General features: G+C 40.0%; 1 long non-coding RNA gene across 1 annotated transcript; it reads right to left on the bottom strand.

Moving 5' to 3' along the window:
* Positions 1-34157: 34157 nt before the first annotated feature.
* Positions 34158-54701, bottom strand: LOC121476941. Its single transcript, XR_005984059.1, has 3 exons — positions 54663-54701; positions 36105-36166; positions 34158-34294 (listed from the first exon to the last, which is right to left on the bottom strand). It is a non-coding gene; the product is annotated as an uncharacterized LOC121476941 (long non-coding RNA).
* Between the last annotated feature and the right edge of the window lie 17388 nt (positions 54702-72089).

Raw genomic sequence — 72089 nt, 5'->3', positions numbered from 1 at the left:
CTTTTCCCTTCCTTTATATTCCCTTTCACTATTATTCATATTCCCCAAATGAATGAGAACATACACTGTTTGTCCTTCTCCGATTGACTTATTTCACTCAGCATAATACCCTCCAGTTCCATCCACGTTGAAGCAAATGGTGGGTATTTGTCGTTTCTAATTGCTGAGTAATATTCCATTGTATACATAAACCACATCTTCTTTATCCATTCATCTTTCGATGGACACCGAGGCTCCTTCCACAGTTTGGCTATTGTGGCCATTGCTGATAGAAACATCGGGGTGCAGGTGTCCCGACGTTTCATTGCATCTGAATCTTTGGGGTAAATCCCCAACAGTGCAATTGCTGGGTCGTAGGGCAGGTCTATTTTTAACTCTTTGAGGAACCTCCACACAGTTTTCCAGAGTGGCTGCACCAGTTCACATTCCCACCAACAGTGTAAGAGGGTTCCCTTTTCTCCGCATCCTCTCCAACATTTGTTGTTTCCTGCCTTGTTAATTTTCCCCATTCTCACTGGTGTGAGGTGGTATCTCATTGTGGTTTTGATTTGTATTTCCCTGATGGCAAGTGATGCAGAGCATTTTCTCATGTGCATGCTGGCCATGTCCATGTCTTCCTCTGTGAGATTTCTCTTCATGTCTTTTGCCCATTTCATGATTGGATTGTTTGTTTCTTTGGTGTTGAGTTTAATAAGTTCTTTATAGATTTTGGAAACTAGCCCTTTATCTGATATGTCATTTGCAAATATCTTCTCCCATTCTGTAGGTTGTCTTTTAGTTTTGTTGACTGTATCCTTTGCTGTGCAAAAGCTTCTTATCTTGATGAAGTCCCAATAGTTCATTTTTGCTTTTGTTTCTTTTGCCTTCGTGGATGTATCTTGCAAGAAGTTACTGTGGCCAAGTTCAAAAAGGGTGTTGCCTGTGTTCTCCTCTAGGATTTTGATGGAATCTTGTCTCACATTTAGATCTCTCATCCATTTTGAGTTTATCTTTGTGTATGGTGAAAGAGAGTGGTCCAGTTTCATTCTTCTGCATGTGGATGTCCAATTTTCCCAGCACCATTTATTGAAGAGACTGTCTTTCTTCCAATGGATAGTCTTTCCTCCTTTATCGAATATTAGATGGCCGTACATTTCAGGGTCCACTTCTGGGTTCTCTATTCTGTTCCATTGATCTATGTGTCTGTTTTTGTGCCAGTACCACACTGTCTTGATGACCACAGCTTTGTAATACAACCTGAAATCTGGCATTGTGATGCCCCCAGCTAAGGTTTTCTTTTTTAAAATTCCCCTGGCTATTCGGGGTCTTTTCTGATTCCACACAAATCTTAAAATAATTTGTTCTAACTCTCTGAAGAAAGTCCATGGTATTTTGATAGGGATTGCATTAAACGTATAAATTGCCCTGGGTAACATTGACATTTTTACAATATTAATTCTGCCAATCCACACTGCGCCACCCAGGGATCCCTAATAAGCTGTTTCAAAAGAAAAGTGCCCTACCAAATTTTCTTTTAAGATTTTCATTATAGGTTGTTGGTGGATTTGAAATTTGTAGAATCACTCTTATTCCCTTTACATAATTACTTTTTCATTTATTTATTTATTTTAGAGAGAGAGAGAGAAAGGAGAGAGAGAGGGGGGAAGAGGAGAGAATCTTAAGCAGACTCCACACCTAGTACAGAACCCAGAACCCCACGTGGGCTTTCATCCCACAACCCTGACATCATGACCTTAGCTGAAATCAAGAGTCAATTAACCGATGGAGCCACCTAGGCACCCCTCATTTATTTATTACTAGCATGGTTTTCTTTTTGTTTTTGTTTGCCAGAAAACACTTAAACTTTACTTGTTCTCTTAGATTTGGGTTTCATTGCAGGGTCTTGTATTGGCACATCCAGTCACTTCTCTCATTGCTTCATGAGTTAAGCTTTTCCTGAGACAGATATCCATCTGCTAAAATCTCACACAAATCTACTTGGTGGTCATAATCTCCATATCTTTTTTGGCAGGCATTAGTAGTTTCTAACAATTGGAGATATCCCCCCACCACACCCTCCAGCAAACTGTCCATGAGGAAGTATGCTGTAGAGAGAAAGAGAGTATTGAATTTGGCTGTGCAATCAGACAACTAGTTCTGTGTCCTATCAGATACTTTCAGATACTTCAGTAAGTGGTTTGCATGAAAGTTTTACTCAATTGCATAATCAACCATGTTCTGAAGGTAGATACACCGAAGTTTTGAAGCTGTCTGTCACAGGATCCACCAGAGGTTTAGACCTTTGGCACCATCTGGAAGATTAAGCTATTCACTCACCGGGTTTTTATACATGATCTCGTAAGGGCTGAGATGCCTAAACTACTGTCAGTAAACATACAGTGTGACCATCACATATTTCTCCAATGGACTATTACACTAATGAATAATCCTCCAGTGCAGGTGGTATTACTCATAGAGCTGGACATTCTAGCCTCTGGCATCTGGAATCCCGATGAGGGTCTTCAGCTTCCACCCTAGGTTTTGTTTCATGCTTCATCCATTGTTGCCTCTCATCCCTCCAGCATGAATTAGAGGCACCTTGCCACACAACCCATCACACGTCTATGCTGAAGTCTATAAGGAAACTACAGATCACATAGCAGCATTATCACGTGAAATGATGTGACAACAGCTATTTTAAAGCACTTAAAAATGTTGTAGAGTGCAGGAAGCTCGGTCCCAGAGCAGCTGAGGTAGAGGCAGTGAGATGGCTGCAGGAACCACAGAAGGAGGGGTGACATTGGAAAGCAGCTTCCTGGGGGCGAAGGTGGTGGCCCAGGGCTGACCAGCTGGCAAGGCAGATGTGGGACAGCAGAGGTAGCGGTGCCGCTGTGAAAATGAGTGGGAGTGGCCTGTGTAGGATAAACAAAAAGTATACCAAGAGTGTCGTTGTGCCTATTAAAGCTAAGGAAAGAGACATCTCCCCTCTTTTTCCTTCAAAAACTTGTAGGTTCTTTCTCTGTCCCTTTGAATGTATGTCAATCTTTTAAAAGCTGTTCTTGGCAGTCTTCCAACTCTAGTAAATCCTTCTTGAGGACTAGGGAGGCTTCTCTATGAGATGAAGCATCATGGAAGAGAGCCACCCCAAGTCCTGGTGCACCCAAAGTCCTGACTTTGTATAAAGCCATTTAACTAACACAGATGGTCACTCCAGTTACCAAGTGGATGTAGGATGGACCATGTGAGACAAGTGGTGCTGTCAAGCCTTGTCCCTTGAGGACTAGTTACTGTGCATCCTGAGAACATGGACATAGGGGGTACACCGGCTCAGACACACAAGGGTGACATTTCATTCTCTCTTTGCAATCTCTTAGCAGATTACCCATTATGTGAACCACATTCTGATTTAACACATATTCAGTGACAAAACTGTTTTCTTTCTGTACTGACTTCATGGAGAAGATTTCTGAGTTGGCAGATTTTAAGTTATATCCCCCCCTAAAGGCTAAAGCATAGAGCAATTAGAGTCTTTGATTTCTTTGTTTTTACTGCAGCAGGATGGTGACAAGTCATGCTCTTCAAACATTTTCTCTTTGTTTATAGAAATAGGGCTTATGTTCCAGGAGGTGAGCCTCTCACCAACCACTGTGACTTTGTTGCCCTTGAAGTAACTGCTGACACCTCTGATCAATCTAACTCTTCTCCCTGGCTGAGCCCTGAGGCTTTCCATCCGTCCCTATGTATCCATTACTGATGTGATCAATATTGTTTAGCCAAGTGTAAACCCGCCCCTGGGATAATCTGGTCAGAATAATAATATTAGGCATAATAACGAACACACAAATTCTTTGAAAACTGGTATCTCTAGTACATTGCCGGAGTTTTGCCACTCTTCCTGTCTTTGAATATTTTCATCAAATTCTCAGATCTTTATCAGTATCTTCACTTTCTTTTTCATAATTTTCCAGATGTTTTCACTCAACTTTTTCATAGTATGTGAGGAAAAAATAAATGATTTTATTCCCCCCCCCCCCCCAAGAGAACACATCCCAACATTAATGATCCAGAGATAATCAGTATAAAGATGTCACAGTTCTCAGTGAATGGGTATCTGGGGTTCTTCACACTTCTGCTATTGCAAAGAGAGCAAAGGAAAGAATATAGGTTTTTAAAAAGTAAATTAGGAAATAATAAAGTAGAAATCCCTTCCCCCCAAATTTGTCATGGCACCTAGATATTTTAAGAAGCACCATACTTAAAAGACAAACACATCACCAGAAGAATATTCCTTTTCAACTAGGCTTTTATGTTGAACATCATACTTTCCGTTCTATCACGGTAACCCAAACTGCTTTGGCTAAATTGCTTTCAGCCTCATCACATGCCATTTCTCAATGCAGTACAGTGTGTGGCTGCTACCAATTAATCGAAGTGATCTTGCATGATTTTTTTTCATTAGAGTGATTGTCTTTAGGGATAAATCAATCACTGGCTTGGAGTTTGTAGGGAAAAAATTTCAGGATTGAAAAGCAGTTTCCAAATTGCAAGTAACTCCCATTATCTGTTGCTTGTTTAATAAAGTGTAAATCTTGGACAGCACCCACGCAAACGTGGGCCGCTCTGTAGGGACACTAACAGTGCAAGGTTGCTGACCAGAAATCTAACTTCCTGTATGTGTATCGAAAATTGCATTCAATATGCCTTCTTCTGAGAAGAGAGAAGAGGCACAACAAAAGTCATGGTGATTTCTTGAAGTTCATCGTGGGTGTATCGCGACCTTTGAAAGTTATCTCATTTAATCCAAGAATGTGAAAAATACTTTTTTTCATTAAGCACCGGTCTCGAGTGTCGCTGGCCAATACTGTCATGGCTTTAAAAAATGAATCTGGGACACCTGAGTGGCTCAGTGGTTGAGCGTCTGCCTTCCACTCAGGGCGTGACCCTGGAGTCCCAGGATCAAGTCCCACATCAGGCTCCCTGCATGGAGCCTGCGTCTCCCTCTGCCTGTTTCTCTGCCTCTCTCTATATATCTTTCTGTGTGTGTCTCTCACGAATAAATAAATAAAATCTTTTAAAAAATAAAAAATGAGTCTTCTTTTCCAGGTGGTTTAATTTGTAACAGGGAGCCTTTTGGCTTCGTCCTAGCCTGGTCCCCACCTGTGAGGACAAAAGGCTGCTTCCGTGTCTGGTGGCAGCCACTAGATGGGGCGCGATGACAGTTCTTCAGTGCCTCATCCCAGACCGCTTTCCTTCTTGGGAGCTGCAAAAATTGTAAACTCAAACATCCTTCTAATTTATAAATTGTATTTTTAAAATGAGGACTCGATCCCTTAATTGCTGTTGGGCCGACCTGGTGCCTTACCAGTTCTGTGTTTCTAGCTAGGCCTTTGCTCTGTGCCTGCCTTTCTCGCTCCTTGCTGGAGCCATGCCTTCCAGCTCCTTCTGAGGACCGGCGGAAAATGCCCTCAGCACTGAGGGAACCCATGGGGACAGAGCAGCAGTGACTTGTGCGTGTTGGCAATTTAGGGAATCAGGGACCAGGAGGACGTGTAATAATAACATCCTAATATTTTCTCTAAAGGCCCAAGAAGGAAGAACTGAACCTTAAATCTTTAAAGCAATGATCCACTGTGATGTCTTGTCTTTGCTGTTGGAAATGCCAGCACATAAAGGAGCTTACATCGTTGGCTGCCATTGTGGAAGCGAGAAGTAGACACTTGGCTGTCACGTGTAAGAACACCCAGTGCCGCACTGTCAGACCAACCAAACCCAAACAAAACTATGCACCTTGAGAAAAACAGAAAGTAACATGTCATCCATCCTGAGGAGTTCCAGTCCTCAAAATGATGAAACCGTGGCCATCTTACAAAAATCTAAACTTCTATGCCTGAGAAAGTGAGTCTGAAGGATGGTGGCTTTCATCTCCAGGAGGTCACGTGTGGTGACCTCGGCTAATGGCAGGGCCTGGGTGATGTGCCAGGACATCCTCGGAGGCTGGAGCTACCCTCAGCTGCTGAAGCTCTGCTACTGGCAGAGCCCTAAATGCTCCTGCTGAGCTCCTGCCTCTAGTCCTCCAGGAACACCTCTCAGTGGTAGCATCTAAATTACAATCCTTCAGGTAAGCCTGGGAAGGTAGCTGTCAGACTTCCAGCCCCTGTAGGACGAGGGGCCATATGGATGCGGGCAGGAATATCCTTGTGATGGACACAGAATCTCCAGCACAGCCCCTATTACGAGGATACCCAAACTCAGTCCACATACTATACTCACTCAACGTTGGGTGATCTGTCCTCACCATGAGTCCCTCGAGCATTATTTGTGAAGTGCAGCTATAGAGTCCATTTCAAAAGTATGCTGTATACTTTCCTCCTTGGAGGCCAGGCTTTGGAAGCAAGCACATTTGAGAATGCCTCCTAGGTGCTCCATTTCCAGCTGCACAACATGGGATTGCCACCTGGGCTTCCTAATGGGGCCAATCACATCCTGCACCTTCAACCATGTTGAAAATTCACTGATATAAAATATGTGAAAATGCCCTTCTGCTTGACCCACTAAAGTGTTCAGTAAATGTTAGATATATATTTTTTTTATTATTGTGCTTACGTATTTCCATTGGAAATTAGTTATTCACATGCAGGCAGGACTGTTGAGACCTAATGGTCAAGGGTCTTATGTTTTCTGTCTTGTACCAGCGAGCAGCATAGAATCTAACATTTAGGGCTTGTTATATATTGTCATCATTCTTCTCAAATGACAGCTCCAATTCTAAAGATTTTCAAGAGGTCTTGAATTAATTCAATCAACATTTCATGGATAATTTTGAGGTTAAGCCTGTAGATCTTCTAACATTCATTGGAGCACCTAAATTCTGGTATTTTTATATTCCTATAGGCAAAGAGATTGACAGTACAAAGTGGTGGGACCTCTCAAAGGGCATAAGTGTTGGAGTGGAGAGGGAGGTATCATGTAATAGGAGTGCTTGACTCTGTCCAGTAAGAACGAGGACACTGTTAGAGAGTAGGTCTTCAGAGGATGTGTTAAGGAGTCTAACACTCATGTTGGGTACAACAGAAGTGACATTATCATTTGTAAGATGATGTTGGCAGCTCTGCAGTAGTTGGTTTGTCACGGTGAGAAAGGAAACAAGAAAATCAGTGAAGAGGGTCTGCACCCTGGCAGTCATGCAGAGGACATGACGGAGCAGGTGGGCAGTGGGAATACTTGGGAGGTAGAGCCATCCCGATGATGGCCCTGCAGCCTCCCGGGTCAGAAAGAAATAACCAGGGAAGGTGTGTGACCCACACAGGGAGAAGATCCTTGGTATAGTCTTGGTGGCATCCCCAGTCTCTAGTGGGAAAAGGGTGAGTCTGTAGTTCTGGGCCTCCATGGCCTGCATGGTCTGCACTGACCATGAAGTCCCACAAGTTTTGAAGAGTCCTGTGGGGTGAGAGGACCCTGTGTCCCCCATGAAGCCTTGACCCTGTTTCTATGGTTTCATGGTTTACTCACTGGTTGGGGGGTGGGTAGTGTTCAGCATCCATCCTGCCCTGAGCCCCAGCTAGTCTTGTGAAGGCCTCACAACAAGATGGTCCAAGATAAGACCAAACATTTCCAACGCATCTCCTAAGGAGATCTCTGCTGCCCTTGGTGAGAGCAGTTTTAATCCTGCAAGAGCATCAGGGGATAGAGAAATTGATATAGATAAGGATGTGGGGACATAGAGTGCATTTCATTTCATTCAATAGGCTTGTCTGTGAAAGGAAGGAAAGAGATAGGAGAAGCAGCCTGAAAATGTGTCTCTTCATTTGGTCAATTGAAGTGTCCTTTATATTCGGTCAGATAGATGGCACTTCATTTTAATGTTTTGCTATAAAATAAGCCTTTGATTATGTGAATAAGTATGAGAGGCCAATAAAAATGGCCTTCAATTCTGTTATTTTTCAAGTCACTGAAGTTCTCCCTGGTGGCCAATAATCATATATTCGGTACTCACCAATAACAAAACATTTGTTTAAGACATGCCCTCACATGAGGCCAGCCTTTTCAAAGAAAGCAAATACTTACATACTGTGCTCTGGGGGACCTGTTTCAAAATATGCCTCCTCCCTCATCTGCCATGGACCAAAAGAATGCCCCCCACCCTGGAAACACAAACACAAAACGCCTGAGCATTCATTGCTAGCAGCAAATCCTGAAAAAAAAAAATACATCCTTGGAGACAGGGAAACACTACATGGGGCTCTAAATCTAACTCTTTAGCAGTTCAAATTTACTGCATTTTTTTTTCTTTCTGGTAGACTTTTGAGAATAGTTCTAGATTTATAGAAAAAAATGAAAAGTTAGTACAGAGTTCTCACATATTCTGTACCATGTGTCACAGTTAATGAACCATTACTGATACAGGTTAATGACTATGTTCCACAATTTGTTTCTACTTTCTTAGTTTTTACCTGATAACCATTTCCTGTTTCTTACCTGATGGTCCCACCCAGGGTAGCATATCACATCCAGCTGCCGGGTCTCCTTTGGCTTCTCTTGTCAGTGACTGCTTTGCACACTTCCCTCGTAGAGGAGGACCCTAATAGTCCTGGGGAGTGATCCTTGGCCACTGCTTTTCTATTAGGATTTGTCTGATGTTTTTTTTCATGATGAGACTGGGGTTATGGATTCTTGGAAGGAAGATCACAGACATAAGGTGCCATTGCTGTCTTGTCTTGTTGAGTGTACATGTTTGTTTGTTTTTTAAGATTTTATTTATTTATTTGAGAGAGATAAAGTGAGAGAGCAGTGGGAGGGGCAAAGGGAGAGGGAGAAGCAGATCCCCCGCTGAGCAGGGAGCCTGACACAGGGTTAAATCCCAGGACCCTGAGACCATGACCTTAGCCAAAGGCAGACACTCAATCTACTGAGCCCTCAGGTGCCTCACTGTTGAGTGTACATGTTATCAACATGATTTATGACTTGATGCTGGCCTTGAGCGCCCTTCCAAGGTAGTGTGTCAGATTTCTCCACTGTAATACTTTGGAAGGAAATCATATTCAGCCCACACCTAAAGGAGAATTTGCCTTCGTTTGAGGGTAGACTAGTTAAATTATTTGAAATCCTTCTGCATGGCAAATCTGTTTCTTCTCCCATATCTATTAATTTATTCAATCATTTACTTATATCATATGGATTTGTGGATGTTTCTTTGATGCTTCGGGTTATAATCCAAGACTACTTTTTTGTTGTTGTTGCTTCAACTATTCCAGCTTTGGCAATTGGGGGCTCTTTCAGTTGGATCCTGTATGCCTTTGAAATCCTCCCATCACTGTGGGATTTCCTTACCTCCTGCTCATTGTGGGTGTTTTTTTTTTTTTAATAGGTGGAAAATGCATCTAGTTATAGAGATACTTCTCTAAATTGCACTTGGGGTCTTTCATATTCTTTTTTATTTTTTGTCCACTGGATATCTCCTGCACCAAGAGTGTGTTTCTGGTTCTCCCTCACCTCCCATGGTTTTTGCCTTATGGAGGAGTAGATGTGTTATTTGGTGCATAAGTATTCATACTTTCTATATCTTAACATAAAATATTTAAAATGATGAGATGGTATTGAATTGGTTTCATGGAAGTTTTTTGATTCAAATTCTACTTTGTCTCTATCAGGATCGACATTCCAACACTCTTGTGTCTCCCCTGCTGAATCTGCTCTGAGTGTATCTCTAGTGTGTGGCATGTAGAAATCTCTTGCTATGGATGGGACCGGGATGATTGGTCTCAGTTCTTTCCTGTTATTTTTGTTGAACAAAAATGTGTTTTCCATTACATAATTTTGCTAAACGCTTAATATTTTGGGGGTCTATTTGTTTTCTGCAGTGATGTATAGAGTTTTGGAGGATATACAAAGTGATTCAGGTTTAAGTGACTGTCATTACCTATGTTACGAAAAGTTCCCCACCAATATTTCCTTTTAACATTTATCATTCCTTGCTTGCTTTCAAGAATGCTGTAAAAAACCAAAATACCTTTGGGATGCCCCAAACTGTTACTTTGATTTGTCATGTCCTTTTTTTGTAAAATCATTAATAAAGCCCTTTATAAAGAAATTAAAAGGTATCTGACATTTTCAAAAAGCGAGTCATAATAAAGAACATAACTTATACCACAAAGTCAATTGTCAATATCAATATGTAAATTTAATTAAATATGCAATTAAAATTACAAGACTTCATCCAATTTGAAATTGGATGACATGATCTGAAAATTCATATGAAAATGCAAATGTTTGAGAATAGCCAAGAAAACTTTTTTAAAAGCCTATTTGTCAGATGTCAGTAAATACCACAAAGACAGTAGAATCTTTTAAAAGCCTATTTGTCAGATGTCAGTAGATACTACAAAGACAGTAGAATCAACTCAATATGGTGTTGGCATAGGGATAAATTGATTAGTTTAACCAAATAGCAAACCATATAATTTTGGCCATATAAAATCCAGGAATTCCACCCACTATACATGAGATAAAATATCAGACAGAAATGGCATTTTAGTTCAGTGGCACAAGGGTGGCTTATTTGACAAGATTGGCCTGACTGCCCATCCATATGAGAGAATGTCAGGCCACAGAACCATGAGTCCCAGCAATGGCGCACACTTCCATATGCACCTGGCCAGAGGGAAGGGCGATGGCAAAGCTAGCAAGTGAAGTGGCTTTTAGACTGTGGAGGTCTTCACAAGTCACAGGAGGAGCGAGTTTCAACCTTGTAGGAAAATGGGGACCATTTTTTCCATGAAGTAGAAGAGAGACAATCATAGGTATGTTTTAGGACAGAGCTGGTGGACATGTGAAGGGTCTGTTGGAGGGCAGATACTTAATGTGGCAGGTAGCTGGACAAGAGGGCTTGGGGGAGGCAAGATGTGGAAATGTGGGGTTTCAGGGCTCCAGCGATGATCTCAGATGGCTGGGGAGCAAACCAGGATGCAAACTTGCCTGCATTATCATTTTGCCAAGAGAATCATTCCTTCCTCTGCTTTCAAGTATTTCAAGCACGCTCCCCGGTCTCAAGATCTTTTCTCTCCTGTTCAATAGCTGTAGGGACCCGAAGAGTGCAGAGTGTGTGCTTGGCCACCAACAGTTTCTCTCACACTATATACAGTTCTGCCCTTTCCCAGCTCCTGGAACCAGCTTCCATTACACTGACACGCCCCACCCCCCATCCTGTTTGTTGTAACTGGATTGTAGCCATTAGCTCTCTGGTAAAGAACTCCCTCATGGGAAACCAAAGATTTTGTGGTTCAAAACCTGACCTGGAATGTTCCCAATTATAAGAGAAGGTGCATCGCCCAAATGCTGTCTTATGTCGATGAGTGGTGGCACCAACTGGCAGGGCTACATTTCTTTCTGCGACTCGAATTCGGCTGCTGATTGTCCGAAGCAGCAGGTGGGACCCAGCTGGACACAACAGACCTACAGCTGTTCTACTAGGATGGCTGAGGTGTAAATCTTTTCCAAAACAAATCCTAGATGAGGTTTGAAGTCCAAACTTCATCATGCAAAAGGTCTTCGTAAAAGCATAGAACATAAAGCTGAAAAAGATCTTGAAAATAAACGTCTTCATGTCTTCATGTTATTCTGAGGATTTCTGTTTTCTGTTTTGCAAATCAAACAAAGGCAGATGCTCAACCACTGAGCCACCCAAGTGCCCCAATTCTCATTTTATTCTTCACTCTCAAATCATTTTGCTCTCAGAACCATAATTATTTATCAGCAAGATTAGTCATTTCTCTATAGTCACACAGCAAAAAGGGAAAATGTTGCCATTTAACTCAAGTGTATGCGACCCCCAGGGAACACACTCTCTCCACATTATATTTCCTCCTGGTTAGGCCAAAGCAACTAGTATGAATAGAGAAAAGCCAGAGTAATTTTGGTAATGCATTTTGCCTTTAATGCAAATTGCTTTTGTGCCTATAATCTTAATTTAACTGGATGAACCATTTAATCATGTTGATGTGAGCACTGGGTCTGAAGAGAGTGACACTGTTTTCAGGATTTTTCCTAGTACCCATACTTACTGGCCAGGTTTAGAATGTGGAAGTCATCACACGATTGTTTAGGACAAGCTACTTAAATTTTTTAAACTCCGTTTACTCATCTATACAATGGTTTCTCTAGACATTAAGTAAGAATAGATATAAACAAATCTAGAGAATAAGATTACCTAAAAAAAGCAACACTCTCCTTCCCCTCTGTTATACTTTCCCCCTCAGATCTGGAGTGTTCCTCAACCCCTAACAGATTGTACTTTACATTTTAGATAATGCTTTTGTGGTGAGGATGGTATTCCACCCCCAAAATAAACATCTCATAGTGGAATTTCAGGACTATGGTAAACAAAGGGGGGAAGGGTAGGTTGGAAGATGCTCCTGTAACATTTTCAAATCTCAGTCACCGGGCATCTGTTTCTTTAAAAAGCATTGTGGGGAGGTCTGGGGGGCTCAGTAGGTTGAACGTCTGGCTCTTGGTTTGGCTCAGGTCATGATCTCAAGGTCGTGAGTGGGGGCTCCAGATCAGGCTCTGTGCTAGGCACAGAGTCTCCCTGGGATTCTACCCCCTTGCTGTTCCCCCAGTCTCTCACATGTGCACTCTCTCTAAAACAAATAAGTAAGATCTTTGAAAAAATGTGTTGTAGAAATGTAAGTTTGAGCTAGTGTTCATGATACAGTCTGGCATGGTAGAGAAGGGAAGAAGTCTTTGGAAGGGAAAGAACAGAACAAGCATACAGAGAAGTGAAGATGAAAATTTTCTAAATGAAAACATACAAAAATCAGTGAGAAAATGGTGAAGAAAGAAACTTTTTTTTTTTTTATGATAGTCACAGAGAGAGAGAGAGAGAGAGAGAGAGATGCAGAGACACAGGCAGAGAGAGAAGCAGGCTCCATGCACCGGGAGCCCGATGTGGGATTCGATCCCGGGTCTCCAGGATCGCACCCTGGGCCAAAGGCAGGCGCCAAACCGCTGCGCCACCCAGGGATCCCGAAAGAAACTATTTTGATGGACAGCTTTTCATGTTGTTAGTGTGTAATGTCATTTTATCTCTTGAGGTCATAGTGTTCATAATCATTTTTACATCCTGTTCGTTTGGATATGAATTGAAGAATCACTATGGATTGTATCAACCAGAGAGGCAGAGGCTGGAGTGGAAATAAAGGATCCCTCAATGCTGAGGTGCAGGAGCTGCCACTTCCACTGTCACAGGACACAGAGCAAGGAGGGATCCAGACAACACAGCATCCAGGTTCTATTTTTCTGGAAAGTGACAGTTGTGCATTACAATTGTCTGCAGGTGGAAATCGTAACATTGTTCCTCCAGAGATTTTGGTATGGTTCCTCCAGAAGACAAAGCACTGTCCCCTACCACAGTTTGTCCTCCTGCCCTTCGGGGATGCAGCACCTTATTTCAGGAGACCAAGTTTCATTGGGCTGTGTTTCAAAGGTTCTGGAATTCTATGAGGACCACAGGAGAAAGAATGTCCTTGTGCCTTGGCAATTTGTAAGTAGAACTTGAAATCTCTGTCAAGTGCACCTCTTTCTTGGGTAATCCTCTCTGAGAGCCATTATACTTAAAGTCAAAACAGAGCCAGGGATGCATTTAACCTCTTCCTGGTGACTCGAAGAGGTCTCTCTGCTGAGTAAGGCACTTATGTCCAAAGTATATACACAAATGTTCAGAACTACTGAATGTCAAAGAAGACAGATTGTTGGAATCATCTGACATATTTTGAACTTTGATGTACAGGAAATAGGCTAGTCAAAAGCATCCTGTTGTCAAGCCTAGGAAATTGGAGAGTCACTGAGTTGAAGCCTGAACAGAAAAAGACAAGAAGATGAATTTAGCTTTCCTCTTCATCAATGTACTATTGACACGATGACTAACAATACAGCCCTTGGATGAGAAATTGTAAGTAAGGCTGCCAGATACACCGGTGAGGTCTGCTCACCTGCTTTGTCCTCATGAGCTGACCTCGGGCACATCAGCTTTTATTTAATGAATAAAGAGTTGGTATATGATCATTTATTCTGAAACCTTCCCATGTCTCCTTCCATTAACAATCATTTTTAGTATGTGCAAAATGTATGTCAGACTCACAGCATTCCATATGGAAAAGACCTGGACCCTCTTTCCAATGAGTGCTCAGTCATTGGGGCACTAGATTCCCTCCCTACAGAATGGAAATTGGTAGGCATTTGTGACATTGTAATCTAGCTCTTCCCTTGTGAGTGATCGGTAACTAGGGAAGATTCCTGGGGGTTATTTGGTGACTTCCTGACACTTTTACATTAGACTTTGTTCTGCTAAAGATGAAGCCAGAGAAGAATCGTGTAGAAGGGGATATTCATCCAATGAGGGTGTCATGACCTCAAGTGCAGGCGGTCAACTACTCATTGTTCGTATTTACACATCTCCCGAGCAACAGGAGGTAAGATGCTCGTAGAGTCACCAAGCCCTGTCTTCAGCCATTTGAGGAGTGATTGTAGCTTAGAGCTCTTGGCAGTGATGAACTCTGCTGTGCCATTTTATTTTGTAAGGATGCTGTGCGAGGCATAATGGCTGTCGTGACATATTCATGAGCCTGGCCAGTCTCTATCTGAGGGAAGGTGCTGTTTTTGCTTCTCTGACCAACCAAATAATTTTTAAGAAACTCTCATCAGTGAGAAGGTGGTACCATAATCACAGGAGAAAAATCCATGAAATCCTTTGCTCCAGATACATTTCATGTTTATTGTGGTAAGAACAGAGGACATGAGATTTACCCTCTTACTGAATCTCTCTGTATAATACAGTGGTGTTAACTATAAACCCAGTGTTGTAACCCAGATTTCTGGCTCTCATTTGTCATCTTGTGTAACTGGAACTCTCTGTCCCATGAACAATTACTCCTCATTTCCCCTTCCCCTCATAGTCCTCATTCCCCACCCCCTGGAAAGCACCATCCCACTCTCTACTTATTAGAGGTATCTAAAGTAGTCAAACTCATGGAAACTCTGGAATTTTTTGAAACACAGCCAATCATGACTCAGACCTGAAAAGGTACATCCAGTCTATGTCTCCTTCCTTCTTTTTTTTTTTTTTTTTTTTTTTTTTTCTTTTTTTTTCTTTTTTCAGTCTATGTCTCCATAGGCTATTGAGTTAACTGATCACAAGAGTGGATTCAAATATGAGCTAACTTTGTTGCTTTGTTCATTTATTTAACTGAATAAACTCCTCCAATCTGCTGTTCTTCTGCTGCCTGTGCAAAACCCCAGTCCTGTGGTTTCCTCTCTGGACACAGCTCTTGAAGGCTTATCTTTAAAGCCACTTGTGGGATAGTGAAATACATTTTAATCAGCAGCCTGTTACAGGTCACTGTGTTTTAGTTTGAGGAGATGTAGTGGCAAACAAGACAAAACTCTTTGCTCAGGGAGCTTATATTCCAGTGGGGGAGACAGACAATAAGCATGTTGAACACACAGACCGCACAGCATAGGTAAAAGTACTATGTGCTTAGGATAAAATACAAAAGAGGGAGGAGGCATACAGAATGTTCGAGTTCAAGGCAGGTATGAGTCGAGACAGTTTAGTGATACAGAAGTGGCAAGCCTCACAGACGGAGGGACTTCTGAGTGCATACTGAATGTGAATATGGGCTGGGGCCCGTCTTGTGGTGGTGGGGGCATGGTGAGCAGCAATCGAGCAGGAGCTGGCCAGGTGTTGAAAGAGGGCCTGGCACATTTGGGGAACCGAGCACGGGAGTGGAGGCAATGGTGGGGGAGGCCGAGAGGAGAGGTCAGAAAGGCTAAGGGGAGCCTGTTGGGAGAAGCCCTGTGGGGCTGGAAAGGAACTTAGTTTTTTCTCTGAGATGGGACTCTCTTGTAAAGTTGTGCACAGAGCAATGCCAGGAGACGCTGTGACAGGTTTACACGGATGGTTGTGTGGAGAATATACTCTAGAGGAGCCACAGCAGAAGCAGGCAGGAGGTTAGATGTCAGGGCAATAATTAAACTGGGGGTTAGTGCTGGTTTTCCTAGGGTGTTGGCTGTGAGGATAGCAGGAAGACAACAGGACTCACAGCTGGAAGGAGAGTGGGCAGGAGGGCAAGAGACTCGAGAGCAAGGACTTGCTGGACTAGTGGCCTTTGCCTGAGTCTGGGAAAACTCCTAGGGCGAGATCATATCCGTGGGAATAGAGAAGTCTGCTTTGGGGCAGAAGTTTTTGGTATTAGTATGATTCTAAATGGAGGGACCAATAGACAAGTGGACAAATGGTTTCAGGAATTGGGTGGAAGAACGTCTGGAGTATAGACAGACATTTGGGACTCATCAGCAAACAGGGAGCATCTAACACTGTCCAACTGGATGATCCCAGCTAGGGCATGAGGATAAGTTTTTTAAGCTTCCTCAGAAGAGACAAAGAGGCAGAGATTGCAGCAGAGGCTTGGCCCCCTTGGAATGTTCAGAACAGGCCTGAGGCGGCTTCCAGAATGTGGGAGGAATTCCAGGCACCGCCTTGGGAGCAGTTTCCATGCCAGCCTCTCACGGTGGATCCCCTGGCTCCGTTAAAGCTGCATCTTGGGTCTGAATATGACTTACCTGCAGAATCCGAGTCTTCACTGTGTGCTGAGAGGGGTGGTTGAGGTAGCAGAAGTGAAGTGTTCACTCATTAGTAGCTCTGCTGATGCAAATATGCTGTCACAAATGTAACGAACTATATACTCACCTGTGAAAATACAGCCCCACAAAATTGAACACCTTATTTTGTTCTGAATTCTTTTATTCATACCACTTGGTTACAACTAGACAATAAAGTGTTGTTTTTTGGTTTTGTTTTTAACAAACAAAGGATATTTTTTTTTTGCATAATTCACAGGAATGTTAGACACCTGGTAAGCAAAAATACTCCTTGTTAAGAGATAGTAATTTTATAGTCATGTTTTTTTTTTTTTTCTTTCACCAGAAATGATCAAGGTCCTGATTTGAACTAGGGTTACACCGAGAGTACTGAGGGTATCTGCACAAACTTCATTTGCCCAAGTGTATCTTGGTGGTAACATTGAAATAAAGTACTTTTTTCAACTGTATTAGGGTTACTTATTTGCATAAAATCAAAGTAAAAAAAAAAAAAGAAAGAAAAAGCCTAATTCCCTTCCTAGCACCTCCTAAATAATATTATCTTTTAACTATATTTTGACTTGTGCCTCCTGCATTTAGAGAGTGTCCTGCTAAAAATACCATCTGAGACAGCTGGGTAGTGGATTACAGAAACTACAGCTGTTCTGGGGTAAACTTTTGATCCTTGTCATCAGAGGACCAGTTGCTAATTACTACCATAGCAAAGGTTTTCTTTTACTTTAAAAAAAAAAAAAACAAATAAAAGTGACAGAATTAGGCTTTTCATGCAGCGTGGAATACTTTAAAGAACCCTCATGGTACTATGCCACCATATAATGAAGTATAGAAATAGCATGTCTGAATAGAGAACTGCTAGAGGCATCGACAGTTAAAAGCTAAATATATGCAGCATAACTGCATAAACTGCTGGTGAGAGACACATAATCAGGGAGCCAGGACACATACCTTACATAGATTTATAAATTCAATTACAATAAGGTAAAATACATATGGCAAGCACAAATGCTGATCATCCTAAATCAGCCTTACTGAATTGATCTGGCCCCTAATTGAGTGCTTTCAAATAACATTTGTTGAGCACCTATGGCAGCCCAGGCATTTTGCTGGGAACTTTAATATCCATGAGCTCTGTGTGATAACTTTTGGACTATATATTATTTTCCACTTTTTATAGATATGGGAACTTATGCTCACATAGAATGGAGTACTGAGCCTAAATCACTCTGTAGTTCTTATAGATTCACAATATAGAATTAAGAGTTACAGCTTGAGTATACAAAATTAATATACAGAAATTTGTTGCATTTCTATACACTATAATGAAGTAGCAGAAAGAGAAGTTAAGAAAGCAATTTCATTAAAAATTGTACCAAAAAGAATAAAATATCTAGGAATAAACTAACCAAGAAGGTGAAAGACCTGTACTCTGCAAACTATAAAACATTGATGGAGGAAATTAAAAATGAAACAAACAAATGGAAAGACATTCCATACTCATGGATTAGAAGAATCAATATTGTTAAAATTCCCATACCACCCAAAACAATCTACAGTTTTAGTGTGACTACTATAAAAATACCAAGAAAAATTTTCAGAGAACCAGAACAAATAATCCAAAAAATTGGAATGGAGTCAAAAAAGACCCCAAATAGTCAAAGCAAACTTGAAACAGAGCAAAGCTGGAGGTTTCAGAATCTCAGATTTCAAAGCTGTAATAATTGAAACAGTATGGTACTGGCACAGAAACAGACACATAGATCAATGGAACAGAATAGAAAATTCATGCATATATGGTCCATTAATTCATGACAAAAGAGATAATAATATACAATGGGAAGTGGACAACCTCTTCAACAAATGGTGTTAGGAAAACCAGGCAGCTACATGCAAAAGAATGACACTGGATCACTTTCTTACACCATGCACAAAAATAAACTCAAAATGGATTAAAGACCTAAAAGTGAGACCATAGGACCATAGCAACCATAAAACTCCTGGAAGGAAACACAGGCAGTAATTTTTTTGACATTGGCTATAGAAACATTTTTCTAAACACGTTTTCTCAGACAAGAGAAACAAAAGCAAAAATAAATATTGGGACTACACCAAAATAAAAACCAGCAAAGGAAAAACCATCAACAAAAGGACAAGGCAAGCCAGTGAATGGGAAAAGATATTTGCAAATGATATATCTGATAAAGGATTAGTATCCAAAATATATTAAAAAAACTTCTACAACTCAACACCAAAACAAAAACAAATAATCTGATTGAAAATGGGCAGAAGACTTGAATAGACATTTTTCCAAAGAAAATTCACAATATAGAATTATTAGCCATCCAGATGGCCAACAGATATATAAAAAGATTCTCAACATCACTCATCATCAGGGAAATGCAAATCAAAATCATAATGAGATAGCACCTCACATCTGTCCAAACAGTTAAATGATAAGTGTTGATGAGGATGTAGAGAAAGGAGAACCCTCATGCACTGTTGGTGGGGTTGCAAACTGGTGCAGCCACTGTGGAAAACAGTATGGAGGCTCTTCAAGAAATTAAAAATTGGGATAACATATGATCCATTAATTATTTACCCAAAGGAAATGAAAACACTAATGCAAAAAGATATATGCACTTCTGTGTTTATTTGAGCCTTATTTACAATAGCCTAATTATGGAAGGAGCCCCAGTGTTCAATCAATAAATGAATGGAAAAGGAAGTTGTGTCACACACACACACACACAATGGAGTATTAGTCATAAAAAAGAATGAGACCTTGCCATTTGTAACAACATGGATGGACTTAGAAGGTATAATGCTAAGTGAAACAAGTCATAGAAAGTCAAATACCTTATGATTTCATTGATATGTAGAATTTTTAAAAATGGAGTTCCTGGGGGGTTCAGTGGGTTAAACATCTGACTCTGGTTTTTGCTCAGATTATGATCTCAGGGTCATGAGATTGCGCCCCAGGTCAGGCTCTGTCCTGGGCATGGAGCCTGCTAAAGGTTCTCTCTCTTCCTAGGGCACCTGGGTGGTTCAGTCAGTTAAGTGTTTGCCTTCTGCTCAGGTCATGATCTCGAGGTCTTGAAATCAGGCCCACATCAGGCTTCCCCCGCCTCAGTGGGAAGTCTGCTTCTCCCTCTCTTCCTTCCCCTATTTATGCTCACTCTATCTCTCTCCTCCCCCCTCAAATAAATAGTCTTCCAAAAAAAAGAGATTCTCTCCCTCTCCCTCTGCCCTTCCCCTCCCCCACTTGCACTCTCTTGTGTGCTTGCTCTCTCTCTGTCTTAAAACAAACAAACAAACGAACAAAAAAGAGACGAGCAAAATAGTATCTTAAATACAGAAAACCAACTAGTGGTCCCTAGAGAGGAGGCAAGTGGGGAGACGGGTGAAATAGATAAAGGCGATGAGGAGTACACTCATCATGATGAACACTGAGTGATGTATAGAATTGTTGAATCACTATATTGTACACCTGAAACTAACATAATCCTGTATGCTAATTAAACTTCAATTTTTTAAAAAAAGTTTCAATTTGAAAACAGAATTATAAGTAGTACAAAGTAAGGACAAAAGAAGCAGAAATTCACATGGTGTGTTCAGCAAACCCATGCACCCTACAGAGGAGGCTCCCAGGACAAACCCTCCAACAACAGGTCAGAAATGTCACCTGTATACCAGAGAGAGGACATATTGAAATGAACAGGTTGTGATTTTTGAATCACAAATGGGCTGGTACTACTATTTTTACCTCTAAAAGGAGGCGACAATGACATTCTGTGTGGCACATTATCAGGCAACTGTCTTAAAGCAATAAAAGTATATACTTAGAAGGCATTTCTACAACAGCAAAATATCAAGAATGATGACACTTTTTGTAGAGTGCCCATATATTTGCTCTGAATTAATTTCTGCTACTGCTATTTTGCTGGAATGCTAATGTATTCGGCTAGGGCAGAGGTGTAGCAATGCATAACACCACAGCAAAGGATTTTCTCTGAGAGCTCCTCACTTCCTTTGCATTGTCCCTAACTTTAATGGGCCTGGTGTTAATGATGATGAACGTATAGAAAAATAAAAACAGAATCACAAAAATGGGCCTTACAGGGAAAAAGGAATCTCATCCTACTGTGTAGTAGATGGTAGACCTGTGCCTCTGTCTAGAGAGTGATCAGGGCTGAAGATGACACCTTCTACGTTGTCAACACTCACATCTGTGATGACCTTGAGTCCTACTCCTTGACCTCTAACCTCCACTTTGTGCCTACCCTCTGCAAAACCCAGAGTTTCAATGGCTAAGTTTCCCCACCATGTTGCAATGAAGAAAACGTGGTTTGTCTTGACTCCTTCTCAGGGATCCTATGAGCATAGAACAAGGAGGAAGTGTGGGGGGTAGAACCACATCTCCCAGGGTGGGGTGACAAGCAGGGACGGTCTTCCCCATGCCAGCTGCACATTTGAAACATCTATGGGGGCTTTAATATTCCTGAAGCCCAGGCCACACAGCAGACCAGTACCGTCAGAAACTTTAGGAGTGGGGCCCTGGCATTAATGCATTAATAATTCTTTAAAGTAGCTCTGGGGATTCTCCTGTGTAGTGAAGGGATTGAGACCCATGGGGTTGGAGGATGTTCAGAGAACCTCTATCACACAATGTGCTACTTCTTTTATTTTTAAATATTTTTATTTTTATTTATTCATGAGAGACACACAGAGAGAGGCAGACATAGGCAGAGGGAGAAGCAGGTTCCCTGTAGGGAGCCTGATGTGATGCGGGACTCAATCCCAGGACCCCAGGATCATGACCTGAGCCAAAGGCAGACATTCAACCACTGAGCCACCCAGGCATTCCACAAAGTGCTGTCTTCTGACATGCCTCCATGGTCACTGAGGGCAGGCTACTCACCCCAGAGAACTCGGCTTAAGACATATCCTTACTCGCATCCAGAGCTGTAGCTGTGGTTTGACACAGATTACAAGATAATAGGGACCAGCTGACAACTTGAGGCCTGACGAAATGACATGCAAAGGAGGGATCACATCATGTCTTGGAGACAAACACATGTTAAACATTTTTTCCCCAAGAGCCAGTTCAAAATACAGACTGTCTAAATAATGAAATATTTCTGACCCAGGGTAGGAATAGCCACCTCTTCAATATATGTGCCTATCTCAAAATTCAATTTTTAAAGATTTTTATTTCTTTATTAAGCTGTACTTGACATATGCATTATATTAATTTCATGTGGACAATGTTATTTATGATTTGCTGTTTGTATATATTGTAAAATGGTCACCACAATAAATCCAGTTAACATCAACACACATGGAAGATGTTTATAAGAATTCATCCCAAATTTAGGGAGTGGAGACAGTTAAAGACATCAATATAAAACTTAGAATCAAATGTGAACTTCCTGATTGTAACTGTGCTCTTAATAAAGTGAGTCAATTATTCTTTGGGATGGTTATGGTAAGCTGTCTGTATGGCATTTGGAGTTTTAAATCTTTATTCCTGAAAAAAAAAAATGTTTACCCACTCAATCCTGGAGAGTCCACGGAATCCAAGGAGGCTTTAAAAACGCACTTGAAAGAGAGCAATTCGTTTTTGTGAAGTCAGCCAGCAGCTACCTATTCATCAATGGAGCAATTAGCGGTTAGCAGTCTCATTTACAAGACGGGAGTTTTAACGATACTATTTCAGAGTCGGTCTGAAGCACTAAGAAAAGCAATTTCAGCGTGGACTTGCCTTCTCCCTGTCATGGTTCATCACGTACAGCAGTAATATTCATGGAAAGTATACATACCGCATAAATATGACCAAAGAGGGTTGTCAATTTTAGGATACCAATCTGGCAGGGGTCTATCATTAACCTTTGGATTTTATTCTTGGGAAGAGCAAACAGCACAGTATTCAGAGTAGGAAATGCCGGTACCTAAGACTTAATGCTGTTTGCACAGGTCGAATAAGAAAGGCAATGCGGGTTTATGAGCTATAATAAATCTGTCTTATATCCTATGCCTACTTGTCTTCCAAACACCTGAAAAATCCTCTTTGCCCTGAATGGATGAGACAAGCATATACCTGAAAATTATTTAGATAATCCAGGTTCCCACAGTTGAGGAAAACTCTGTGATTCCTGAGTTTTATTACCTATCATCATCACTTTGAATTCTATCTTTCATAGCATCGATCTGATAACTGTTGAGCAAGCACAGGAAATGAATATATTGGAAGTCCCAGCTTTTAGGCATCCTCTGAGGGCCTGGAGGGGACGACAGAGTGCATTGGGATTTTCTGTTGGAGGAAGGGTACTGAGTATTCTGTGTTTCTATTCTGAAAGTACACATCAAGTTCACTCAATGTTTGTTCAATACCAATGTGGTCAGCCACCTTCTCAGGCAGAAAATAAGGCTGGGGAAATATGAGATGGGGTGAAGCAGATTCCAGGCAGGAGCAAAGCCAGTGATGATGCAGAGTAAGCGGGTGGGAAGACCAGCTGAGGACACAAGAGGGACAAGTGTTGAAGTGGCTGCATGTTGCACCTGCCAGGCTCAGTGTAGGGCGATCACACCAGTTGCTTACATTACGGGTGGGAAAGAGCAGTCAGTGAGAGAGAACACATGCAGGACTCTCATGACAGGACCATGACAAATGGGCGACCTGTCATTTGAGTTGCCATGGGACCTTCGAGTGTGAAATGCAGACCACAGTGAGGAACGATTTTACCCTGATTTACTTCTGCATCCCCTACACTAATATGTTTGCAGAGAATAGGTGGGTGTGTACCCATCAATGAATATTTTAGTCTACACAGTGAGTGATTCAAAACTTCATTCCCACAAAAATTCAGCAAACGTTTAACTGCGTGGCTGAGCATGCCTGAATTTAGCCCGTGGGTGTGAATCCTGGTGGTGCTGCCACTGCCCAAATGTGTGACAATTAACATAACCTTTCTGTGTCTCCATTTCTGCACGTGGGTGACTGGAATTATGATAGTAACCATCCATAGGGCTGTTGTAAAGATTAAATACATGCATCCTGAAGAAAAACACCAAACCAGAAAATAATAGCAGCTACTACTTTCTCAAAAGCCATTTAACCAAGTAGACTAATAGATACCATTATCAAGCCACTGGCTCGTTGCTGTTTTCCCATCTTGGCCACTTCATCAAGTGAATTAGCTCAGGGGCAGAGCTACGGCTCTCAGAGCATGCTTCGATTCATGGATTGCATTCGTCTCATTATCAGGACTGCAGCAAAAACCTGGAAAGCTTCTTTAGAATATATAATTAAGAGAATACCCAACAAGTGATCCATACATTTAGGAAAGCAAGTAGCACAGAAGGACTTAAAATAAAAGGAAATTGCTGATCCAGGTAAAAATATGTTTCTTACTTTCAGCCCTTACTCCAAAGCAATAAATTCTTTTTTTAATTTGAAGAATAACATAGACGTACAGAAAAAGCCACAAATTTTCAGCGTCCAGGTGGATTTTTGCCGAGTGGACACACCCACGTAACTAGCAGCCAGGCTGGGCTGGAGAACGGCTATGTCCCATGCAATGCCTCCAGCACACCAAGTGGCCCCTGGGCCTTTACACTGGCCCTGCTCACAAAACCTGGTAATTGCAACAACCTGAGTGTGTGAATCTACAAAATGGAAGTATAGGTCAAGAATTACTGTTGAAAAATTAGCATCTGAATTGAGGAGAGCTGTTAACATAAAAATGACTGATTGCAAAGATTTTGTAACAAAAAAATCTAAACTCTCTCAATAATGGTGATGCTGTTTTCATAGTAGGTTAAATACAGTGTATAAAAATAGTTTTATCTGTTTCTTTTTACTTATTACAAAATGGCTGACAGGCATTTCCAATCGGACCTAGCTCACAGTCTTGGTTACACTGGTCAGGGCTAACTGACGATGGAGTAGTACCCTAGTCCACCTCATGCCCATGGCTGGCTAGTCTTTACTGTTCTCGAATATCCCCTTGTTTTACAACCCCACATTTTCTTTATTTATCCATTGTACTGTGAATGGTCCTCTGCATTCCTGCCTCCTCCTTTTTTTCTATTTTCCTGATAACTATGTTCTAGAAACTAGACTTCTATAGCCCTTGAAAGATCCAGGTTTTATGAAATTTCCCTATTACAATTTTTGTATGCCTGTGCTTCTCCTGTTCTTTCTGGAGCTCATTTATCAAATATACTCCACCTTTTACTTGGATCCACGGTATCACAGGCTGGGGCTGCAGTCTTACCAAATGTTTTTCCTTGGCCCAGCATGCATTTTCTGCAATCCACCTGCAAAATCGTCTCCCGACTACCACACTCTGTTGCAATGCCCATGCCATGTATTTTATAGCCCTGACTCAAGTCAACATACCAATTTTTATTTTAGTCAGAGTGTTTGAACTGCTGAAAAAGCCCCCAGATCTCAGCTTAACATAACAACAGTTTGTTTCTCACTGCCTCACAGAGTTGGCTCAGCAGTGGGTGGTTGCCTGAAGCCTGCCTCTGAGCTCAGTGGTATGTCCCAGGAGAAGAGGAATAACATGAGTAGTAATGACCCGGACATTCTCTGCTGCAAAGTCCTATTAAATCCCCTGCGGTGTCTTCCTAGTGAATTCCTCTACCCTTCAACTTTGGAAATGATCACGTTTCACTCTTTGGTCATTTATTCCCCTCTTTTTTGGAAAATTGCTATCAATTGTAGATGGTACCTCCTGTAACAATAGCCTATGGTGCTTATCTCTTGCTTTCATTTTCTTTTTCCTCTTGCATTGCTTGAATTTGAATGCACCTCTTCATTAAAGTTTTCTTTCCTCTTCTTTTTATTTTCCGTTCCTTGAGGTGTCTTCCTGGGTATTTTGTCTTTTGTCTTAGATTTTCCCCTTCATAGTAGAGGAGCTCTTAAAATAACTGGTTCCTCTACTGTTTGCCTCAAAGAAGATACAACTGCTGAATGAGAAGTGTTATTCGTTGGTGGGCTTGTTAGCTAGACAGACCTCCCTCTCGAGTGATCAGAGAAGTGCCAGGACCCTTAAGTATGGAAAATGGATCGCCTTTATCTAGGGATTCTAAAATCATCTCCATTTCCTTGTTTTCCCCTCACAATTATCTTCAAAGAATAACTGACAGTTACCTGCTTTGTCTTTATGTTTTAGGTGTTATCCCAATGCATATGTTCTGTGTGTCGTTTCCAGAGATAGCCTGTTGACCGCATCCCCCTTCTCTGCCTCTCCCCACATCTGAAGCCTCTCGTGGGCTTTGCCCCTTCTGGCCCTGAGACCACTTCACGGGCCACTTCATCATTTGGATCTCCTTTGTCTACTTTCTGCCTTTGGTTACTGGGTCAAAAGACTTGCCCTCTGATGGCTCATCCTGTATCTCTCCATTTTAATGCACTCATGGACTTTTGCTCTCCCTTATTTTCACCTTTGTCAGGTTTGCAAAAAGAGAGAATACTCTTGTCACTTGAACAGAAGATCCAGGTAGTTACACTTAAATTGATCCAACAGAGGATACATCTTTCCCTAGAGGCCAATTGAGCAGTAAGATGGAGCAAAGAGTTAGACATTGTAGAACATTAGGCAGAATATTGATTTCACTGGGCTGTTCAAGTAGTCAGGTGTGCCCACGGTTCCTTACTCTATTTTGGTGTGTAGAGGGTCCATTACTGTCTATTTGAACTGAAAGCCAGGAAATGACCTTGTATTCATGGAGCTCAGGTATTAGTGTAATTTTTAAACTGTGTTTTGAACTAAATTTTATTTGGAGGCTAGTGATAAATGTGGTCTCTCTGTGTGTTCTCAAAGGATTACTAGCCATTTATTCTGGCATATTGATTATATGGGAAATTTCTCAACTTCTCCCAAAGCTCAGGACTTAAAATATGATCCATAGTTTCAACTGATGGTGATTTAGTAGGAATTGTTGCCAAGTCGTTAATAGATAGGGGTGCTTGCTTAACAAGAGATCAAATCTTGTCTTGTGTACTCTACACTAGAGAGTACATTTTGTGGTTAGCTCTGCTTGCCAGCACTTATTAGATGCCAGGAATCTGACCAAGAATTTCACATAAAAGGTCTTGTTTGGTCCTCTCAACAGTCTTATAAGGTAAAAAGCATGATTAACTCCAATTTAGAGATGGCATAGTGGAGTACTAGAGGATTTATTTGCCTAGGATTCCAGGATTGGTAAGTATCAAACACAGGATTTAAGAAGAGGGAATCTGGGCCAGGGTCCAGACACTGAATGATCATGTGAGCATTTCTCCAACGTCAGTTGCTGCGAACGATCATTGTGATGTCTGCTATGCCCATTCCTTCAAGCACCATCTTCATGCTCTTTGGCTATATTCGCATACTATCAGAGCTGGTGTGTACTTAACACTTATTTTTTAAAGCATTCACTTTTCTATTTGACTTAAATTTGTTATTTTACAAATAAACCTTCTACCTCCAACTCAAGAGGATAACAGTCATTGTTTGCTGTGTTGTTACTAGGGTGACTGTGGTATGATTGAAAGAAAGATACAGATGATCAAAGGACTAGAATTTTATTTGGCCAATGATGGGAAATCAGAGCATGACACAAAACAAAAGTCAATTCAACACATTTACACATGGAGATATATGGCTTTGCTGGGTCTCATGAAACTTCCTGGTGCTTATGAGAATTCTCCTAGGTGTCCAAAGATTAGCTTTTCCATCCTGAAGATGTGGGGCTTTTTTTGTATGTTTTTTAATGCCATCCTGGTTAGAACTACTGACAACCCTGACTGCTCTGGAGACCCCAATGATATAAGTCTCTACAAATAACGTGCCAAAAACCCCCAGTGTGTTCTCAAGTTTCACTGCAAGGGAATGGCTCTCACAGCAAATGTCAGTTAATAGACTGAATCCAAGGTCAGTCCCTGGGAGCAAACCCGAGCTTCATCTCATCGCAAACCCGAGCTTTCAGGCCCGCCTGAGGTCCCTCCCTGCACACAAGATAAACAAAAGTGTTACGTAAAACACTTTTAGCTAGATGTTATCGTCATTCCATGCTAGAAGCCTAAATCTGCTCTCTCTTTTCTGGAAAGGAATTTTAGACTCCTCGGACACCCTAACATCCAATGTAGATTTATTCTTCTAAATTATATTGTGAATTTAAAGAGAAGTGAGAGTGGTAAAAAAAAGAATTTCCATTTTGTGATGATATTGAACGACCTTGCACATATTGTCTCAATTAGCGGGGGCACCCTCTGTCTTTCTTGTCTTGTGCTTTGGGAAATGCCACTCAGCTCTGGCTGTCCCCAAATCAACCAAACCGTTAGTGGACACAGTGAGACATGCTAGCAAACTGTCCCATGAACCAGTTGGTTACCAAGCATTTTCATTTTTTAAAAAAAGTTGCATAAAGTAAAATGACTTTTCTGGGTATGTATATCCTATGGGTCTTAACACACACACACACACACACACACACACACACACACACACATATATATATATATTTTTTTTTTTTAATTTTTATTTATTTATGATAGTCACAGAGAGAGAGGGAGAGAGGCAGAGACACAGGCGGAGGGAGAAGCAGGCTCCATGCACCGGGAGCCCGATGTGGGATTCGATCCCGGGTCTCCAGGATCGCACCCTGGGCCAAAGGCAGGCGCCAAACCGCTGCGCCACCCAGGGATCCCTATATATATATTTTAAAGATTTATTTATTTATTTATTCATAGAGACACACACAGAGAGAGAGGCAGAGACACAGGCAGAGGGAGAAGCAGGCTCCATGCAGGGAGCCCGACTTGGGACTCGATCCCGAACTCCAGGATCACACCCCAGGTTGCAGGCGGCGCTAAACCGCTGCACCACGAGGGCTGCACAACACACATATATTTTTGTGTAACTACCACAATCAGGATCCAGGACAGTTCCATTGCCCCCAAAACTCACTTCTCTGGCTTCTTTGTAGACAGACTTTCTTCCCAGCCCAATGCCAGCCAACCACCAATCTGTTCTTTGTCCCTAGAGCTTTTTCCTTTACCAAAATGTTGTATAAACAAAATCATATCATATGTAACCTTTTGAGATGGACTTCTTTCACTGCATGTATGCTTTCAAAGTTCATCTACCATTTTGAATGTATTAGCAGCTCTCTTCATGTTTTAAAAGTGCACAGATATACCATGTTCTGTCCATTCATGCACTGACTAGAGAACATTTGTACTGTTTTTGTTTTTTCACCCCTACAAATAGAAATGCTATAGACATTCATGTACAGGTTTTGTGTGAACATAATTTTATTCCTAGGAGCGGTATTGCTGTCCATAGGGTAGGTGTGTGTTTGATTTTATAAGAGATTGCCAAAATGTTTTCCAGAATGGTCGCTCTGTTCTGCATCCTCAAGGCTGTGAAAATTCTGGCACTGCACATCCTCACCAGAGTTTGTTGGTTATCACTCATTCCTTCACTTGCCCATTTGTGCATTTGTTTAAAATTGTAGCAATTCTAATGTGTAGTGTTATCTCATTATGATTTTAATTGGCATTTACCTAATAGCTTGATATGTTGAACATCTGTGCACGTGTTTACATATTCATTGGTCAAGTGTCTATTCAAATTTTTTGCCACTTCTTTTATTGGATTGTTTGTTTTCTTACCATGGAGTTTAGAGAGTTCTTTAAATATTTGGAATACATCCTTTGTCACATGTGTAATTTGCAAATATTTTCTCTTAATCTGTCTTTTCATTTCTTTAACTGTGTCCCTCGCAGAGCAAACATTTTTAATTTTGATAAACTCCAATGTATTTTTCTTTTAACAATTTTGCTTTTGGTTTTATACTGAAGCATCCCTTGCCTAGAACAATGTCACAAATTTTTGTTTTCTTATAAAAAATGACAGTGTTACCTTTTGTATTAATTCTATCATCCATTTTGAATTACTTTTTACATGTGAGGTTTACTTTGTGGTTCATATTTTTTAAAAAGCAACCTTTATTTTATGTACTTATTCAGAGAGTGTGTGTGTGTGTGTGTGTGCACACGTGCAGAGGAGAGGGTGGAGGGAGGGTGAGAGAGACAGAGAGAGAGAATCTCAAGCAGACTCCATGCTCAAAATAGAACCTGCCGCTAGGCTTGATCTCACATCCCTGAGATCATGACCTGAGCCAAAATCAAGAATCCCGCATTTAACTGAGTAAACCACCCAGGCACCCCATGGTTAGTTTTTGTTACTTTGTTGGCATAGATACCCAAGTGTTCCATCTCACCATTTGTTGAAGAAGTTATCCTCCATTGTTTGCTTGGTCTGTTCTGTGTCTTTTCTTTTCGTTTTTTTTTTTTTTTTTAAGATTTTTATTTATTTATTTATTCATAGAGACAGAGAGAGAGAGAGAGGCAGAGACACAGGCAGAGGGAAAAGCAGGCATCATACAGAGAACCTGACGTGGGACTCGATCCAGGGTCTCCAGGATCATGCCCTGGGCTGCAGGCGGTGCTAAACCGTTGTGCCACTGGGGCTGCCCTGTTCTGTGTCTTTTCTTCACCAGTACTATATCCTCTTGATTAAAGTTGCTTTATGATAAAAGTTAAAACTGAGTACTTTTGGGGCACCTGGGTGGCTCAGTCAGTTAAGTGTTCAACTCTTGATCTCAGCTCAGGTCTTGATCTCAGGGTCTTAAGTTCAAGTGCCATATTGGGCTCCACATTGGTCATGGAGCCTATTTTAAACATTTTTATATTTAGTACTTTTGTCTATTCCAGTTCTTTTACCTTTTGGAATAAATTTTAGAACCAGCTTGTCTGTATCTACAACCAGGCCCAAGAACTCAGATCTTCATTTTCTCTTTGATCTGTGGTGACCTTTCCTCAACACCAACTACCTCATTATCCTAAGACTCTAACTGGAGAGTCTAGCTCCAGTTACTGCTCTGCTTTGAATGGGGCTATAGGTTGTATTGAAAGGTATCTAATATTTTTCTAGAAACATCTCAATGACTATTATGTAGTAAGTTCTTTCTGAGAAGGGAGACACTCTCCAATAGTTACTCAGTGTTTGACACTCAGATGCATGAGTGCAGCTCTTGATCTTTAAATTGGCCTTTGTTCTAAAAGGTTTAGAAAGGTGGGGAGTTAAAATGATGCATATATATCATGTGTGAAATTTACTCTGAGTTTTAGTTATCCCAGATACGAATATTGGTTTTAGCCATTGTTAAAGAGCAAGTGCTTAACTTAACAATTTATTAAATGAGAAAGATCAGTATTGAGTGTTTTGTTTTCTTTTTGAGGTTTTGTTTTTGTCTTTGTTATTTTTTATTTTTTTATTTTATTTTATTATTTTTTTAAAAGATTTTATTTATTTATTCTTGAGAGATAGAAGGAGAGACAGAGCCAGAGACACAGGCAGAGGGAGAAGCAGGCTCCATGCACCGGGAGCCCGACGTGGGATTCGATCCCGGGTCTCCAGGATTGCGCCCTGGGCCAAAGGCAGGCGCCAAACCACTGCACCACCCAGGGATCCCTATCTTTGCTATTTTTTAAAAGTACCTATTAAAGGTACACATCACAATAGGCAAATGGATATTTTGACCATAAATTCTATGTTTTTGGGTGTAAAAGATAGTAAGTCAATGAGCAATCCAGCTTTCTTTAAAGAAATGAAACATGTTTCTCAAACTTAGTTTCAATTTTCTGGTTTACATTTTTATGGAGATTGGCCGGTTGTGATTCATATCAACGAGTTAAGTCCTACTCTGTTTCAATTTTAGTACCCACTCTACATATTCAGAACACATGCATTAAGAAAAAAAAAGTATTAATAGCAAAAATTGTTAAATACGTAATATTCACACACTCTAAAGTTGGCTTGGGAATTGTCTGACCACCAATTTCCCTAAACAGATTGATGCGATGAAAGCTCTATGATATTATGCTCCAGCCCCAGGTATTTTTGAGATGCTCTACCTTCTAGAACATCCACATTACAATTGTTCTACTATTTAAGTTTGGGTACACTGCTGTGTTTGCTTGGGAAGAAGAAAAGCCAGCACAGGAATCATCTATGAAGCACATGGGCTGTAAGACTCATGGATTTCCTCTGAAGCCAATGAGGCTGTGGGGCGTGACACCTCCTGGGTGGAGTTGTTAAGGCTAAGAACAAAAGTGTCCTTTCATATGGCTTGGCTGGATTGTGTCCACAGTCATTAATGGGACAACAATTTCACTTTCTGTGAATGCAGTGGCTAGATAATACCAGTCAGGAAATTGGATATAAAATGCATACAATTTTATTTCCCCAATTATTACATCCTCTTCTAAAATTTTCTCCCTTAAGAAGTTTATTGTCTAATTGGTAAAGTGTATTTAGAGCGTCTCTCACGTACATTATAGCCTTTTAACTGATTAAAGAATGAGTTAATAGTTGAAGAATTTAAAAGATTTTACATACTTCCATTCAGATTTGTTAACTAGTTAAATCAGGTTTTCTCATCTGTGGCACAGTTGACATTTGGGGTTGGGCTGCTCTGTGCATCATAGGATGCTCTCTACCCACTAGATGCCAGGGCACTCCCGCTCCTTCCCCCACCACTTATGACCATTTACAAATTTCCCCAGATGTCCCTAGTTGTCCCTGAAGGGTAGGCAGTGGAACTGTCCCCAGCTGAGACTGAGGTAGAGCACAGAGCTGTAATGTATATTTTCACAGAGTTTGTGACTTCAGTTTGGAAACAAGGTTTGTTAAACAAAAGACAAAAAATCATGTTTCAGAAAAATCATGTTAAAATCGGCACATTTACGATAAATGATGTATTGAAATATCTCAATGCTATATCATTTTCCAAATGTCCCAATCTCTCTTTATAAGCATGAATTACATAAAAATCACGTGTTGCTTATAAGTACCAAATTTATTTATTTATGTGATTTATTTTTGCTATAAAATGTTTACTTTTCTGCACAAACAAGCGTATTTTTCTGGCTGCTGGATATTTCTATTTTATGCTGAACTCAATGGGCCATTACAGAGCAGCTGTTTGTGGAATCGTATGAAAACACTTGAGTCATTTTATTTTAGAATCTCACATCTTCACATTCAGCGGTGCAATTTTAAGCAGTTCACTTATGAAATGATGCTATTCTGGTTATTTGGAACTCATTTACATCCCTCTAAGTACCCAGCAGGAAGTCTTTAATAATTGTGGTATGCTATCGTTCTGTTTTACTTTGTTCATCATCCTATAAGAGACTAGTGACTACTAATCTAATTCTATCTTGTTCCTTCTCTATCATGTACTGGGTGAAGTTATGCTGATTTCTGTTAGGCTTTAAATGGAGAACAGAATTGTTTGCTTGAGATAGTAACAGAAAAGCCTTTTATTCATATTAGAACTATTTACGTTCCAAGGGCATGATCAACAAACAAACAGCAAGGAAAAACAGAAACAGAATGAAAAATAGAGGGAACAAACTGCAGGTTGCCAAGGGTGGGGGGAGGGGGGAGGGGCCAAAAGGGTGAAGGGGATTAAGAAATAAAAGCTCCCACAAAATAAATAAGTCATGGAGATGGAAAGCACAGCATAAGGAATACAGTCAATATTGTAATAACGTTGTATGGTGACAGATGGTGACTGCACGTATCATGGTGAGAACTGGGTAATGTACAACTGTGGAATCATGGTTGCACACCTGAAATCAATATAACATTGTATGTTAACCATACTTAAATAATAAAAAGAAATAAATACATAAAAGTGAAAAAAATAGATTCAAGGGTAGGATTAAAATGCAATGGCATTCCTTGTCTCATGATAATTTTTTTATTAGAAAGTACTTTTTTTTTAAATTTTAGAGAGAGAACATGCTCACAAGTCAGGAAGAAAAGCAGAAGGAGAGGGGGAGAGAGAATCCCAAACAGACTCCCTGCCAGCTGTGGAGTCTGAGGCAGGGCTCGATCCCACGACCCTGATATCATGGCCTGAGCCATGTCAATCAAGAGTTGGACACTTAACCACCAGGCACCCCTAGATAGTAGTACATTTTAAGAAATGCCCCATAAATGATATATCTTAACATGTTTACTCTTAGAAAGCCTCAGGTAATTTAGCAGTAATAAGAAATGGTTTCATAATTTTAAAATGTATTCACCATCGTAGTACAATTTAATGATATTAAAAATATAAAATTTTAAATCCTTTTTAAAAATTCCTTATTAGAAGGACATGGGATAACTGGTGTTGAAACAGTCCATTTTTTTTAAATTTTTATTTTATTATTTATGATAGTCACAGAGAGAGAGAGAGAGAGGCAGAGACACAGGCAGAGGGAGAAGCAGGCTCCATGCACCGGGAGCCTGACGTGGGATTCGATCCTGGGTTTCCAGGATCGCGCCCTGGGCCAAAGGCAGGCGCCAAACCGCTGCGCCACCCAGGGATCCCAAAACAGTCCATTTAGTGTACTGAAATCCCAGGTAAAGAGAGTCACTTCTTTCTTTGGAAATCAGTAAAAGAGTTGTAAATGATATGTTGACTGCACACCAGCCTATGTCATAGAAGTATGGTTCATCTTTCCCCATCTCAGTGAAGATGACTTTCACCACGGCCTTCAGACATAGTAACTTGACAGCGACTGCAAGCAATTGTACTTAAGAGCTCCAGATTTCTAAAACAAAAACAAACACAAAGCACAGGCCCAAGATAAGAATGTAATTTTAAATTCCTCATTAACTCAATAGTACTCAAGCACCAATTTCATTGCTTCTTTTTGACTACAGAGCCCAGCAAAGGAGTCTGTTGGTGGTTGGGAATGGGGTACACTCTGAAGAGATTGCCAGTGGCCCCAGGAAGGTATGAAACCACAGGTTGGTTATGGGGAGAAGGGTTTTGAGTAAGTGCTACAGGGCAGGGGAAGCAGCTTACGCCGGAAATAGGAGGCTTGTGGGTGTGTGGGGTCCACTTCCAAATCCTACAATTTTTAGTGGAACATCCAAAAACATGAGCAGACCTGAACAAAACTGAACTAGCTCTCAGGGATGAAATAAAACACATTAACATTATACAATTTATTAGGGTATCAAGAAAAGCACCTGCAGATGGATCAATCTCTTGCTGGAAGTTTGGAGAACTGTGTACTGCCCTCGCATTACTCTCTCATACCTGCCCACAGCACAATGCACAAATATCCCAGGAAATAGGTGATCTGTCTTGGCAGTTACTTGGCCCTGAGCACTGCTTCTTGCCCTCTGAGCTCAAAGCTAGTCGTACCACCTCTACACTGCCTCACAGGATTTACTCAGTGAGATGCCCTGGTTGATGTGGGTCTCCAATCAGTGGAACAAATGGTGATTACATTTTCATGGTGTTTGGCAGCATGCTTGTGCAAGAGGTATGGGATATGGGCTAGTGAACAGGGACAGGCATCCTTCCTGCGCCCCTCGCACCTGCAGATGCTACCAATCCATCACTGCACTAACCTCAGTGAGGCCTGGGTTTCTTCATACAACAGTGCCCAGGGGACCCAATTCTTTGCAAATTTATTGAGTTGGGACTAGAGTTGAAACCTCTGCATCATCTCTATTTTAATTCTCTCTAGGACACTGACGAGCTTACCATGCCTCTTGGTCTTGACTTTTTTATCTGTAAAATAAAAGGAGGCACATTTTTCAAATCCATCATCATTAGTCTGACTGGAAGAAGGAAGGTGGAATATATAAATTCAGGCTTCGTCCAACTCATGGTTTAATCATAAAAACATATAATATTAGACTGCTTAGGAGAATTCAAGTATTTCTCTTGCTTAGTATGGCTTATCTATGGGAAGATTACACTATTCCAGAGTATTATTAGAGCTCTTGAAAAACATGTATAATAATTCTATTTATAAGGCAAAATTAGGTTATTACCCAGAAATTATTTCTTAGTACTGAGCAGGAATTCTGAAAGTTAAGACCAATTAACAGTAAGGCAATGTCTTTTTTAAAATAACTCATTTTTTCCAGCATTCCTTTCTAAAAATTTTCAAGTCTTAGTAATTAACTCTAGCTTCCGATTGTACTGTTTTTAGCACTCAGTGTTCACATGAGAGCAATCTGACCAAAATTCACTTAACATATGGAGCTGCAGCTGTTCTAGAAAAATGAGCCGAAGAAGACTCTGATGTTGGCTCCCTAAGTCCCAGGTATGGTGACTAAAATGTGAAATTAAGAGTTGCAATCAGGTTCCAGTTGTGCAGCACTGAAAGAACTACCATTGTTAGCAATTTTATTACATAAGAAGCATTCCCTTTAGAAATGGCTGGACCTTTGCAGAAGGGCCAGAGATGTACTTTTGAGGGATGAGGTCATGGTGCCCAAAACTAGCCTCTGGAGACAGCTGTCTTGGCACAGGCACTTCTGTAAGTATGTGTGACCTTGGAAAGCTTTGAAATATCTTTGTGTCTTATTTCACATGTACAAAAGAAAGATAGCACCTACCAGTGAGTGTTCTTGTGTGGTTCACTTGGGTAATCTACGCACAGTTCTTTGAACGCGGTCACCTGCAATGGTCCAACAAATTTTAGCTATTAATATGGGAAAACATGAAAACTATATGTTCCTTTGTGTTTCCTTTTTTTAAATATTTTATTTATTTATTTATTTATTTATTTAATCTTAGAGATAGAGCACAAGCAGGAGGAGAAGCAGAGGGAGCACAGAGCCTGATGTGGGGCTCACTCTCATGACCCTGAGATTATGACTTGAACCAAAATTAACAGTCGGATGCTTAATCAACTGAGCCATCCAGGCACCTCTGAGTTTCCTTTTTTTTTTTTAACTTGAAGATTGTCTTATAGAATGAGATACAAAGCAACATATTTGTAAGCTGTACAAGAATGGGTGGCAAAAATACTGTAAATTAAATTCAAAAATAAATAATACCTCAAGAAAGTCTACACAAATAACTTGAAATAGTATTTAAGGCATTGAAAGTATTTAGATATTTAAGTATTCAAGCTGTTCACTGTGGATGAGAAAAGATATGGCTCATGAGCATGAATATCTGGTTAATGACATAGGTGTAACACCAGAGTTGATGATGAGGTCCATAGTCATAGTATGGTGGCCAAAGCCATTCCTCATTAACCAACTGCTCTTGCTGCAATTTGGCTTCCATGATATCCCATTTATGGAGCAAGAGTGGTAATTGGGGAGTACAATATCCCATCCACTTGGTAGATATTTTTATGTAAGTTTGAGTTTCAGTGATTTCTGAATCCTGGAAGGTGATAACCTCTGGATACACTAATAATCAAATGTCAACACTTGCAGTAATGAGCACCACATGGAATTGGGTCACTGTACTTGATTAGGAGCTCTCTAAGGATGCTCCCTATCTGGGTGACCAGAAAAATTGTCACTAATGAAGCTTGATTTCTCCCCATAAAACTTTTCTTTCAAGCAGAAATAGTTTGGTGGGCAGATAACTATTGCAAAGTTTTTATTGGGCAATCAAAATAATGAAAGTGAACTTGAGCAACACAGTGGTTGGAAGCTTCGTATTCTGAAATAGATGAGAGACTTATTAAATAGGAAAAGTTTTAAAATTGCTATTCAAATTGTAAAAATAAAAAAGTAATACTTGACTACATGTAGGGTAAGTATAAAATATAAGATATATCCCTTCATATCTCTGTGGTCTTTGACTGATCTTTATCTCCCCAGAACCAGTTTCTTCACCCCTGAAGTGGAATCACCTAACTTTATCTCAAGACAAGTTTCTCTCTGAGGGCTTGGCCACTACAGACAGAGAAGGCCCTTCAGCCCATGCTCCATGTCCACAGAGTTCTGTGATTGCACTTAAAATGATGAAAGGATCTTTACCTGATCTGATACCTACCCATTCAACACTCATGGACACACACACACACACCACACACACATGTACGCACACACACACTCATGGAATTTTAGGTGTTTTGGAGGAAAGAAAATGTTCTTATTGTATTTCCTGCATTAAACAAGGTGACTCCATATGTTTTTGATATTATTTGGAATTAACTGAAAAGTATTAGTTTCCTAGAGAAGTTAAATAAAATCCCTAATGGGAATGCAGTGAATAATGCTTCATTCAATTTAGTGTTCAGTGAAATATGGTGTTTCTTTTTTTTTTAAGATTTTATTTATTTATTCATGAGAGACACACACACAGAGAGAGAGGCAGAGACATATAGGCAGTGGGAGAAGTAGGCTCCATGCAGGGAGCCCAATGTGGGACTCAATCCCGGGACTCCAGGATCACGCCTTTGACTGAAGGCAGGCGCTCAACTGCTGAGTACCCCAGGCATCCCAAGTATGGTGTTTCTATTTTAGTTTCCAAGTGGTACAAAATAACCATATCCCAACTCAACAAGATTTTATGGTAAGCAACATTCGGTGAATGAATTAAAGTAGAGGCACAAAATTGCTTTCTGCGTGTTGGACTTGGGAATTAGAGTGAGGTGCTTACATACCGATCTGCTTTTCAGCAGTAGTTTTGAGAAGATTCAACCATGAGTGGTCAAAATATCAGGGCCTCATACTCATTTTTTCTCTCAGCAAGTGTCAAACATTTCTCATTCAAAGCCACTCATAGAAATCAGGACACACAGACACAGAGATAAAATAGAATGTATAAAGAAGTACTACAAAATACGTAAGAACAGACAAAATGGAAGAGTAAATTTACAATGAACATAAAAAAGTTCTGACCTTTACTCCAGAGATTACAAACTCAGATCCATCCAGGAATATATCAGCAATGACTGAGTGACACCAGCAGATGATGGTAGCAATCTGGAGTCCACATGCCCTCTCCCAAAGGGAGACTAGAAACCAGCCCCTGCTGGTTGTTGCTGATAGGAGCTCAGGTAACCCAGTGAGGGTTTTCAAATAAAATTAAATTTCCAAATTTTTTATGGGAGGTCTCTCGATGTTTTTAATATTGTGTGTGCCAAACAAAACATGTCTGTGGGCCATATGTGGCCCAGAAAAGCCAAGATATAACCCTATTCATGTAAATAAGAGTATATTAAATATTTATATCTAAAAATGTAAGAAACACTAGTTTTAATAATCATAAAGGTAATATTTTACCTTCGGACTTTGACAGAACAGGAAAGTAAAATCAAACAATGCAAACAAACAAAAGCAGATATGCATTATGTATATATAAAATTTAGGCCACAATCAATTAGGTTCATCTTAGAACTGTAAGTTCAGTTCCACATTAGGACATCTTAAGTGATATAAAATAAACCTCTGAGGGCAAAAGAGGAGGTAGCAAAATTCAACATCCATTCCAGTTACAAAATAGTACTGTGTGAGACTTAAGGATAAATGAGAGGATTGGTTATTGGAAAGTCTGGTTTCAGGTCAGTTAGCACTGTCCCTCCAACTCTCCCCAGTACCTAGATGCCTACCACTAGACAAAGCATTGCAAAGGTCTTGTTTATAGAAATTTGCCCCCAAATACTCATATTATGGTCTTTAGAGTTATTCTCCTGCCTCTTTACCTAAGATGAAGCTGCTAATTGACAAGACTTGCCCATACAAAGAGAGCTCCCAATTAGCTTTTATTGTTTCCATCTCAAATATAAGTAAAAATTTGGATTACTTAGTGAAACCCTTGTAATAAGAAAGTCTCCATAAGGATTACCTGGGTGACTCAGTTTGTTGGGCATCTGCCTTCAGCTTAGGTCATGATCCCAAGGTCCTAGGATCAAGCTCCACATTGGGTTCCCTACTCAGTGGAGAGCCTGCTTCTACCTCTCCCTCTGCCTGCAGGTCCCCCTGCTTGTGCTCTCTCTATCTCTCTGTCAAATGAATAAATAAAATCTTTTTTTTAAAAAAAAGAAAGCCTCCAAGATTAACTTGATCACAAGAGCAGATGATACTGCACAAAATAGATGAGACTCAAAGAGAAAAAAAATAATGTCTATAGAATGATTCAAGAAGATAAGTTTCAAAAAGAAAGTTCATCCATAAAGTAAGAAAAAGGTGCTATACAAAACTGAAAACAAAGCAGCACCAGGAAATTAAACTATGATTTAAGAGATTTTTAAATTATATGATAACAGTGGTGGGAGTTTGAAATAAAGGAGCTATCCTAGAAAGTGGAGTAATAATCAAAAGCATGGAAAATATGAGTGAAAAGATAAACAATACAAAAAATCATTCCAAGAAATTGCACCCAATTCCAATAATTCCACTCAAGAAAAGAACAGAAATAAATAGATGGGGAAATGATAAAAAAAATCACAAAATAACTTCCCAGAATCAGTGATCAGGAGTGACAGGTAAAAGAAGACCAACAAATGTCCAACCAAATGAATAAGAAAATAATCTCATTGAGTGTATCACCACAATAATTGAGAACAGCAAGTTTAAAGAGAAGTTCCTAAAAGTGCTAGAATAAAAATCACCACAAAGAGATGGGAAGAAGAAAACTATCAGATTTTCCCATTACTAAGAACAGAACTTCAAGCCAAAGGATTTATGCTTCAGAACTGTACATAAGAGAAACTTCTTAGAATTTTGTTGCAGCATGACTTTCAGTGAAGTAAATTTTAAGAACAGATACACTTTCCAATTCTAAGGGTTCAAAGTCTATTCCTACTCATCTTCACTTTTGAATGTGCTTTTTGGGAATAAGCGATGGCTCCTCAAATGGAATCAATGACTGGATACAAGTAGTAGTACTCCCACTTAGAGTAGTGATGAGGGAAGATAAAACAATAGTATACAGATAGTAGACACAGAGAATCTAGAAAGCCAAGGAGGACTGAGGACTCCAAGACATAGTTACATTGAAAAGAGGGTGTATAAGATGTTTGGAATCCATTTTAGGATGTGCAACATCTAATAAAATAATAAAGTCAGATGATACAAAGAAGAAAACGTAATCATAAATGATGTAGTATTTACAATAATTAGAGGCAGTTCTGGAGAAACAAACAAGGGCACACACACCAACAGAAGATGAAAACTATGTCCATAGTTAATAGATGATAGATTGATGACTAGATAGATAGATGACTAGTTATATGATGGATGGATAGATGATGGATGGATAGATAAAGACAGATAAAGTGATATACATCATATTAAGAGAAGCTATTGGTTTATTTATTGCAGCATGATTGACAATAGCCAAGATATGGAAACTGGCCAAGTGTCCATCAACTGAAGAATGGACAAAGAAGATTATATATATATATATATATATATATATATATATATATAATTTTATTATATATCATATTCTATTTATACATGTTATATATAATTATTATTCTAACTACTATTCTATAAAATATATAGTATATATAGTGTATATATATATTACTATATAGTGTGTGTTTATACATATAGAATAGAATATTACTCAGCCATAAAAAAGATTGCAATCTTTCCATTTGCAACAATATGGGTAGAGCTAGAGAGTATTAGGCTTCAGGAAATAAGTCAGTCAGGGAAAGATAAATACCAAATTATCTCACTTGTATTGGAATTTAAGAAACAAAACAAACGAGCAGAGGGAAAAAAAGAGAAAGAGACAAAACAACAAAGAGATTCTTGATGACAGAGAACACACTGATGGTCACCAGAAGGGAGTAGATGGGTCATATGGGGGATGGAGATTATGGAGTGTACTTGTCATGATGAATACCGAGTGATGTATGGAATTGTTGATGAATCACTATCTTGTATGCCTGAAACTAATACAACATCATATGTCAACTGAGATTAAAATTGAAAAAAAAAAACTTTTGAAAAAAGAGAAGCTATCAAAAAAGAATAAATGTAACAATTGTTCAACCATAGGAATAAGACTGTATACCTGTGAGAATAATTTTGGTTTTGCATCAGGAAAAAAAAAACCCTTATAAACTCTTGTAGAGCAATAAAGTCATAAAAGTAAGGGTAGTTTCATGGAGGGTCATAGAAAGAAATAGAAATATGTTAATTTCACCATCTTTCTACTAGGAAATCAATCAGTAGTGTCTGATATTGAAATCCATCTTTAAAAAGCCAAGAGCAGGACCCCGAGCTTTTAAATATTTTTGTAATATCTTTTTGCTTATCCTTAAGAGCATATACTACAAATTCACACCTCTTGTGGTAAAGGAACATTTATCTGAATTTCAAAAATGTCTTTAGCTTCACTTTTTCCTTCTTCTGTTAAATTCAACTTATATTAAATTGTATACCATTAATTGAAATGCTGCATGTTTATTAGTGAATTTATTGGTAAAAATTCCTGACTTAATAGCTGCTATATTTGTAATTCCACAACTGAGAGATTTTTCTGCAGGGACTTCATTTCCAACTTTCCAATGTCATCAAGACATTGAAACTTTTCATTTCACACAGGGCATTATTAAAGTAAATTCAATCTGAGACTTTAGTCAAAGATAGAGAATCAAACTGCAGACTGTCAGTGATAAAGTATTTTTGAGTGAAGAAGTTGTAGTTACAGTAAATGACTTGTCTTTGAAGTCTTGTGCTCCTTGAGTGTTACTTTACTTATCTTTCAAGATGATGAAAGCTTTGGTCCATCACATTCTTGATAGATCTCCATGCCATCACCTTATTTTTTCTATACCTCCTTTCCTAAGAAGACGTATTTTTTATTTATGCAATTTTACAGTTAATTGATATAGCCATGTAAAAACCCAATGTTTGATTTTAAGGTATTCTTAAAGCTTCAGTTATATCCTGAAGGGTCTTGGTTTAAAATGTTGATTACTACCAGTTTGGTCAGTTCAATAGATCAATTGGAAGATCTGACCTTAAAAATGTTGTATAGTTAGACTACTTGGCACTATGACCAGTAACCCACTTGTAAACCAATCAACATCATGTTTTCTTATACAGAATTTTAGATCAATTTGGCCTTACATGAAGGCTGTGCCAAAACATTTGTGTATACATCTTCTATGATGAAGAGTTATAATACATCAGAGATTTCCAGCACAAGTTTAGATAGATGAGGAATTGGGTTTTCAGTAATCAAAAATGCCCAGGATGAAATTTGTTTAATTGGTAGACATTCGTTTATACTTACCAAAAACTTGGAGATACAGATTCACATGCATCAGAGCCAGTAAAATATTATAGCCAAGCGTATATTGATGCCATTTTAATAAAGTTATTTTTACAGTTTCCCACAATTCCCTCAAACTGGAAAGTTACACACACACACACACACACACACACACACACACACACACATACACTTGGGTGTTTAGGTGTTTTCTGAGATTAAGCCAGGCACATGATTCTATAATTTTAGGTAAATGCAGAAGTCCAAAAATCCCAAAGTCATAAAGACAAAAAAGAGTTCCATATTTTCTGTCTAATTCTAGACTATAGAATTGGCCAATAGAAATGTCACCAGTTGTAACCATTACTATCAAATGGAAGATTGACAAATCTGACTGCATAAAAGTGTATAACTTAATACAGAGAGTGACATCAGATACAAAGTAAAAACACAAGTCTTCCAGATACGACAACTTGGCCAGTCATGAAAGCTAAATGACATTCCTACTACAAAATACTGAAAAAATGCAGGCTGATATTTTCAGACTTTTTAATGCATGGCTAAGTCCTGTAAATACAAAAAAGTTTTCAATTTTTGGAATTTCCAAAACCAGCACCTTGTCCCTCCCATTGCTGTGGGGCTTAAGTTCACTCCACCTGTGTGCTTTTCTTTTTCTTTTGCAGTAGTATAAACTAAGCTAACTTTATGGAAGTTGATCGGGCAAAAGGAATAAAAATTAAAGTGTATATATGTTTTGAGCCAAGAATCCTACTTTTAGATTTATCTACTCATACAGATGTACACAAAAATACCTACAAGGATTTTATTTAAATAAAATACACAAATAGAAAACAAATACATGCCCATCAATAAGGGTGTGAAACTATAAGTTAAAGAATAGCCATTTTTCACAATAATAAATACTGGGCAGCTAATAAAAGGTGGGTCTGGGGTGCTGTCATGAAACATGGCCAGTGAGCATGAAATAAATATAGTGTGAGTTCATTAAGAAGTGTGTACATGTTCTCATGCAAATAAATTTACAATATACATATCATTGTGAAGAGTGGTTACCTCTTAGAAAGAGTAGATGTCATTTTGTAATATGATTGCAAAGATCTTTTAAACAAGAAAATCTAATTTTTTATTTGATTTTTTTTGGTGAGAATTTAATCAGGGTCAGTGTTGAAAAACCTGTGCCCCTTTATTTGTTGTTTTCTGCTGAGACTGTGACAGACAGAAGCACTGACTATTTAGGGCACCTGGGTAGCTCAGTGGTTGAGCGTCTGCCTTTGGCTCAGGCCCTGATCCCAGGGTCATTAGATCGAGTCCCACATCAGACTCCTCGCAGGGAGCCTGCTTCTCCCTCTGCCTATGTCTCTGCATCTCTCTCTGAGTCTCTCATGAATAAGTAAATAAAATCTTTTTTTTTAAAGCACTGAATATTAAACCCCATTCAAGAAAAAAAATCTGGGGGAAACATCTCTGTAGCTGAAAAAAGTGGAAGTTTGGAGTAAAATAGTATTTATATAATAAAATGTTGAACACAGATATCAACAAAATTCTAAGCTTTATATAAGTGTAGGTGGTATGCCTCTCAATCCATACACTCAGGTCTGCAAGGTATATATAGGATTCTAAGCAGAAAATAGAAAATTCAAGTTCATTTATTTTCACGCTCTGAAGCAGGGTGCCTATCCAATGTTTTATTAAGCATCAAGCCTACTCATTGGCCTGGCTGACTCATGCCAACCACACATCTCCCTGGCCCCTATGAGGCCAGCAGGCTTGACAGGGGATGCTGTGGACCTACACACCCACCTTTCAAGGTACACAGACATGATTTCCATCTGAGTCTTGCTACCTGTAGGGGCTCCTATATGCCTAGCAAGGAGGCACTGAGGCAGCAAAGCGCCTGGCCAGGATACTCTGCTCTCAGGACCCATAGACTCCCTCCCCTTCCAGGTGTTCTGGAACTCCCATGTCCTGTTCTCTGTCTTTCAAGGTTTTCCTCCTGACCAGGACCCTCTGGAAATGCCATGGTAACATCTCCAATGGGTTTAGTTTTTATACTAGTTGGAGAGAGACAGATTGCCTTTGCTTTCATCCCAGCCAAAATCCCCAGAGGAGGGACATATATAAAAGAATCACAAAGCCTGGCTACTTGCTCAAAATGAGGAGAAAGAAGAAATTATAGGAAGTACCAAAACAATGTTTTATTTCAATAACTTATTTTGGACACATGAAGAAAGCAGATTTAAGCAAGGCAAATTTGAACCACAGTGAAAATGCTAATGGCAAGAAAGCATCAGAAGAAATAAAGATTTGTTTTCTAATTTAAAATCAAATTTTAAATAAAACCATAGCATCCAGTTAAAGGAGAAAGGCAAATGAGCTTTTGAAGCCAACAAAAAGCTAAGATAGATGATCTGCTGGACCTGCCTTCCAGCAGAGCTATTTCCCTGTATGTCATTGTGCTTGGCATGTGGTCCCTGTCCTGGAGGGTCAAGGAGCAGCTGGAATGGAGCCCCAGGTCCCTCTCTCTACCTGGTCCACCATGCCTGAAGCTGCCTGGAGGCAGCTAGAAAACATCCTGACCCCCAGAGAGAGCCTCCAGCCCAAACAGATCAAATCCCCCGAGCTGCCCCTGAGGTCTGCTACACAACGGGCAGGTGTTCCCAGTTCCCACCTTCTGGGTCAAGGTAACGTCCAAGAAAAGGAATCTTGTTTATCTTTGCATTTCCTGCACACTAGATAATGTTGACTGGAAAACATAACTTACTCTCACATTTCACAACCCTGACGAAAAAATCTAAATAAACAAATAAAGGCAATTCACAAATATGCTGCAGGACAAGGGGAGGAGAAAGGTCTCTGTTTTTGCAGTGATGAGAAACCTACCGAAAACCAGGTGGGGCAGTGAGAGGTGCAAAGGCAAGGGGCTTGGGGCTTGGGGCTTGGTTTTGTCTCTCTGCCCCATCAAGAGAATTAAAAGCTGAAGTGATGCTGGTGATGAAGCAGAAAAAGGCAAGAGCTACTAGCATGGAGCCCTTGAGCAGGTGGAGGGAATGATGCCTGCCTGCTGGTGGGGAGCAGGCCTGGAGACAGGGGACCTGGAGCCTGAGCACCTGTGTGGGGAGCCCTGGGGAGGTGGCTCCAGGAGGGTCTCTTCCAGGTGTTCTCACTCCCTGCCAAATGGGGCATAAGAGCATCAGCTGCAGGTGAGGAAGTCGTGGAGAGAAACCCACCAGCGATTTGACAGATGCAAGGCCTTCTGGGGATCCTCCACCTCCTGCTCTCTGCTGCTCCTCCTGCTTCTCCTGTTCCCCTTTCCTGTAGGACATGTTGCAGCAGGTCCCACTTTATTTTTTTTTAAAGATTTCATTTATTTTAGAGAGAGAGAGAGAGAGCACAGGCAGGAGGAGGGGGAGAGGGAGAAGCAGGCTCCCCGATGAGCAGGGAGCCCCATGCAAGACTCCATCCCAAGACCCTGAGATCATGACCTGAGCCGAGGGTAGACACTTCACCCACTGAGCCTCCCAGGTGCCCTGCAGGCCCCACTTCAACCACAAAAACAATTCTCCAGATTTTAACAACTCTGGCTACTGGTAACCTCCACACTAATAATTTGAAAATTGGACAAAATGGTGATTATCTAGGAAAAATGAAACATTTAAAATTGACTGCAGAAAATATGTGAAATCTATAGAAGAAATTACCAAAGAAAAAATTTAAGAAAATAGGCAACTATTTTCCTCTTTTGAATAAAGTAATATATTATAAAAGCAACATATGATCAAGGCTGAACATCTAACTGATAAAATCCTACATGATCCCTGATAAAATGACTTCTGCAAGTGAAGTCAGGCTATACTGCCCTTTTCTCTGTAAATTAATCCAATGGATCTCTTTTGTCCTGTAGATCATCTACAAACTCCTTGGATAAGCATACACATAAAGACCCCTTAATGAACTAACCCTTCTCTGCCATTTTACTTCCTTCCCTGTTCATTTTATTACACTTCAAGCAGGCTGAGTAATTTGTGTTTCTCTGACCTTGACATTATCTGTCCATTACATCGTAAGCAATTTCTCCTCTAGAATGTCCTTTACTTTCTCATCTTGTTAAATGCTAACTCATTCTTCAAGGCACAGGTCTAGTGTCCATATGCCCATGAGCTTAAATCCATCCTCTTACTGTTTTGTATTCACCTCTATTTTAAATTTTATGCTATCCTTGGGGATAATTATCACCATTCAGTAGATTAACTTCTTTAAAACAGTGATTTTGTTTTAATCATCCCTGTAATGCCCAGAGCAAAGCACGATCCTTGGTTCTTGAAAGCTATTTCTGAAACAGAGTCAATTAGTCCTCATGCCTGGATATATCCACTCTCAGAGCTCTCCTTTTATCCAGGGCTTTCATATGGCACTTAGCAAGAAAACATCCCATTTAAGTCTGTCTTGGCTAATTTATTTGCCTCTTAGAGACACAACATTAATATAATAATAATAATAAACCCCTAATGATTAAAATTACATTATAGCACGACATTGAAATGACATTTTGTGGTTGACAGAATCAAGCACATGACTCAAGCCACTAACTTAGTGGCTAAGTTAACCACTAAGTGGCTAAGTTAACCACTTAGTGGCTAAGTTAACCACTAATCAAGCACATGACTCAAGCCACTAACTTAGCCACTAAGTCTGCTAGGCCTGCCTTGCCCATGTGCAGAGTTGGAGAAGGCAAAGAGAAAAGGGTGACTTGGGACAGGAAGAAGGGCTTGTTTGTTTCTGCTGCTTATTTTTATTTCTTAATATTTCTGATGGAGGCATTGACTTTGTATTCTCTCTGTTCACATCAGTAAGTCTCAAGTTGAAGAGCCAGCTTTCCTGATGGGGTGAACAAAGTTTCTAATGAGGAGGCCCCTCCATAGAGGAGGTATTTTCCCCTTCCCCCCACCCTCCATGGTTAGTGAGAGTCACTGTTGTGGGGGATTGCTTTTTACCAGCCACCTATTTTTTTTTTAATTTTTTAAATTGTATTTATTTATGATAGCCACACAGTGAGAGAGAGAGAAGCAGAGACATAGGCAGAGGGAGAAGCAGGCTCCATGCACCGGGAGCCCGACGTGGGATTCGATCCCGGGTCTCCAGGATGGCGCCCCGGGCCAAAGGCAGGCGCCAAACCGCTGCGCCACCCAGGGATCCCACCAGCCACCTATTAAAGCCTATTGCACTTACTTTGATCACATCTGTTTCGTTCTCAGGATAAGTAAAGTAACTATACCATTTTGTAGTAACTATTCTGCTATAATCATTGCCCTCCCCATGTACTGAGGGACATGCATACTTCCCATATATAGTTTCCCCTCTGTCTCAGGCAGAAGAAATTGCTTTCTTGTAATAGTTAGTCCCAGTAAAGACAGAGTAAACATATTCTTTAATCAGAATATGTTACAACCTAATATTTATTAGTAATTTGTTTTTGTTAATTTTGATTACCTATGCAAACCCTTAAACAACCGGGCAAATGGATCAATTTGACAGGAAATATCAGTTAACCTAATTGTTTGTCCTTGATTCACTGGCATTACCATGGGATGGCTTTGAGATATTTGGTTTTAAAAGAAAGAAATGGAATAAGGTCAATCAATATCTTTTAGTTATATGAAATTGTAAAGGATTGTCATCATTACAATGTTTGCTTTTAGACAGTAGATGCAAGGATCTCCTACTTGTGCACTAACTTATAATACAACTTTTTAAAAAGAAAATAATATGACAGTGAACTAAGGTGAAGTGATATGTTTCTATTCAGGAGTAAGTCCATTCTCATTTGAGAGTATAAAGCTTGTGCCCCCATATTTCATTATTTCATTCATGTAAAATGTTCTGACTGCAAAATACAGAGAGAGAAAGGAGATTCGTGTTTGTCTGAGAGAGAAGGACATTGGGGGTTAGTGCTAACTGAGATAGTGTTTCTTTTGAGGGCGTGAGATTGTTCTCGAATATGATGGTCGTAATGATCACACAACTCTGAATATACTAGAACCACCACATTGTATACTTTAAAAGGGTAAATCCTATGACATGCAAATTATATCTCAATAAAATGTGGTATGGAGAGATTATATCTATGTTGTATTTCAATTGGTCTCCATAGTAAAAGCACAGTAATTCTTTTCTTGAACTATGTTCATTGTTTTAAGACCAGAAATATCATTTTAAGGCTGATATTATTCTTATACCTATTAATTATATAGCTTATTCAAAAATTCTTTTTTTTTAAAGATTTTATTTATTTATTCATGAGAAACACGGAGAGGAGAGAGAGAGAGAGAGAGAGAGAGAGAGAGAGAGGCAGAGACACAGGCAGAGGGAGAAGCAGGCTCCAGGCAGGGAGCCTAATGTGGGACTTGATCCCAGGTCTCCAGGATCATGCCCTGGGCCAAAGGCGGCGCTAAACCACTGAGCCACCCGGGCTGCCCTAACTTATTCAAATATTCTTATAACTTTTGACTACCTTCACCCTATTTTGCCCACTGGTCACCACCACCCTCCCCCCCGCCCCTGCCCCTGGCAACCACCAATCTGCTGTCTGTGTCTATGAATTTGAGTGTTTTAGATTCCACAGACCAGTGAGATAATACAGGATTTATCTTTCTCTGATTTATTTCACTTAGCATAATATCCCATTGGTTTTCATGGCTGGATAATATTCCATGTATACGTATCACAATCTCTTTATCCATTCACCTGTTGACAGACACAGAGGTTATTTCCATCACTTGGCATTATAAATAATGCTACAATGAACATGCAGTTACAAATATCTCTTTTAGAGAGTGATTTTGTTTCCTTTAGCTATGGGCTCAGAAGTGGGATTGTTGGATCATATGGTAGTTTCAATATTAATATTTTTAAGGAACCTCCATACTGTCTTCCAGGGTGGCAGCACAAGTTTGCACTTCCACCAATAGTGCACAAGGGCTCCCTTTTCTCCCCATCTTTGCCAACACCTGTTATTTCTCATATTTTTAATGACAGTCATTCTAACAGATGTGAGGTGATATCTCATTGTGGTTTTTACTTGCATTTTCCTGATTGTTAGTTATGTTGAGCACCTTTCATGTATATGCTGGCCATTTTTTAATCTTCCTTAAAACTTGTCTAATTCAGTCCTTCTGTCCATTGTTTAATTGAATTGAGTTTTTGTAATTGAATTGTATAATTTCTTTATGTATTTTACATTATTTGCCATATTTTCTATCATCCTATCGGTTGCCTTTTCATTGTGTTGCTGGTTTCCTTTGCTGCGTGATTAAAGCTTTAAGGTAATTTGTCCTTTAATAAATTTGCTCAGACTCTAACCAACAGCTTATATGTTCTTCCTGTAGCTATCCTTTCAGCCCTGGCTGGGTCCCAGGCAGAGGAGCAGAAGTCTGAAAAGATAGCCTGCATAGGACCCCTTCCACCACTATACCACCTCACCTCTCAAATCCTTGCAAAGCACATCTGATTCATTGTTCAACTCCACATTTCCTGGAAGGGTTGCTCTCTGAATCTTCCCCCCAAAAATACCTACTTTGCATCTCTGGGGGGCACTCATTAGGAAACACTGCTGCACGAGCCCATGCTCTGCTGGCATCGTCTTTCTGAGGATGAGCCCCTTTGCTCTATTAGGAGAAATGGACTCATGTTTAGCCTTAATAAATAAAGAGCAAGAAGTGATGATTGTGATTCTGTTGAATATTTTCCTTTTAATTCAGAGAAAACTGTACGGAAAGCAGAAGAGTAAATCCATATAAAAATGAAAAAAGTATTCAAATATTGACCAAGAGCATCATTTGGTATTAACACACAAGCCAGTCTAATCTATCCTTGATTAAAGAGGGAAGATGTATATTGTAGGATTTTTACTAATGCAAGAAGCTATGCCTGGGCCTTTTCTTTGAGAATTTAGCTAAAATTAGTTTCTTCTCCATGCAGAATTTGAATACATTAAAAAAATAAAAGAATAATTGTCTTTCATACAATAAATTGTATTTATATTTCTTTTCTGTTCTTTTTTTTTTTTCACCAGAGGATAAAATAGATGCTGGATCCAGGTTTACAAAATACTAACAGCCAAAGCCAGTAAAGATTATGATAAAATCCATTTTTTCTGCAGCTTATAGAGAGGGCTGAAGAAAAATATACTTTACCCAAGACAGCAAGTACAGCCAATCTAGCAAAGCTTTATCAGCCTGTGTATAAAAAGAGGCTGATTATTCTGCAGTAGCTGGACTTTGATGTGTGAATGTTTTATATATATATATATATATATATATATATATATATATATATATATACTTTAAAATCATGGTTTAAGTTCAAGTGAACAGGAAGCCAGAAGCATCTTATCTAGTAGTAGGAACATACTAATGTTTAAAGCGTTTCTTTTTTATCTTTTTAAAAATCATTTTGTAATTAATATTTCAAATGCCTGGCTTGTTAAAAGTCTTAAACGTGAGAATTTAACAATTTTGAATTCAAAACATTCTAAACAATTTATAATCAAGATACCTATCAATAAAATACACAACAAGCTTGTCAAATCTTTTATCTTGTCATCTTGGTCTCCAAAGAGACCCAAGGTAAATATGTCATTCTTGGTCTTTTGCATGTACAAACTTGCACATCTCTGGTCAGGAGTTACATGATATCCACCACACCTTTTAATAAACTGGTTCAAAAATAGTTTATAGGTGTAGAAAAATCCCTGCTACAGAATACTTTAAAGAAAATCTCTAAGAGATAGTTCAACAGATTATTGATTTGAAAAATGCTAAAAATAAGTGAGTGGTATAATTCATTTGGATATGAAAGTCTTTTCATTGTGTAAAAATAATCATTGTTTCCAGGATATACACAGTATAAGAAGACTTGATTTAAACCAGAGGCACCTGCTTACAAAATGTGAGCAGACATATAGCTCATATAATTTACCTGGTGATAAATGATGAAAAACCAGCATAATAGAGAGGGTCCTGGGGAGATTTGTTGTTTGCCTAGTTTGCATAATATTTATTTATCTTTGTAAAGGCTGAGGGAAGTCATTCGAGAGCTGAGGTGTGGATGGAGTGGAGTTGTTTCTCTGGGAGAAAGCTCAGCATAAGCAGTGAATGGAACAGTGGGGACACCCACCCCTCTGTTTCAGCACACAAGCCTCAGATCCTCTTTTAAGATGACAAAAGATTTTGGGGGAAAGAATTTGTCTGTCTTATTCACCACAACATCCACAGAGTCTAGAAAAGTGTCAGGAGCATATTAGATGCTCAGCAAATATTTGTGAAATTAATATCTATTTTGAGCAAGTTAAATTTTTTAAAAAAATTAAATTACTTTTGTTTTTCTTGTATGTGAATACATCATAGAAGCTTTGATAGAGAATTTCTATACTCTTTCCCTCTGCTGGAAACGTTGGCCAAAGATTGACTTTCCTCTGAGCTCTCATTTCTTACTCATATAATAGCTCTTGGTGTGGTTTAGGGATTGTTGGGTCTCACCTGAGACAACAGCTGACTGGTTTACTCCCATTTTTCTGGAGCTAACATTACTAAAAATTATGTTGTTTTGAGATGTTTTCAACTTATTCTTTTAAAAGATGTTTTTCTTTTCTTTCTTTCTTTCAAGGTTTTATTCATTTGAGAGAGAGAGCATGTGTGTGCACAAGCAGAGGGAGGGGCAGAGGGAGAGGGAGAGAGCCTCCCCAAGCAGCCTCCCCACTGAGTGTGGAGCCCAACAAATCACTCCATCTCATGACCCTGAGATCAGGACCTGAGCTGAAACCAAGAGCCAGATACTTAACCAACAGAGCCACCCAGGTGCCCCATCTTTCTACTTTCTTTCTTTCTTAGCACAATAGTATTTGCTCTATTTATGTCTGTGGCAAATGACTAGAGAATCAAAACTCCTTTTTTGACCATTGTATCTTTTATCCTTGCAGAAATATTAAATAAAATAGCCTTCAATTCATTTAAACATACATGGATAGTTAATCCTTATAAAGATAATTCTGGTTGCAGAAGTGTTAGAGCTGTGTATAGTTTCCTAAGATTCAGTGCCAGTTGCATTTGAGGGGCATCTCACTTTTGGATATATGTGTTTATGGGTTTTGTTTCTAATGATGCTAACTTTTAGTATTTCCTAATTCAAAGTTGCTGCAGTCACTTAAATACATCTATTTGGTGGCTGTAAACTTTCCCATTGGACTTAGCTGCAAGGGATTCTGTAAAACATGGTTTCAGCTTTCCTACCCTTTCTGAACAGAAGAAATCTGAAATGGCTTTGTGGGGAGCCAATCCAGGCAACAAATGTATTTACCTACTGTTGACCAAAGGATGGCTGCCTCCTCCTTCAGGCATCACCTCTGTGGTCAAGGCAAGATGAAAAGGGCAAGGCCAGGCAAGCCCTGTCTGTCCTTTAACAATAGAAACAAAATATTTCCTAATACTGGACACCCCTTCCCAGGTGTACTACTTAAATCTCCTTGCTCAGAAAGGCTCCCAGGCCACATAGAGCTGCAAAGGCAAGCAGGGAGATTTCTGAAATACTTTGGTTAGTCCATGTATACTGTTTACCACGTGAGCTGAAGTGTCATTCTGGAATAAAAGTAATAAATGATACTTTCAAATAGTCATGCTTGTAGAGATGAAGCACTCTTCCTGAAAGGAAATCATTTGATAACAAATCAGTCCTGGTAACAAAATTCATCCAAGAGATGAATGACAGTGTTGGATTAAAGGATCAATGGTGAGCACTGAATCCATTTCAGTCCCAAAGGGAAGGCACAGAACAGGAAATACAGGGTATAAATATGACACCACATCAGTCCAACCTGGAGTTGGAAGGGGAGACCCTGGAGCAGGACAGCCGAGCTCCAGTGTTCTTATCTTTCATTATGGGGAGTCAAAAGAATTACCTAAATCTCATAACTTAATTAATAGAAGCTTAAGAGCAAAAATAAATAGAAGCATAAGAAGCTTAGAAACACAAATTATAGTAATGTAGTCAATTCTATTAATGACTTTAATTACTTTAATTTTCTCATCTGGTAATTACAGGAAAGCAGAGGTAAATATATCATTATTTCTTATTATTGTTCACTGGGATCCAGTGCCCAAGATTCCATTAAAAAACTGCACGCACATTATTAAAATTTAAAAAAAAATTTTCAGGATAAAATAAACTCAGACTTAAATCTTCCTAAACATGCAAAAGGGAGATACCCACATTCAAAGACAGTAAATTGATGACACAGACCTTGGGGAACTTATGTGGTTCAGTTGGTTAAGTGGCCAACTGCTCAGATCATGATTTCTGCTCAGATCATGACCTCAGTATCCTGAGGTCGAGTCCATGTTGGGCTCTGTGCACAGCAGGGAGGCTGCTTGATTCTCTCTCCCTTTTCCTCTGCTTGGAACTGCTTTCTCTCTCTCTCTCTCTCTCTCTCTCTCTCTTTCTCTAAGAAAGAAAGAAAGAAAGAAAGAAAGAAAGAAAGAAAGAAAGAAAGAAATCTTTAAAAAACAAAAACAGAAACAAACAAATAAAACCTCCACAGAGACCATGGAGCAAAAATGAAAAAAAAGAATAGAAGAATCTTTCAAAAGGAAATGGGAAAGAAAATGTGAGAGAAATGATAAAACAGAGATCAGACTTTCCTGTCATATCAGTGAATGTAAATTAAAACTACACCAAGTCATTAATGGAAATGTTTCAGTTTTGATAAAAAACAGAAGCCCAACCTATATGCGCAAAGCAATTCAGTCTAGAGTATCTTTACAAAAAAATTGTCAGACATAAAGAAAAAGAGAAACATTAACTGATAAAGTTATACAAAAAGAACTCCAGAGTCATGAGATTGTGTTTGAAGGCAAGGCAACAATATTGGAAGAGAGAAAGAGCCACTTTATAATGATTACCATTCACTGTGGAATAAAGGTCTGGATCCACCAGGAATCCAATGGCACCAGTAAACTGTATTCCAAGCAGAGGCCTCTCCTAAGCATTGCGCCCTGGACTCTGATATATATGAGACTTATTGCAAGTCTCTGCAAGGCTGCAGAAGGTGAAGGAGACCAAAGCCAGGAGATGGAGCATAGGGCCATCCAGGGTCAGAAGTCTACTGGGAATCCCTGCATAGAGCCAACCCTAAAGGATTGCCACACATTCTGTGAAGGAAAACAAGTAAATCTGCCACACCAAAGAGGGCAGGAAGGAAACCTGACATGCATAACTTCAGCCTTGAGTGACCGTATAATAGATCTCGCACAGAGGGACACTTTTGAGGGGAAAAGACACTCTAATTATGTTCTAACAGGTTGGAATGTATACCACTTTAGGTGGAAGGGAAAGGAAACTAACAATTTGTAACCACAACCTCATTCTTCAGCCAGTTTTCAACATGTGTTCACACTACCTAAAAGTCTGTAAAAAACCTAGGCAAATAACCTAATTTCACATCATCCTAGATGGTAGTGACCCCATGAGAAGGCTGAAATAAATGTCATCCCTCTTTGGAGGAACACAGTCTCAGTCTTAAAATAGGCCCCAAAGAATTTTCACAGATGAAATGAAATATGAATTTAGGGGCAGATGTCAGAAAACACAGGAATAAAATAAATTTTGAATGAAAATACAATGAAAAATTCAACTGTAGAAAGAGATCCTTACCCAAATAATGAAAATAATTCTATAGAAGGAGAGACAGGGGCACCTGAGTGGCTCAGTTGGTTGAGCACCTGCCTTCAGCTCAGGTCATGATCTCAGGGTCCTGGGATTGAGCCCCGCCTCAGGCTCTCTGCCAGGTGAAGAGTCTGCTTCTTCCTCTCCCTCTGTCCCTCCCCCACTCATGTTCACTCTCTCTTTCTCTCTCTTTCAAATAAATAAACAAAATGTTTAAAAGAGAAAGAAAGAGATAAGCATAAATGCTACAATTAATTACTAATTCAGAAGTTCTATAACCAGGGATCCCTGGGTGGCGCAGCGGTTTGGCGCCTGCCTTTGGCCCAGGGCGCGATCCTGGAGACCCGGGATCGAATCCCACATCAGGCTCCCGGTGCATGGAGCCTGCTTCTCCCTCTGCCTGTATCTCTGCCTCTCTCTCTCTGTGTGTGTGTGACTATCATAAATAATAAAAAAAATAATAAAAATAAAAATAAAAAAAAAAGAAGTTCTATAACCAATGCACAAATTCAAGAATTGGTCATTTACAGAGCAGCCATAAAGTAATTAGTTTAATCAAGATTAAAAAATACAAAAGAAAATAAAACAACAATAAAGAGATACAAAACAGAATCATGTGATTTCATGATATTGGAACATAGCCACATTGGAGCACACTTTGATGGTTTCTTACAAAACTGATCATACTGTTAACATATGATGCAGCAATCATGCTCCTTGATATTTACTCAAAGGAGTTGGAAACTTCTATCCACAAAAATATCTCCGCACAGAAGTTTATAGCAGTTAGTTTGTAATTTTATTCATAATCCCCAAAACTTGGAAGCAAGTAAGATGTCCTTCAATAGGTAAATGGATGGGATGCCCAGGTGGCTCAGCGGTTGAGCATCTGCCTTCCGGCTCGGGGGTGTGACCCCAGGTCCTGGGATCGAGTCCCACATTGGACTCCCTGCATGGAGCCTGCTTCTTCCTCTGTTTGTGTCTCTGCCTCCCTCTCTGTCTCTCATTAATAAATAAATAAAATCTTTTTAAAAAATAGGTAAATGGACATATAAATTGTGGTATATCCTGACAATGGAATATTATTCAGGGCCAAAGAGAAATAAAGTATCAAGCCATGAAAAAATATGGAGGAATCCTAAAGGCATATTACTAAGTGAAAGAAGTCAATCTGAAAAGACTAGATACTATATGATTGCAACCATATGACAGTTTTGGGAAGTATATGGAGACAACAAAAAGATGAGTGGTTGCCAGAAAGTAGCAGGGAAGGAAGGATTAACAGAAGGAGCACAGAGGGTTTTTAGGGCAGTGAAACTACTCGGTCTGATCCTATGATGGTGGATACATGCCATTAGAAGGGGAAGGTGATTCAGATCTGGGGGAGGGGGTCTATGGAAAACCTCTGTACCTTCCACTCAGTTTTGCTGTGAATCTAAAAGTGCTATTAATTAATTAATTAATTAATTAATTTTGTAAAAGTTTATGACCCTAAAGCAAGAAATTGCTCAAAACAAACAAATGCCATACAGACATGTCTGAAGAGCACAAGGAAGCAGCTGGAAGGGTTGCTACTGGCCAAATCTAGGAGTGGACTCTGCTAAAGGACAAAGAAATCAACACAAAACAAAAAAGATTCTTCAGAGAATATTATTGGGACATTTGACAAATTTGGAATATACATGTGGAATTAAAGTATTTTAACAAGATTAAATCTTCTGAATCTGATAACTATACTGCGGTTACATAAGAGGAGAAGACAATGTTCTGTTCTTAGGAAATACACTTTGAAATAGCAAAGGATCAGGAGCGTGATGTTTCCAACCTTGCTTCAAGGAACTCTGCAAAACAACAAATTGTGGCATTTGTCAAACAATTGGTGGATCTGGTTTAAGATTACTTGTAAGTTCTTTCCATGGTCTCCAACTTTTCTGAAAGTATAAACCTATTTCAAAATAAAACCGAAATAAAAATAGGAGAAGATCCCCTTGTCTTCATTCCCTGTGTTATGGAAAGCACAGAGCAGAACCCTCTCAGGTGGAGCAGAGCTCACAATTGCTGTGTCAATGTGTGAGTTTCACCCACACAACATGGCAGCTCCAGCTCCCAACAGGGTTCTGGGAAGCCAGCGGTTGCTGCAGGTGCGGGCGCCAGGCATTTTGTGCTTCCTGTGCCACAGGGATGCTATTCTTCTGACAGACTCCACCTGTCCTTAGCCCTTGAGTGTCAAGTGGAATGGATCGGTGTTTAGATGAAGGGAAGGAAATAACATAGTATAGAGCCCAGCGTACAAAGTGCTTGTGAGCAAGTGTGTCTGTTTAAGGCTTTTCTTTTAAAGTAGGCTCCACACCCAGTATGGAGCCCGATGCAGGGCTGGACTCACAAGCCTGAGATCAAGACCTGAGCTGAGATCAAGAGTCAGATGCTTAACCAACTGAGCTGCCCAGGGGCCCCTGGGTTTAATGCTTTCTCTATCTTTCTTGACTTACGTGTGCTGGTTAGACATCACCTTAACCTAGTTAACAACCTGTGATGATGGCAGCTAACCAGAGATGAAGACGGAATAATAAAAAGAATGTAGTCTTTCTGTGTCTTCCGGACAAATAACCCTTCAGCTGTCACAGATACATCACAGTGATTTTTCAGAGTCTCGCATTTTCCTGGAGTCATTAGCGGATTTGAGACAGGATCCGGCAGGGTTTTGGCCAAGGCCCTTAACTCTGAGCATGATAAAAGAACAACAGTTACCAGGAACATGCATGTGCTAACAGGAACGCTTATAGATTGTACAGTGTTCCTGCCAGCCCACCGTCCACCTTGTGGATAAAAGGGGCACAAAGTTGAAGATACCAGAAAGTGAGAAAATTATTGCCTTCCTGTGGCCTTTCTCTCCTTATCTGTGTGAGATGGGAGGGGGACTTCCCCTCACCCAACACCAAATGAGAGGGGGTTCCCAGAGCATCTTGGGGGGTTTGACCGGTGACCCTGGGATGTTGAGAGACATGGCCTCACATCTAAAGATATGACATTTTTGGTTGACATCCATCTAAAAGGCCTAATTGCTTCCTAGCCTTTTGGCTAAGACCAAGTGTGACACCTAAGAGGCCTAAAGGCAAGAGCTAGAAGTGGAGTTGCCAACTGAATGCTTGAAAGGCAAAGCCAAGTGGCTGTGCGGACACACTAGCTAAGACATCCACAGTGCCAGGAAATGTCTGCGCTCCCAGGGCCAGCCACGAACCCTGCAGATGGGGGGGGCTGGCTTGCAGTTAACCCAAAAGGGACCCCACCCAAGAAAGGATGCCTTGGGGGAGGGAAAAGACCCGCCAGAGCGATGGGCCTCTGGAAATCCAGGGTGAAGCTACATTTTAAGCCATTAGGGAAAGAGGCTTGTGCCAAGGAAATTGGGTCTGGGGTCCCCAGCTGGAGATATTCATGAAAGCCGGGAAAGCGAGCTTTGCACACATCCAGCACACCTGCAGCGCACCAGTGCCAGGGCAGAACTGGGGAATACCTACAATAGTGTCATTCCCCGGATCAGCTCCACATCGTGGGCCACATCCCGGAGAAGCCAAGTATGGGAACCAGGAGATAAGGGAAGAGAGACTGAAGAAAGAGCAGATCCCTTTTCTGCTTTGCAGACTTCGTAGCCAGAAGCAGGCCAGGCCTGGGACAGGGAGACATTCAAATGGGACGAGAGCTTCGGATTCTGATTGTATCTTGAGTAAGGACACTATGAAGCCAAAATGAAACTGCACCCATGACCCAGAGAGTGGGGAAGGCCCCCCTGGGTTCTTTCCAGGCTGGATCTATGGGCAGAAGTCTGTCTGCAGCCTTCGGAATCCAGCATGTTCAATAAAGTGGCTAAATGCTTAATATCTTCACCTGGAGATCCCACGGAAATTTCCATTTCAGGATCCGCAGGCCTGACTTCTTCATTATCCAAGTCTTATCTCCTCTTTTATCCATATGGCAGTGAACAGACCAGTATCAACAGACCAGTATCCCAGGCTTGAGGCTACACACCAGCACCCGTGTTTCTACTCCAAGCTGGCAGAGCTGAAGGAAGCTATCTTGCAACCACAGCAAGACCTTATTTTACTAAAAAATCCATTCACACTAATTCTTGTTATGAAATCACCTGTTTTAGTCTAGAACCAGGTACCTTCCTGTGAAGGTCCTATATATCTATCTTACCTACACACTTCTCCTGCCCCCTCCCAGAGGCACCAATCACTCCAGGACCACTGTACTTTTTGGGGTCCCCAATTATATCACGTTTCATGACTCTGTGGCATCATACATCTTGTTGACTCTTTCTTCGATTATATCTTACCCTACACGACTCAATCTATGATTTGAGTTTGTTTAACCTTTTCATAATGCTACATTGTGGTTTCGAGGCTCCACCTTGGTTCCCCCATTATGTCCTGCAATTTACTTCATTGTAACTCATATCACACATCTTGCCAGGAGTAAGGATTTACTTCTTTTCCCTCACCACACTTCATGCTTGTGTATGCCTTGTTTGACACCGCATTTCCTCACCCAGGAAGATGCTTGACACCAATTATACATTCACCAATTGTTGAATAGATGAATGAAGGAAAGATGGATGAGGGATTTTGTTAACACAGCATATTGTCATTACTGTGATGATGATGATGTATAGTAGTAACATATCAGCAATCATTGTAGTTTGCAATGTTTTCATAAGCATTATTCTATTTTTTTCCTTGTAAAAAAGAGAAGGGAGATTAAAGAATGTACACAGTATAAAAAAGTATTTCTTTTTTTCCTTTAAAACAATCATAGCTTTATAGAAAAGTTGGATTACTGTGCAGAAAAAAAATTTTTTTTCCAGAGCCACTGGAGAGTAAGGAGCCAACCCATCATTCCATCAACCCTGAATACTCTAGTGTTCCAACAAGGAAAACACAAAGCAAAAGGCAACATTAAACTCAGGAAATTAATACTGTGTTAAAAACCCTCAGGCATGTCTTACAGGTTCTCCTAACTATACCCACAATGTCTTTTGTTTCAAAGATCAGAAGAAAGCACGCAGTTGTCACATCTTCTCCAACTTCTCCAGCCTGGAAAAGTCCTCTCTCTTCCTTCAAAGTCATGCTCTTGATGCTTTTGGAGATCACATAACAGTTATTTAGTGGGATAGTCCTCCAGGTGAACCTGATACTTAGCCATGATTTAATTTAGGGCCTGGGTCTCTGGCTGGAGAATTGCAGAAGCAACACTGTGTTCTTCACAGTCCATCCTTCAAGTGGCACAAGATGTTGATCTGTCTACACTGGTGATGTAGGAACTTTGATCATGAATTAAGGTGGTGTCTTCCAGGTTTTCCACTGCTAAGCTAATCTTTTCTCCCTTATAATCAGCGCATACTTTGTGAGCACATCCTTTGGAAATACAAAAATAGTTTGTGCTTCATCATACTTTCAAGTTATTAACTTGCTTTTGGCTCTATGTCTCCAGGTCATATAGGGTAAGAGAACTCATTTTTATCCAATGGATTGCGATCTATTACTCTCAATATGTGTTTTCATGCTTCACTTGTCCTTGAGCTGACCAGTGCTGTCCCTTCAAACTGGCTTCTGTGTCCTTTAGATATTCCCAACCATACTTGGAGCACTTCTTTTTCTTCTGGCAAAACAAGATTTTGTGGGGTCATTAGGTAATGCTTTTGGTCCAGCCCTGAAGCCAACCATTTCCCCAAAGAGTCTTGGTTCTTCATGTTGGAAAATGGGCACTGGGTCTGCTCATTCTCATGGGGGTGACACTGCTCTCAGTTTTCTTTAGTGGACAGAGTTGGGGGAACATACACATGTGCACATTTATATTTCTTTCTGTATCTAGATACAGGTATTGAAAACAGTGAGTTCACCTCAGCACATCCAACACAATCAGCACTGAGAGTTTCATTCTAGTCACCTTCTTTACTGTTTTTTTTGTAACTCTTCCTTTGACAATAAAAACTCTAGTTCTGGGATGCCTGGGTGACTCAGCAGTTGAGCCTCTGGCATGATCCTAGAGTCCCAGGGTCAAGTCCCACATCGAGCTTCCTGCATGGAGCCTGCCTCTCCCTCTGCCTATGTCACTGCCTCTCTCAATGTGTCTCTCATGAATAAAAATATAAATCTTTTTTTTAAAAAAATGAATTCTAATCACCTTAAGATATTTACTTTTTGAGTCACTCATCGTATGGATGACCAGTTTCCTGTCTCCCTTGCTACTCTCTTCCCTCCTCAACCTGCTTGGGCTTCAACCTCCCGGCCTGACCACCCTTCAGGGGAGACAACTTCTTCCCACTGCTGAGACCCTGACAATCCATGGCAGACATATCCCTTCTTGAGGAGCACCACCACTATACTCCAGTGGGAGCCCTACTCTGGGCCACCATGGCTGTCTATCTTTTGCTATCCAAGCAAGAAATGACCTTGCATTCAGTCCACACAGTGGCACCAGGCTTGAGCCGTTCAGCACAGAAAGGGAAGGGAGGAGGAAGAAGAAGGTCTAGTGAGTGGTTTTAGTAGCAAAGAAATAAGGAATAAGAAATACAGGGCTTTCAATTTTAATTTTCTTGCCCTTCAAACAACTCCCTGGCATTTCTATACTTACAGAGGCTAAAGGGCCTCAGTTGGCTCAATCTAGTGAAGCATGAAATAGCCATATGCCTTAACAGTATTAACGGCTAATTTCAGGAACAAAATACTATTTGGATTCTCCATAAAGGGCTGATCAAATTGAAGAGGCTCACTGAAAGTGTTAGTTACTGATTTCCATTTTTTTTCTTGATGAGTAATGCTTCAACAAATATTCTTGCAAGAAAAATCTGATAATTTCCCTAGGATGAATTCCTGGAACTGAAATAAATTATTGGTTCAAAGAATGAATATTTTTGAAGATATACATGTATATATTCATACTTTGAGGTATATAATTATATATACACATATATATATACATATATATACATTTATATATATATATATAATTGCCCTAAAATATACTAGTTTTACTATAAAATATGTACAAAAGCAAAACAAGTAAAGAACTGGCTTATAACACAGAGACAATTATGTATCTCTTTATATATCACAGAAATTATTTAGAACACCTAGAACTGTTCCCCATGCAGAGTAGATGCCAAACAAATCTACTGAACAAATAATGTTTTCACAAATGCCACATGGCATATGAGTGTATGTGTAGGTACCTACATACATACACATATACACATGGAATTTTGCATATACCACTATGAAATATATGTGAATATACACAAAATATATATTTGAATATACATAAGAAACATATATATTATGTTTCACAGACTCTCAATGTTTGGCCATTTACATTTGGTTGAAACATATAGGCAAGTTCTAGACATTCTTCTGACTTTAATGACTATTGGAACTTGAACAAATTACTGATACTGTCTGAGAAGACTCCAGAGACCCCAGGCAAAAGAAATATCATAAGAGCCAACAAAGGAGCTATAGAGAGTCTGAACTTCTACTCGGAAAAACAAAAGGGCATTTAATGAGATGAGATGCATGTCAAGTCTAACAATGCAATGCTGGATCAGTTGCAATGTGTTTTCCACCTCTAGATGGAGTCTTGAGAGACTTGAGGTGAAAAGAAATTTGATTACTGGGGCACCTGGGCGGCTCAGTCATTTGAGCATCTGACTCTTGATTTCGGCTCAGGTCATGATCTCAGGGTTCTGAGAAAGTTCCAAAAAAAAGAAAATTTGATTATGATAAAATAAGCCTTAAGAACTAGATATGTTCAATAATGGAAATGGTTGCTGTCTGAACCCAAAACACCCTAAACCTTGAGCTGAGCACAGCTAAAGCCAAAGCGTCAGAGGGAATGCCACACCATGGTCACTTCCATGAAGGAAGAAATTGAATGCGCTTCAGCCAGGAGTTAGGGCCCTGCTTCTTAAAATGTTACTACATAAAGTTCAAAACATCATTTTGTTGGGGCAGCCCTGGTGGTGCAACAGTTTGGCGGTGCCTACAGCCTGGGGTGTGATCCTGGAGACCTGGGATCGAGTCCCACATCGGGCTCCCTGCATGGAGCCTGCTTCTCCCTCTCCCTGTGTCTCTGCCTCTCTCCCTCTGTGTCTATGAATAAATAAATAAAATCTTAAAAAAATAATTTTGTTAATTTTATAAATGACAAAATGCAACCATTGTGTATATAAGAACATAAAACACTCATCTTCAACCAATGTAACTGCCACACAGGAGGGAAACTTTGGTCCAGATGTAGACCAATATGATACTCAGTGCACCAATGAACCAACCAAAGGGCCTACTACTGAAATGTACGTTTACAGTTTCACTATTCCCTCCTCCACCACAGCATTGTGTAGCTTCTCAAAATAAGGAAACTTCCACATTCGATTTATTGGTAAAACACTTGTTTCTATTTTGTTTTCATTTTTTTAAAGATTTTACTTATTTATTCATGAAAGACAGAGAGAGACAGAGACAAAGACAGAGATAGAGATACAGGCCAAGGGAGAGGCAGGCTCCATGCAGGGAGCCCGAGGTGGGACTTGATCCCAGGTCTCCAGAATCACACCCTGGGCTGAAGGTGGCGCTAAACTGCTGAGCCACCTGGGCGGCCCTCTATTTCATTTTAATTTAAAGTAGGACAGATCTATGAAATTCAAGAATATAATAGGAGGAAGAGAGTAAATAACAGTGCCAACAGATACTAGCAAGAATTTAGAGAAGCTAAGAGTGGGGGTAAAAAAAAAAAAAAAAGCCCAACCTAATAAGCATTCATCTCAACCAGGCTGTTTTGAGATTGGGAATGGGCTATCACTCAACTTGAACTTCTGCCATTGGTAGAGAAGACTGGAATCTTTTGAGATAGAATTATGTTGGCTTGGGTCTAAATTGCCACTGAATAAATTGTGAGTGACTTCAGTTCTCATCTCCATCCTGAAGCTTCAACGGACGGCATGATTTGTCATTGATGCACTGCTGGTTCTACTTGACTTCCAAGTATATAACACATTTCTTTACACAGCTCAGAATGCTAGCAACTCTGTATTTTTTGCCAAGTTTCTACAATTTTTTTTCTACCTAGGACATTTTATTTTGTAAACACCACATTACTGTTGCAGATGTCATTAGTTATTAATTTTCTGTCTGTTATTTGAATCGTAGATAGAAGTAGAAGCCATGGTTCTAGAAAAAGATGTCTTTCAGCATAGACCAGCTCCTGGCTGAAATTCCCATTATTACTGAATGAGATTAAGCCTACACTGAATTTTATTTAGATAACCTTGTCACTTTCCATTACCTACTTGTAAACAGTTATGAATAAGTGAAAGCCCCGAATGTCCTTCTCAGATTATGCCAATGTCAGGGAAATAAACACAGTATCGACACTATATTACAGGCATGCCTTCAGCAGCTAACAGATTCTATTGAAACAAGATTGACAAACTATTCTTAGATATTTTGTGGGATCAAACATTATTCTCATATAGGTAGAGTCCACTTCTCCACTTAATTTGGACTTGGTAAATTTAAAATTTCCATTCTCCCAAACGGAACTCTGCTTTTCTTACTGCAGAGCTCAGGGGATTGTGCTTAACATTGAAGTCTCCAGGAGCCAGGGCAGTTGTGTAACAGACATGAAGGCTGAAAGAGGGAGGCTAAAGTTTATAGTGCGCTCCCAGACCTGACTACTGAACAGCAATTTCAGTAACCCATCACGGCACTGCTCAACATGTTCTGTGGGTAGGCTTTGAAACATCCCCTTTCCAGGAGCACACACAATAGATATCCTAATCACTACAATTATCTCTGGATATTGACAATGACCAGATCATATACAAAAACCATTTTAAAGTAAGGCATTAGGTTTTTTTTTAATTGTTGTCTGTTTGTTTTTTAACATACTAGATCAGGGGTCAGCATATTTTAGCCTACAAACCAAATCCCAGTTTCTTTTGTATAGTCCCTCAGCTATGAGTGGTTGATATATTTGTAAATGACTGGAAATTATCAAAAAAAAAAGAGGAAGATTTCATAAAACATATAATTTATAAAAAATTCAAATTTTGATGTCCATAACTAAAGTTTTGTTGGCACATAGCCACGCTCTTTGGCTTGTATAGTCTGTGGCTGCTTTCAGGCTGCAAATACCAAGGGTTCTGGCCAGTAACTTAATCAGTCTAGATACAAACAAACTCTCTGAGATGGTCCTCATCGGAGCTTTGCCAACAGGCATGTCTGATCATCATTGTTTGTGTCTTCATGATGAGTTGAACTACAGGCTCATGCCAGCTGGGTGGCTAATTAATTACAGGGGTCTCTTTGTGTTCTGACAACTCAGAAAATGTCACCAGGTGCTGCCACCCACATGACCCACATGTCCCTCCCTCAGAGCGAACTACACCAACGGCGTTACTAGTGGTTGTTGTCATCAGAAATTATATATAAGCTTCTTTTCTTATAATAAAACCACTTCTTTTTTTTAAAGATTTATTTATTTATTTATTCATGAGTGACACACACAGAGAGAGGCAGAGACATAGGCAAAGAGAGAAGCAGACTCCCTGTTGGGAGTCCAATGCAGGCTTGATCCCAGTACCTCAGGATCACATCCTGAGCTGAAGGCAGACACTCAACCACTGAGCCACCCAGGTGCCCCACGCCACTTCTTTATGATTGGATGGGTAGTACATAAGGTCAAAGTACATATTTGTATCTTTGCTTTAGAAAGTATTACTTCTACTTCAGAAGTAGAAGCAATGACTGCTTCAGAGGTGCAGATACATCAGAAGCACAGATCTCTCTGTGGTGTGCAATATGCAATATGCAATATGGTGTGCAATATCATGTACATCTTGGTGATGTGTTCATCCCACCAATGCATTCAGTTAGTTTGGGGGACATTCTCCAATTCACCTAAAACCATGGGCTGGTTTAAGGTTAGGCAGAGACAAGCATAGGTCTGGGCTATGACACAATATAATATTGTGAGTTATAAGAAATATATATTTGGTCTACATCCCCATGTCTGGCACAGAGCTCCTAAAACTCTTGGAATTTCTTAGGCCAAGAAGCAATGAAGTGTCTTTTGTTATGTTAATGAGGTGACTTTTGGAAAACACCTAAGGATGAGGTCTGGTTGCCAAGAGAATCAACCATGAATAGAGAACTTTCAGGTTGAATCCATCACTAATAGCCAATGCTTTAATCAACCATGCCTCTGTAATGAAGCTTCCATACAGGATGGGATTTGAAGAGCTTCCTTGCTGGTGAACACCTGGAGGCTTGGGAAGAATGTTGCTCTCTGAGAGAACATCAGAAGCTTTGTGCCCTTTTCCCATACCCAGCCCTAAGCATCTCTTCTATCTGGCTGTTCCTGAGCTATATATTTTCATAATGAACCAATGATCTAGTCTGTAAAATGTTTGAGTTCTGTGAGCCATTCTAGTAAATGTAATGAACCCAAAGAAGGGGTCATTGGAACCTCCAATCTATAGCCAGTCTGTCAGAGCATGGATGACAGCCTGGCTAGTGATGGGCGCCTGAGGTAGAGGGCAATGTTGTGGTACTGAACCCTCAACCTGCAGAATCTGATTCTATCTCTAGGAGATGGTGTCAGGACTGAGTTGAATTGTTAACACCCTGAGCTGTTATCACTGAGAATTGCTTGGTGGTTTGGTAAACACTCCCCACCCCCGCCACTCTCCCACGCCCTCACCCTCCCACCCGCCCCCCCACCTGGTGCCAGACCCACACTGGAATTTGATGATCAGAACCACCAACAGGCACTAATCCCAGAGAAAGGGGCTCTGGGGTCTCCCCACTTGAGGTGCGGATACCAAGAATGCAACTCATAGGATTCATGGGAAATTCACCGGAAAATCTCAAGATAGAGCATTCCAATCCCAACAGGAAATTCTATTGATTATCAATTTCTTATCACTCTCAGTCTTCCTATTTTGATGGATTCCATGTGTATTTATAACTTCCTAAACTTCAGATAAGAGACAAAATAATAGAGAATCATCCCAGAGATTCCCCCCCACACACACACACACACCCATCTTACCAACCTAGTACAAACACAAGCTGGGTAGCATCTGCACAGCCTCTGCTCATATCTCTAGTTATTAAATCTCCACCCCACTCTTTTTGCACCTTTATGAGTGTCTTCTTCTGTGCCCCGAAATAACACTGTTAAACATAATCCATTTTCCCCAGCCTGGCATTTGAACGCATACCAGGTGATTTGCTACTACACAAAAGCATGAGGCAAAGTAGTGTTCAAGGTAAAAACAAATCTCTTCAAGCTACTTCCATATGTTGTATGGAAGTAAGAAAATAGATTGAAGAACTGAAATTAACTCACAATTACTTAGCATTGAAGAGCCAAACCCTGACAAACTCAACTGAATTATGATGCGCTGCTTTCAAGACAAGTTACTATCAAAAAATTAACACTACACCAAATTTATTATAAATCTTTATTTTTGGCTGGGAAAATGAGGACAAACAGCAATTGCTTTGTTCTTTCTAAACTGGTCTCAATTTTGGAGAGTGTTGTAAACACCATCAAAGAAAGGAACCTAATATTTAACATGTAACAAGAAAAGTTCAGAATTCTCATGGGAAATAATAAGATAATGGTTAGCCTGGGTAATTTGAGTTAATAGATCCAGGGACCAGCAATCCAGATCTCCATTGATCAGCAGGGGATATACTTAGAAAGTCATGAGCAACAGTGCTGAAAAAGATATGTTTATGTAAAATAGTTTGCAATTGAAGAGTAAGCAAATCCAGTGTGACTTCAGCTCTAACCAAGAAATCATCATACCCTGAGGTGTATGTAATCCTGCCGTCTGCCATACCAATGAAGCTGGAGGTTTCTAAGACAGAATTAACCCTATGACATTAGGTGAACCTCAGTGGCATAAGGATGTGACAAAATTTGATGTATGAGTATTAAAGGAAGAAAACAATTGGCTTAGAGAATACTTTAAAAGAATGGAGTCTGCTTGAATACACTAGCCTATTACTTTATGTGTGGTGGAAAAAAATAATGAAGATACTTTTCAGGGGATGCTTTTCCAAGAACACAGTAGTTTGTGAATCATTTAATTGCATGCAAATGATAGATTCAAGCTCAGAGCATAAGTCATTTGCATTCCCATCACTAGATGTGAGACTTCCACTTGAAAATATTAGAAAGACAGAAACAGGAAGGAGAAAATTCTGGAAACAGGGAGAATCAGAGTTTCAAACACAGAAATGGCACATACTGAGAATGCATGTGTTTCAAGATAAATGGTTTAACCATCCTGCCTTATTTCAAATATATTGTAGCTCATTCCTATTTCCTCTAATACCACTAGGCGCACAGCACAAGACAGATGGCCTTAATGCCCCACTATGCCAATATTCGAAATTCCCTGCCCAACTGTAACAATAACGTCCTTTCAAATTTTAATAACACCTGTCACCCAGGGGACTCATGACCCTCTCGAGTTTCATTACATGCAACATTTCCATTAGGTTGGTTGTCTGTTTTGTTATCCTCTGCCAGGGAGAAAGCACATTGGAGTATGCAAATTGGCTGATATTATGACTCGAATTAGTTAATTTAAAAAGAAGTCTATAATAATTGGGCCCACAATCCCCTACACATTGGTTCATCATATATATAATTACTATACTAATTTTTACGGCGCTGCACCTTGACGATTAATGTATTTAAAATTGAACTCTAAATGTGCTTTCCTTTCAAACATAAGCGAAATCAATATCTTCCTATGTATTCACACTGGTTATGAGACTTTTCTTGTCAGCTCTGTGTGTATTTATGGAGGACTGTGGACAGACTTTGAACTTACTCTTTCACTATTTCACAGAAACATTGTCCTTCCCCTCCATGGAATGTAATCTCCTTGGGTTTGAAAGCCAAAAGAAATGGAGCCACTTAGATGACTCATGTGGGGACAAGTTAATGGGATAGTGGATCCGTGGGTTCACAGAACACAAATATTAGTGCTGAAGGACACAGAGGACAATCTCATGTCCATGCCCACACTCCTTCTATCAGGTGTGCCCTTCCTGTCCCTGTCGCCACCTGCTGCCTATCTCCTCCAAAAACCCCAGGGCTCACTCTTTCTTATGCTCCAGACGGTCCCCACCTGGATAATGAGAATATTACTCATGGTTAGTATCTGTTTTGAGCAGAACAAACACCTACCTATATTCCACTGATGGGGCTAATTTTAAGTCCTCACAGCCTTAAATATTAATGTATGAGTGTGATTTATCTCAAAGGTATATAACCAACCAGTCACATCAATTATTTCACTGAAAGTGTAAAAAGTGACCTTGAGTCTTTGATTGATGGATTTTACACATGCAACTCGGTGAGTCGAGTACTGAATGGGTAGTGTTGTTGGCAGTCTGGACTAGATTTTTTTTCCTTAATACTTTCACACTAATGGCAACAAAACAATAAAAACAATGAAAGGGACAGGTAACATGTGCACTACCCATGCCAGGCATAGTGATGAGAACTTTCCATGGTAATCGAGGGGATCCTATGAAGTGGGTCCTATCCCATCCCCATTTTAGAGGTGAGCAGCCAGAGGCCAGAGAACTTAAGGATCTGACCCAAGGCATGTAGGCACCAGGTGGAGCCAGTGGCAACTCTTAATACCTTAAGAGTTGGCTACACCAACCATGGAAAAGACAGCAACCCAGGTGCCTGGGAGGACGGTATAGTTTGCAGAGCCAGTGGGAAATGAAATAAGGGTGAATTTCGATGTCCAAATCCACGAACAATTCCACAGCAGTGACAATCACAGCTGTCCTCCTAAGGGTGTGGCCCCTGTGCAACTGCATAGGTCTCAGCCCCATGAGCCAGCTCTGCTCAAAAGCCTCAGCTTCCTTGGCTAGCAAAGGAAGTGCTGACTACAAATCCCCTTTCTGTTCAGTCATTCCATGATGTCTGCTTTCTTCACTCAGTCTCCATTTCTGTCAGTAGGAGAAAAGAAAGGTGTCTGTGTTTCCTGAATTAACTAGTTTCATTGACTAGTTATATATTCAGGTAAAATCTGGTTTCATGGTTGTATCATATCATGTATCCATCCCTGTGCAATCCTGAAGTTGACATCATCATGGTGATGGTGATAGGAACACACTTGCTTACTAAGGACAACAACCAGCAGTGATTTCACAAACGGTATTTAATTATCTCAATAATTCCTCTAGGGAAGAAATAGTATCCCCATTTTAATGGTGAGCCCAGGGGTCCCGGAGGCTCAGTGTCTCCCCCAAGGTCACCTAGCTGCGAGGGGCCAAGCTGGGGTGGAAATGCGGGCGTCAGGAATCTCTCCCGCTGCCTGCGGAGCTTTCCTCCGATGGATGCACATTTCCACGTACATAATTATATCGTATTTATATACACATTTATTTTCCAGGAAATATCTGAAATTGTGTGGAAACAATTTATAAAAGAAAAGGGCAGTTCCCGACATAAAAAAAAAAAAAAACCTCTTCACTGACCTCTTCACTGTACACACATGCACACAGTCATGCACACATTTTTCCTCATATATACTGCCTGTGTCCAAATGAACCTGATGCTTCTCACTTCCCCTAAGTACGGAGAGTTTTGCACCTTTCTGCAGGTGATGAGACTCATGAGTCACCTATGGTGGATCATCTACAGGAGCTAACAAATCATTTTTTCAGGAGCTTCCAATGTTTTACCTTTTTCAGAAACACTAGTGATGGAGAACTGATAGTTTTATGTTCACATTTATTTTTTAATCTTTGCCGATCAAGGAACTTCAGATTTATTCCTTTCTCATTTTGTATATTTTAAGACATGCAATCTATAATTTTTCTCATAAAAAACGTTTAGTTTATTTATATTGGATGGCAGTGTTTGTGCCTGACATCCAATTCAGATCTCACATCCAAGAACTTAAAAGTGACAATCGCTCCAGATTCTTCACTTTCCACTTCATTTCACGGAATCATGAATTCTCCATCTGTCCCCTGAACTAACATCACAGGACACATCCTACCAGTATAATCCAAACACTTATTATCCAGCTCGATTGCTCTATAACATAATAAACATCACTTGCATTACAAAGACTATGATTTTGTGCTTAAATTTTTTAGATATCTTAATTTGTGTGCTAAGTAGTCCTTAAAAATGCTTTATATCTTATTTTGCTAAAGTAAAAAAAAAAATCATTGACTATTTCACCAACATTTCTTCGTGAACTGGTAAGAGTAAGCTCTTCCCCATGTACACTTTTAATCCTCACACCTATGTGAATCTATTCCTCACATTCATTCTATACCCCAAATTTTACTTATGGAATGACAAAAGCAGTTAACTTTGGCTGATACACTTCAAGATAATACAAATGCTCAACTTAGAATTAATTCCACAAAAGAAGGTATATGAACAGCAAACAAAACTCCCAAATGATTTGAACCTTTAGTTATTTTCATAATGAAAAGAAACAGGTGAAAGCTTATTTCATCTTGATAACATAAAGAACAAATTTTTGTGTAATATTGACAAAAGCTAATATATTTTGGAGCAACAGCACAGTCAGTTTCCAAGATGGCCTC

The sequence above is a fragment of the Vulpes lagopus genome, chromosome 16, assembly GCF_018345385.1.
Source record: "Vulpes lagopus strain Blue_001 chromosome 16, ASM1834538v1, whole genome shotgun sequence".
Taxonomy (NCBI): domain Eukaryota; kingdom Metazoa; phylum Chordata; class Mammalia; order Carnivora; family Canidae; genus Vulpes; species Vulpes lagopus.
This window is presented reverse-complemented; position numbering and strand designations above follow the sequence as displayed.